Genomic DNA, 72,089 nt, shown 5'->3' with positions numbered 1-72,089 from the left:
ATGAGTGAAAGTGGACAGGGAGAGAGAAATTGAAAGATGGAATCCTCTGCTCACGATTTGTCTCTTAAAACAATTGTTCATCCCTTTATTTTCATAGTTATGACGGGTGTTTTGTGGGTGTGTCATTGTGTTGATTTTTGTGCCGTAAAAAGAAGGAAAAGATATCGCAGAATTTCGACCAAAAAGTAAATGGTTTCACCAACATTGAGTGTACATACGACCAAGTATTAAAAAGAAAATTACCCCCCCCCCCCAAAAAAAAAGAAGGATTTGTTCTCCGTTACTTGGTCGTTGAATATATTTTCTTTCTTCAACAATTGCGCGTTACATTGCTTGTTTTGGTTCTTTTTTTTTTATAGAATCATCAATCAGAAAAGGAAAAATTTAAAAGAGAAGAAATATTTAAAGCAAGACAATGGCCCGAATTCAAGAAGGTGGTACAAATGAAACCATGGTTTAAACCATGGACAAAAACCATGGAGCACCAAGTGTCGCACGGAATATCTCGTTACGAAATTGGTCATTTCGTCGACAAAATGACCATTTCGTTAACGAAATTATCATTTCGTGGACGAAATGTTCATTTAGTTACAAAATGTTGTCATTTCGTTACAAAATAATCATTTCATCGACGAAATGACTGATTTCGCAACGAAATATTCCTTGTGACACTTTGCGCGCCATGCTTTTTGTCCATGGTTTAAACCATGGTTTCTTTTGTACCACCTTCGTGAATTCGGGCCATTAAGTTTAATTTTTAGTTTGACTTCTTTTATTTCTTTATTGGGCAACGAGAGATAATTCAGACGGTACGTGAAATTTTCAAAGCAGCTAATTCAGACTAATCCTTAGTTTGCCTTGGCTCTTTTTTTTTTTTGGGGGGGGAGGGGTCATGTTCGTTGTACCCACCTAAAGTTCGTTAATACGAAAATAAAATATTCCGAAACACGCAAATTCCCTACACCTTGTATGCACTGTAGATGTTTGTAATTTGTAAATGTGAAAGTCATAATCTGAAAATGCAAGCATGTTTGTGATTCCATGGATGCGTTTATTTCATTGTCGGATTAGCAAACCTTCGGAGTATCGAGCCTTGTTTTATTCACAGATAAACTTTTGGAATAACGAACTTTATATTCAAAGCAAAACAATAAGTGTAATTCTGATGGGTTGACATCGTTTATTTCTTAGTTGGGAAGCAAGACATAATTCAGGAAAGAAACACAGATGGAACGTGAAATATTTAAAGCAACTAAATGAGGCTAAATCTTAGTATGTCTGTGTGCTTGTTTGTTTGTTTTGTTTTGTGTTGGGTTTTTTTTTTGGGGGGGGGAGGGAAGTCATTTTCGTAGTACCCACGTAAGGTTCGCTGATGCGAAAATGATATACAGTTGAACCTCTATTATCCGGCCTCCCTTTATCCGGATCTCTCTATTATCCGGACGCAATCTCGCCATGATTTTTTTTTTTTTTTTAATAATTACGGGAAGAAAGGGGGATTCCCAACTCCTTGAGAACTCCTACCCAAACACACATGAATTACATATTACTTCCAGTATGATTAACATACGTTGCATCAAATTTCCTTCCAAAGCTTACCTTCAGACATTTCAACATCCTGAAACATCCCCAAATGTAACAATGAAAAGGTTGCAGTATACACATTACTACATGTGGTACTACAATGGGCTACATCAGTACATGTGTATGTATATGTACATGTATAAAGCATTGAGTCTCCCGTATCCGGCCAAATCCCTTATCCGGATGAGCCCCGGTCCCGACTTGTCCGGATACGAGAGGTTCAACTGTACATGTATTCCGAAACACGCAAATTCCCTACACCTTGTAGATGTTGGTACCTAGTGTGAAAATGAATGATATATGTATTATGATTCATAATCCTAAACAGCACGAATGTTGTGATTGCGTTTATCCGGACGTGAATTTAAGTTGGTCAGTCTGGAAACGGATTACAAAACTTATCATGATGATGATGATTTACAAAACTTATCATGATGATGATGATGATTTACAAAACTTATCATGATGATGATGATGATGATGATTTACAAAACTTATCATGATGATGATGATGATTTACAAAACTTATGATGATGTTGATGATTTACAAAACTTATCATGATGATGATGATGATGATTTACAAAACTTATCATGATGATGATGATTTACAAAACTTATCATGATGATGATGATGATGATGATGATGATGATTATCAGGAACCTATTATTATTTGATGCGATTACGAGCAGTTGTTTTTGTTTTTTTCATTGTTGGATTAGCAAACCCTCGGAGTGTCAATCCTTGTTTTGTTTTTGGATAAACGAACTTTCGGAACAATTTGGTCCCGAGTGCATTCCTGAATGTGGTTGTGATACGTTATGTGGTTAGTTTACTGACAAAAATATACTGTATGTACAGTGTACAACGCATGGGTCACCGAACAGTACTCATCGCACAAGGGTGAATGGCATGTACAGCTTGTTAGCTGCATGTGATTCAGAACTACTGCCAGGGTGCTACATAACTTTTTTTTTTTTTTTTTAACACTTGCGCGGTCAGACAAGCAGATTTTCAAATTGTTGCAGAACACTTGCCCAAATATGAATTTAGCTTGCTCAAAAAGATATGTCCAGAAATAAAAGAAAATGCTATAGAAAATCACTTGTACAATTGTATGTCAAGGGCTTGATAACACACAATCATTTGAACATAAAAAGCACACATTGATTCACACATGCAAACACATTGGAGTAACAAGCATGGTCGATAGAGTGTTGATGTTGCATTTTGGCTTCTTCACATAAGTGTTGGAAAGTTGCTAGAATGATATCAAAGTGCACGGCATCAATAAACTATTTATCTTTGGGCTTATGTATGATCGACTTTGTGGGTTTGGAGGGGGAAAGTGTGAGAAAAAAGGTGGCTTCTACAATTGTAAACCTTGTATTTTTTTTTCCTTGTTCTAAAACACTTATCCAATATTGATTTTCACTTGCCCTAGGCAAATCAGGCAAGCACTTTTACAGTCACACCGGTCTAAGAGCGGCCACCCAAGTGAAAAAAAAAAAATATAAAAAATGGCGACCGTTGACTGGTCAGTGGCCATTTTGAATTTGAACACTTGCATTGTGTAATAGAATACCTCATGTTATTGTTATGAAAAACAGCAAAGTAAGATTGCAGGAGCAACTTTGATATGAGAATTTATTTTTTGAACAATTTACTTCATTTTAGATTTTCTTTTAGGCTATTTCTGTTTAATGCGAGCCTGAGAAACTGGTTCGTATCGGTTTTGCATGAATGGGGTTCATGAGCGAGTTCAAGGGGATTGATGATGGGTGAAGCTGACATGTATAAACAACAAAACAATACCCAGACAAGTATCCCATTGTCCTTATTCACAGGGATTTCTTCTTCTTCTTCTTCTTCTTCTGATTAAGTCTGCCTCCTTCAATAGATTGAAGATTCTTGCAGACTGGTGCTGTTTACATTATACAATTTATTTACAGATATTTACAAGCACATAGAAAATTTGACCAAAATAACTACCCACTGTGATCAACCGTTAGACGATTTCGAAATGATCCCACAGATGGCACTGAAACAATTTCTGACGACAGGGAATTCCAGTTCCTTACAGTTCTTGGAAAGAACGAATGGCGATGCGATTCAGTTCTCGAATATGGTACCTGATAGGAATGTGGTTGCGAGGCTCTCGTCACTAATTTTAGTCACTAATTAGCCAGCACATTGATAAAATTAATTCTAAGCTGTATTAGGAGCTGTCTTTGCCTTTGTAGCATCTATTCAGAGCAGTATTACTGAAGCGTAACTGTCAGATCTAGTCAAGTTAGTGGTAAGAAACTGGAAGAGCTGCATTTGTCAGTCATGCCTGTGTGATTGTGACTGAGCTAGGACTCGGTAGAATTCACGCAATAAACATAAAAGCCATGGCAGATGGCAGATTTAATGATCCAGCTTAATTTTTGTGGGTGCTTCATACTGTATACGCAATTAGATATTCACCATGGGATACAAAATGAGTGGCCACAGTGGCCACTGGCCACAGTGGCCACTGGCCACTAAAAGCTGGTGGCCCCTGTAGACATGTGACTGTATAGCACCCTGATTTGGCTAGATTTTGTGACAAAGTTTTAAATTCTGTCATTTTGCACTCTTTCCTACACAGCCGTGTGTGTGGCAATAGGCATGGACTGATCCGAAAATACGCCCTCTACATATGCAGACAGTGCTTCAGGCAGTACGCCAAGGACATTGGCTTTGAAAAGGTGAGTTACAGTTCACTTTGCAATCAGTAATACCCAACTGAAGCACTTCAGAGCTGATTACACAACCTGAATCTGTACGTGTATACTGTCAACCCTAAATGTATTGACTTTCATGCTAACTGTAGGCAAGATTGCCAAAAGAATAAGCAAATACAATTGTACATGAGAAAAGTGATAGTGAAGGGGCAGGTGAAACCACACCTTTACTTGTGCGTGTTGTAATGGCTTTCAAGTGCTCATTTTGCCATATGAAGTATTAAAACGAAACTAAGAGGTTTGTGGGCCAGTCATTGTCAGTTTATCATATTGTCACCTATTACAACTAGAGCCAGTGTCCTGAAAGGTCTGATGAAACCTTAGACAACATTAAAGGGGCATTCCAGGTGATTTTCATGATTTCACATCATGTACTACATAAATTGACAGCTCCATCTATAGATTTGTGGAACCTTTTATGTTCCTTGAGCAGAGAAACCAATACTTCGAAAAATCTGAAACAAATTCCACTGAACAGTGTTCATGACGTCAGAAATGTACATCTAGCAGTGTAATGCCATTACAATACTGCCTGCTTATCAAGTTCCCCTGTGTGAAATCTAAGCATGTCTCCTTTTGTTCTGCTTCCTTAAAGGACAAGTTCACCTTCATTAACATAAGGATTGAATGTAGCAATATTAGTAGAACACATCATTGAAAGTTTGAGGAAAATCGGACGATCCGTTCAAAAGTTATGAATTTTTGAAGTTTCTGTGCAGTCACCGCTGGATGAGAAGACTACTGCAGTGTATGATGTCACATGCGTACAACAATATAAGGAAAATATTTATAAAGAGAATTTCACAAATTTTCATCTTTTTGAAAAAAGTACACTTTCCCTTGACTCGTTACTGACATATGTTATGGGTAATATTATTACCATCGCCTTAAGAAAGAGGCAAGTCAAGTGCTCTTTTATTATGCGAAAAAAGTGAAAATATGTTGAATTTTCTTTACATTTTCTTTATACTGTTGTACTCATATGACATCGCAAGCCTTAGTAGTCTCCTCATCCAGCGGTTCCAACACAAAAATTTTAAAAATTCATAACTTTTGCATCGATTGTCCAATTTTCCTCAAACTTTCACTGATGTGCTCTACTAATATTGCTGCATTCTCTCAATCCTTATGTTTATGAAGGTGAACTTGTCCTTTAAGCCCTAACTCATGCATTCTTATGGTGAGGCTGCCATGTCATTATCCTTGTTAATTGCAATTTGGTATAGATTTTGAAAACATTCTTATTCCTCACCCCAATTACTATAAATTCTGAAACTCTGTACTCTGTATAACTAATTTGTAGTTGTTCAAATGTAAAAGTCTGAAAATCATCTGGAGGTCCTCTTGCAGCAATATTAGTAAAACACAGAATGCAGCAATATTAGTAAAACACATCCCTGAAAGTTTAAGTAAAATCAGACAAAAGTTATGAATTTTTTAAGATTTACTGCTGCCATCAGTGGATGAGATGATTACTACAGCTTGCAATCTCACACATGCATACAGATGTAGAATGGCATAAAGAAATATTCAGAAAAAATTTTAGCAACAAGTTGCGGGAATGTGTACTAAGAGAGAGAGAGAGAGAGATTTAATAGATTCTCAGTACATACTATATTTTCTTATACATGTATCATTCTTATGGACATCATAATTACCTTAGTCTTCTCATCCACCACTGATTGTGCAGAAAATTCACAACTTTTTCACAGATTTTTGATTTTCCTCATTTAAAGGTATTAGCCCACATTTGTAAACTTTCAGCAATTGGTCTCATAGTTAGCATGGAGTTTGGGTATGATTGCAGTAACACCTGTGCAAAATTTCGTTCCAATTAGTCCATTACTTTCATAAAAATAAATGAAAATGCACCGTATGCATGCATATAAAAACGCTCGCTACAGTTGTAGCTCCGGTCCACGTGCGTACTACATGCATATTGCGATACATTTATAAGTTAATGTACGTAGCTAGCCCGTGCTCGCAATTCGATTTTTGCTCGGGTTGACCCGGTTTGAAAATTGATTTTAAAACGATGATTTTCTCTCTTTTATCGAATGGTATAGACAAAGAGCAACAGGTGAGGTATGTTACTGTTATAACTTGTACTTGAAGTCACATTGGACCTGTTTTATGCAGTTTTGATTTTCGTGGGTTTGCAAATGTGGGCTAGTACCTTTAACCATTGTGTTCACTAATTTTTCTGCATTTACTTAATCCACATGTTTATTAAGGTGAACTTGTCCTTTTTAACTCCACTAGGCAGTAAATCCATGAAAAGTAGAATGAAGAAATGGATGTGAAATGTTCCTCAGTTTGTGAACAAGCCTAATGCTAAATTCTGAACTTTACTGGATTTTATCATTGGACTTTTGAGTACCATTTTAGGTGACTGATCATATATATATATACACATATGAAAAAATAATCTTGGCAGCATGGAATTTACATTGTAAGCTCTTATAGAGTGGGTTACATGTATATCACACTTTCAAGAAGTTGTAAATGTGCTCCACAAAAAATGTGTGTTGTGTACATTTCATGTGACTGAAAATCTGTATTCATTCTTCTTTCAAAATGAACTTTGTTTTCTAGAATATTTGTGCTTGAAGAAATCAGATTACTTCCATGAGATTGATGCAACTTTCAGAGGTTTAGTGAAAGATTCCATAAACTTAAATTTGATTGCATGGCAGTTTTATTTAAAGGGGCACAGTCCCGGTAGTGTAGATGGCGCTGTTGATGATACTGCCGATCATCGTTAGCATTGATACGAAGATTACCGAAGTTGAGCTGTCATCAAGAGTAAAGTGCGTAGATGTTGCTAAGTAACATTGCCTTTGTTGTCTTCTTTGCGCATCGCGCAGTCTGTAGTAATGCCAGGGTGCGTGCATATGTGCTTGTTATTGTGACATCACAAAAGAAGTTTGCTAAAGCTGTCATCCCCCTCAGCCGATTCATGAGCCGAACTGTGATCGGACCACTGACTACACTGAATCGGACTTCTTCGGACTCGGGAAAGTGGGCCAAAGCGTAAGCGCCAGATAAGTCGATAGCGTAGGTCTCTGTAGGAAACGCGCTGTGCGCCCGCGTACGCATTTGACTAAAACACCGGGACCATGCACCTTTAGCGCGTAAGTAAAAAGAAAGTAAAAGAACATACATGTAGCTACATGTACTGTAAAAGCAGTTACATGTATTTTCTATACAGATATTCTTGCAAGTGAGGTCACAGTCTCACAGACAATTTCGCTAGCTGTTGTTTTTGCGATTTGACACCGAGGCTACCGAAAGTGACATAATGGCTGTCTGTTCAAGATATTTTCTTTGTTAAATTTTCATCCTGACAAGAGTGATGCAAAAAATTTTTGAAGATTAAACCCTTGTGAAAAATAGCAGCTTTTACAGTAAATTGTACATTAAGTGCTAAGTGCATGCTAATAGAATAACATTTCTGTGGTTTCATTTCTTTGTGCAGATGGACTGATTTCCCATGGCTGCTACGCACCATCGTCACACTGATATGCCATTGCTCTACCGTCTTGTGACGTGGGATGTCTTCTGTTCTAAGGACAACCATCAATTCCCGGGATGATCAACTGTAGTGGGGTTATGTTACCACCATCATGCTTACCAGTAGGACGAGGGAGGAGGTGCCTGGTAGAACTCTTGTTGGCAATGTCGTCTAATAGGACTTCAAACATATTTATCTGTGTCCCCCCACCATGTCATGTCAGTTTGAAGATGATGCAACAATAAATTAAAAACAACAACAAAATTGGATATACTCTGCTCCCCAGTGGTACTATGTGTCTCTGACTCAGTATGAGGTGGAGGTGTTTTCATGTGTATATAAAGGGTGGGTGAATGGCGAGGCACCTGCTAAAAGAATGATGCTGTATGAGAACTATGAAGTAAGATGGGTCATCTCAATTTCACATCTTCTGCTTGAGAAAAAAAAAATTGCATGTTCAAAAAACGATAAGCGAAGTTGTTCTCAGGCTTGTGTGATATTGTGTGCATGTTAACATCTTTTTTTAAGGGGCCATGAATGAATTTGTGTATTTTTGAGAAAAAAAAAATTGAAGATATAATTTATACAAGACACACACAAAAAGTACATGTATGTGTTACCATCCTGTGACAAAGACCCATGGAAAATTCATTTTGACCTCTACATTGCAGTTTTATGAAATCAATCCTCTGTGTGTGTGTGTGTGTGTGTGTGTGTGTGTGTGTGTGTCTAAGTGGATGACAGTGCTCAAAATTATACTGACCTTTCACTTAAATTAACTCACTGCTTGCAGTTTATGTACGCAACACAGTCATTCTTCATGGACACTACTGTACTAGCATTAGAGTACAGTGTATATATGGTACACTGCAGTGATTTGCCTTCTTACAATGCACACTGTTAAAAAAACAACAACAACAACAACAACAACAACGAAGTCAAATCTGTAAATACTGGGCCTAAGAATAGTGAGGAAGAAGCAACAACAACCGTACTTTGTATATCTCTCCAAGAGACTTAGAGAAATTTGTCAAAGGTGCCAAAGGAATTCAGGGAAAAACACTTGGGAAAGATTAATCCTTCGTCAGGACCTACCAACAGAACGATTATTATATGAATAACCTGATGTGTCATATGATATATAATGCAATTTCACGTACATGTATTACCAATCTTCTAAATCATTTCCTTTATATACACAAATCAATCATTCAATTCAATACAAATATCCAATGTAACCTCAAATCATCATCACAATAACATCATATGTCCAAAAAATATATAAATAAATTCTTATATCCTAATGCTGCCATATAATAATCATATTATCTTATAATTCTTAGCGTGATGATCACGAACAGAATCATTATACATATATATCATATTCATATGTCTATTTGCATTGCGTATATGTATACATCCGCATACACACACACACACACACACAGACCCACATACATACGCACATATATACATATTCGCATACACACACACACTCACATACTCACACACACACACAACTCCGGTTAATATAATACTATCTAAATCAACATATCCTATTTTATTTCGTATATAACCGAAATATAATAGCGTCAACCCTGCCAAAAATATATCAACTCTTAGATCAAATATATAAACAACAACAATTTCTGTAAATTACCTACGTGGGACTCGTGTGGTTATCTTGCATCCCAGCACCGTGTGCTCATATTCTGTTCAAAAATACAATAATTACCATTCAATCATTCATAATACCTCTTATTTTGCAGATATAATTAAACATAATCATATTAAAACATCACAAGATCATATTCACAAATCCATCATGCACTATTTTCCATATCATTCTTATCCATGTAGTCACGAGATCAGCTCGTGGCGCTCAACAGTATCCTGAATCGTGTGATCATACAATAAATATCAACAGAATTTCACACTAATAGTATTCAATCATAATGTCTATTATGTTACATATAAAAATACAGTCAAAAATAATCATATCAGAAATCACAGATTCATACATTTCCCCAAATTCATCATTGTACACCATTATACATTTCATTAATATCAAATCACATAAACTTATTACACTCAACGTTATTCCTACAGCTTGTGATCATACAATACATCAGTACATATACAAATGAAATCTCAATGATCACAATATATCTAACCTAAGGGAGACAATGATCGAGAGCAACGTCCCGCCTCGTCCAGTTTCTTTCAATTATATGCAACCAACAATGCGGCACCGCGTACGTTCGGGACCCAGGGAACTATCTCTCACATTGATGGGTTTGAAACGTAAGGGAGAAACCAGTCAAGTGCTGATTGTAGGGATAACGGCTCTTGGTAAATATTTATACACTCGGCAAAAAAAAAAAAGTAATCACTTTTTCGAGGGCATATTTTTCATAGAAGATTTTTTTATGAAAATCAATGTATTATATACCATATTAAAGGTAATTTAATTGGCTATTAAGCTCATAGGTTAATTTTTAAAAAAAAACTTTACGCATGAGTGAGCACATTTGTTCTTATCCTCCAAGGCACAAAATTAAAAATTGCAAAAATTGTCGTTCTCTTTCATTTGCAAATGCCCTTCACGATAACATTGACAACAAAAGACTATTTTAACACAATGAGAGACATGAATGAAATAGGAAAAATAAGTTTTTGTTCTCTTTACCTCTTTATTACCTTTAAGAAAAACAAAGTGGGAAACCAAAGGGGAAAAATAAGAATTTTCTGTCAAGTCAAACTTCAAATGACAGGGAATAAAAACATAAAGATGATTAAATGAGCAGAATTTCTTTATTTAGTTCTTTTGTGATTTTGTGATTTTGTGATTAGTTCTAGTGATTTAAAATCCATGTGACAATTTCAAGAACCAAACATAATTTACAATTTCCTAATTTGAAAAAAGCTCAAATTTGTACCATTTTTCTTGATTATTACTTCTCTTATTTCATTTGAATTTAGATCTGACGTAAGATGCTTGATTTTCCTCCCATTATCTTTAGCCTTCATTGGTCTTTTGGGCTTTAAAGATATCATAGAGATCAAAGGTTTATTTCTGCAACTTAATTCATGTTTCTTTTTGTGTGAAATTTGTTGTTTGTTCTTATTGTTCTATGGAAGAGCACATACGCATGAATGGCAACTTGTTCAGTTTTGCAATTTTTACTTTTGTGCCCTGGAAGAGAAAAACAATGGTGTTCATTCATGCGTTAAGTTTCCCTTTTTTGTTAACTTACCAGGTTGATAGCCAATTAAATTACCTTCAATATGGTATATAGTACATTAGCTTTTAGCCAAATATTCTAAGAAAAAATCTAAACTTGAAAATGCGTTTACTTTCTTTTTTTGCTGAGTGTATTTAGCATTACTGAAGAAGAAAAGCAAAAACAGAAATCGTGAGGTACGTACTCATTATTTTGTATACAGTCCCGGGGGAGGAGGGGTGGGATCATTTAAAATATTCTTGTACAGTTAGTTCCACCATTTTGAGATAAAACATCACTCGGTTGCACATCAAAGGGACTGATGAATATACATAGATTAGTCAAACCAACGCAATTGTAAAATCCACCTTAGAACTGGACATACAATAAGAAACTTTAAGCGATGTAGGTTATAATATAGTTTTATAATTTATGTTTCCATGAATGGACGGATGTATAGTAAACAACATGATGATATCTCTGTTTTATTTCCATTTCAAACTGGAAGTTATTGGAAATTTGTTAGGATGTGACATTGTATACTTCATGTATGGTTAAGACTGATATACGGATTTGTGTGAACAAGACACGTGAAACCCCGGGAGTGAAACTTCACAGTTAATTTAACTGACATTCGCATTCGTTTATCCAAGGAAGGCCAAACTGAGCTCTACCTGCATGACTCTATCCAAACTCCTCAAAATAAGTTCTGCAATTAAAGTTTGATCTATCATATTTCTCTTGTACCCGCATTATCTTCATTAAATATGACATTATAAGAAAGCCTGATTAATTATCTTTAAAATGACACCTTACTTGCTATGATTGGGTGTTCCTGGAATGTATGACTGAGTATGGCGGAAGGTCAAATGTGAAATGTTGCAAAATAGAGCAAACGTGTTATGTCAAAAAGTATAATTCCCATTTGCTTTGTCGTTTCAGGGAAGGAATGTGCTTGAAAAGAATGCATTGTGAGATTTTCATTAGATTCCAGGCTTCATCCATGAATTAAAAACCGCAGTAGTATGTGCAGTAAACATAAAGGTTGAACAAACAGTCATCTAAATGTCTAGGAAATGGGAGTTTTTGAAAGTTCTGTCATTTCATCAGTGCCTATTTCAGTGGCCTTTTTTAATCAAAACCTTAAAATTCTTGCGCCGGGCTTTTCACTTTTGATCTGTCCCATACTCAGTTGTTTTGCACATTCCAAGAACACCAAATCATAGCAAGTAATTTGTCATTTTAAAGATAATTAATCAGGCTTTCTTATGATGTCATATATTAATGAAGATAATGTGGGGTCAAGAGAAATATGATATATCAAACTTTAATTGCAGAACTTATTTTGAGGAGTTTATTTATCAAAGGCTGTGAAAAAGAACATTTCAATGGATAGGTCCTACTGTAAGCCTATATATAGTCTTATCTCTTCATTCTGATTCATATCATAGGGCATGCGGAACTTGGCTTCACAGTCTCAACATAGCTAGTTCTTGAATTTCTGGATGCCACTTAGCGTGTGTCATAACACTATTTTGACATGTAATACAGTAATGTTGATTTTCTTTCTTTTTTTTCTTCCTTTTTTTTTTTGGGGGGGGGGGGGGTAAGGATTTGCAGTCCGGTGATGGTAAGCATATTGCAGAACTATTGCATCACTTTGATATAGATCTACAATGAGACAGGAATAAAGGGGTGGGGGGAGATCGACAGCAGAATTTTGGCAATTTGCCAATCCCTGTGTTTACAGGGATGGTAAAGTTTCGTTTTAGATGCCGGATATAGATTTTATTATTATCATTATTTTTTTTTTTTTTTGCGAGATACATGTAACTAGAAACCACTTTCATGAAATATCAAAGAGCATACGTTTGAGTCCTAAGAGGAAGTGAAAATTCATTTGATGAAAATCGGTTATGAATGGCTGAGATGTCCGAAAACAGAGTAAAGTGGTCCAATTTGTTTTAAAAATCTCAGCTATTTCAAAACAGATTTCGTCAAATTAACTTTCAATTCTTGGAATTGTATACCGTTTAATATGTCATGTGGTGTCTCTTTATCTGTCAAAAAGCTAAAATGTGAATCCCCCTCTCAACCAAAACTAGGCCGTACTTCATCCCGTTAACACCAATCCAGACATATTCTCAATGATTTACTAGTAGATGCGTTTATTACGTGCATATTAAATGATAGACCTGTAAATGTTGCAATCTAGAGACCACACGTCAAAAGTCGCTAGCAATTTTGTGTGCCAACTGCCCTCGGACGTTGAACGGTATAAGAACATAATTTTAGGGCTGTGATTATTGTCAGATATATGCCGCACTGTTTACATTGTTTCTCTCGTTCTTTATCACTTTGTTATGAGCCCGATCGTGTTGGATAATAGAAATACGTGCCGTCATGGCAAACCATGATGCAATCTCAACCCAATAATACAAGTAGTCATGTGACACACAGTTTATCTCGAAAAAAAGAACTGAAAAATATTCAAGCTGGAGGTATAAAAGAGAGTGCGTGATGATGCCATTATGTTCAGTACATGGTTTGCATAACATATTCGAGAGAGGGCGCAAGTACTCCTCCCTTCGTCGGTATGTTTTTCGTTGGCAATTTCCAACAACGTCCGTGACCGACTGACGACTCAACTGTGGACGATAATATTCCTGCAGAAAATTTACTTTCTCCTGAGCTGTGATCATCTGGAAGCCGCAAAATGAGTCTTACGCTAGCTGCAAATTCCTCGAGCCCTCCAATTGGTAATAATATTCATTTCATTTATGTAAGGTTATGGTCGAAGATATACGTGTCGCTGGCGCGGTGTTGTGCTTATGCTGCAGGAAAAGTACGGTTCGGCCTCCAATGCAATGGGCGAGGAGTTCCGCTGGCTACTGAGTGTGCTGCCTGGCTCCAGCTCTGTGGATGGGATGCCACCACGGATGCCACGCAAGCACGTGTGTGTGTGTGTGTGATACTACGGTCCTCGTAGGAATATCCAGTGCAGTGCACATTCAGTATGTCATGTTATGAAGAACCTCGCGGGCACGGGCATTACAGTGTTAGATTTAGATCTAGTCATAAGTTTTATTTTACCGTAAACTTTACGTTCGTTCACCTGTACATGGGTCTGCACCTGTACGTAGTCCGTACAACCTACAGGAATAACTATCCGATATATTCAGAATACCAGCCCAGTATAATAGTATAGGCCTACGTACGATTATACGAGGGAGTCGTAGACCTAACGTGGTTAGTATTTCATCATCTTTTTCAAGATCTAGTCTAGCCTAATACCCAGCAGGCCGTCCATGGAAGAGTCTAGCAAGTCAAGTAAAGTGCTCAGCGAGCAAGTGAAAGTATTTGCAGTGAAAGTATATTTTGTAATTAGCAAGATCTAATCCACCAATCGACAAAGACAGCAGAGTGACATCTAAATTTTAACTAATTTCACATGACTATTCACACACAGCTTTTCTCATGCTTGCAGCTCATGGAGTCATAGAGTCATACAGAAAACCTACTTTACACTAACGAAGTTACAGATATAGCTCAACAAGGGGTCTGAATCATGATCTACATGACACCAATTATGTCACAAGCGGGATAGCGTGATCATCATCATGCATGGATATTTTGTCATTTTTTTTTTTATTATATTGATATTCCAACCTATCCTATAATATATGCAATTTGTATAGGTATAGAGCTATAGGATAGGTTGCAATATCAGTATAATTAAAAAAATGCTCATGTTTTAGAACATGTATGTTTTACTTTCATCATCATCCAATCAAACCTAAGCTACTATTTATTCAGCTACAGATACAGTCATGAAATTTTAGACCCCTTGTATTGCCATCTAGATATTGCTCAATTTCTAGACTCTAATGGCAGTGCATACAGACTTGAGTACTGTAAAACATGATATAGGCCTATTCGCGGCATGAAATTTTCGCAAATTGGAGCCGACAGCTTTTTTGTGCAGCATGAAATTTTCGCGAACTACCACTGGCATTCGATGCATACAGTGTAGACAAGAACTTTCGCGTGCATTTTAATTTCGAATATCTTGGCACTCGTGAAATTCGCAAAATTAAAAGGAACGCAAACATTCCTCGTTTTACAGTAATTTGATCGCTAACACAGTACTGTCCTGATTACTGTTAAATTGAAGTGTAACAGTTCTGAAATAATGATTTTTTTTTTTTTGGGGGGGGGGGGTTTAAAGTGATCACACTACACTTGCATGTATTTTATAACCAAGGAGGTTTTATACGTGGAGTTCCAACTGGCTGTAATTATTCAACCAGTTGTCAGATTTCTATTGATGTACAAAGGAATTCCACAGGTGCACTTGATCGATGTTCCTTGCCGCCGTCTTGCTGAGCATTCTGAAGATTAATTTTGAACGTTATCATAATATTGACCATATTTTGCTTACCTATTTATTAAATGATATTCCAATTAATGATAAAGCATGTAAAACAAAAGACAATTCCATCAAGAAATTTGCGCAAAAGTGTAAATCAGAGCTGTATCATGTGAAAATTTTTAAAACTGTACCATCCTGGAAAGCTGGTTAAATTATTACTTTTCCGCTTAGTTTTCACAAATGAAACTAATATGGAATATTCTTCAAGTATAATTCTTTATTGATAGATATATCAGATTAGTGACCGGGTATGACCAGTGGAGTATTTTTCATCTTTATTTCAGCATTTTTTTGCTCAATTTCTATTCGCGCATCCTCATGTCTGTACCACCTACCTTTTATAAGAAGGGATAGCGAAAAGTAATAACCATCACAAAGAAATATCTTTCTTTGAAAGTGGCTAGTGATTATGCAATGAGACACGAGTTAATTGTCTTCCTATCTGCGCGGCAGATCCTGTTTAGCACATGTTTCAAATATTTTTGAGCGGCGGCTTCAAACATCTAGCAAAGGAAATAAGACAGTTGAGACTCCATTCTCTAGAATCTCCTTGTTATAACTAACTACCGGTATAAGTCTTTCATGGAATTCTGTGTGACAGGAAGAGGCAGTCTGCAAAGTTCTGAACAATTCCTCAACTAAAGCTGCACCATTCATGATTATTAATGCAGTTCATGTAGTAGGCATTTCATTTCTATAGTCAATGTTATTGGAAAGAAAGAGTAAAATGTGACAAGCGTGTCATACAACCTACTTGGCACAGCAGTTAAGATTTGATCAAAATCAGATCAAAGTAAGGAAGTTATAAAATCAGAATAAGATCAAAGTAAGGAAGTTATGAAATTTCAAAGATTTGCCCCTTGTTTTGTAGGTACAACATTTCTTGAACAGTTGCTATGAATGTGTAAATGAGTGATCTGATGATGATGTCATCACCTCACAATTTGCCATTGATCATTCGTACAAAAAAAAAAAAGGATTTTATTTTCTAGTCCAAAAGTGTAAAACAATGTTGATATTCCTCATCAAATGACTTCAAAATAATGTTCAGTCAGATGTATCAGAATTTGAGACTGAGACATAATTGTGTTTGATTTTTTTAAAAATGGAAATTTCATGATTTACATGTATGGTAACTTTTCAGGGATGACATCCATCAATTCAGTTTGCATTTTCATATTGACTGTTTAAGAACTGTTTCATGACAATTAGCGAAATGTCACAAATTCTATAACTTTCCTAAATAAATTTCATCTGATTTTAATCATATTTTTACAGATGTGCTTGCAAGATTTGCTAATTCTTTTTAAACTAGCCTTCATTTGTCCCTGATTTCCCCTTTCATGCAGTAAAAGGTTCAGAAGGAGTGCTAAACAAAAATTCAGCAGTGACATGCATTCATGGGAACATAAAAACAAAACAAACAAAAATTTTACTTTCTGTACCCAGTAGCATTGACAAGCTAGTACTGTTGTTCAAGGGCAGTTTTTATGATTTGTTATTTGCACAGAGTTTTTCTGTCTAGAGAATTGATATTCCTATTTCTTTTGTAAGGCCCTCATCCGACCTCTAGGTGTAATGTTCTTAATAAGGTGGACACCAAGAGTCACCATGCTTTAATATAGAATCTATTTGAGACACTCTTTTTAACATACTTTTTAGAACACTCGCTAATGCTAATGGAGCTTATTAAGCAAGGAGATATGATTTACCAGCTACATGTATCATAAGAGTAAAGCAGGGGGGGATGCCTTCTTTATACATTGTAATTTGGAAATTTAAAGAAAAAATGGAAATGGAAGTTGTTGCAAAATAGAAGAGTAGATGAAAATGATACGTATGCTACCAGGGAAGTCAGTTGCTCTTGAATGTTTTGTCTCAGTCACTTTCACATGGCATTGCAAGTGTTTGTCCTTTTGTTTTCTGCTTTGCTGCTCCCAGCGGCTCTGTTGACGGTGGAGTGTGTGGCTGGAAAGGCAGACATCAAGGTTGAGTGGGGATCAGCGACCAGCCTCAAGCTTACTCCGTAAGGCGCACAACAGTATATTCCTTAACACAGCTCTTAAACTGATTCAAAACATAGTTCCAAGTTGATTGTGCTACTACTGTTCACATCATGTGAGTTTTGAGTGGCATACTGATTTCTACCTTCAAAATCCATGAAATACTGTTCACAAAGTTATATTCCATATATATGCATGGACTAATATGTAGGGAAAGAAGTTAGTGAGCAACATTGATTGTGCTTGTGAAAGAAGATTGTTGATATTACATTTAGAACAATTTGCTCATACTAAATAGCTTTAATACAATTATGCATACACATTGAGATGAGAGATGATAATTCTTCCAGTTATTCATTCCAGGTCAAATATTTGTGTGTGTTACAAAATATTACCCTTGTAAGATCTTTGTTCTAAATTCTTGTGGATGTAAGTTGTCTTTCTTATAAATGTGTTTATATCAATAAAGCGATGTGACAGTGACATCATCAACAGCCATCAGCCGCTACCTTGCCAGAGCTGCAGGAGGAAATGGTCTGTATGGAAGGGATACTCTTGAAACAACCGAGGTAGGTGTATTACACACCTTTGCTCATCCTTTGTGATTGAGATTAGATGCAATGCAGGGAATAATTTTCCCGATATATCGCAGGGGAAATTGCAATGCACTTTGGATACTGTAAAAGTCGCGCATTTCGTGCAACCAGAAACTAGCACAGAAAAAAACAACAACCAAAAGCATGTGAATATTTTTGCTGGCCATATATTTCAGTACTTACTGTCTTGATTCCGTGGAATTACAGACACATGAGACTCTTCTTACCGGGCCTAGCGCATAAAATAAGTCACGCGAAAATATCCACTTTTACAGTACATGTATGACTGCTAAAGTTACAAAATGTCATTTGTGTAGCAATTTCATTGAATAGAATTGTATGATTCTGGTTAAAGTCCATCAACTAGAGCTGCCATTTTCCAGAAATGAAAATATTCTGTGCAATATAAGAGGAAAAAACTATAACTATGTCCAAATTGGTGCTGTTAGAGTTAGAGCTAGATATTAAATGATCCCTGCATTATTTTGTTTCTCTGAATCAGGTTGACCACTGGCTTGACTTCTCCAACATCCGACTTGGATCCTCTTCCGACTTCAACCAGGCCGTGTCGTATCTGGACAAGATCCTCGGCCCTCGCACTTTCCTTGTGGGCCATGAGCTGACCATCGCTGACCTTGCGGTGTGGGGGGCTCTCAAAGGTATGGTGCCACAGATATCTGAGATTTTTAAAAAAAAATGAAATTAGAGTTACATTTAATACCATTATGTTTTCCTCCAATGTTAGGGATGGTAAAGAGCCATGTAGTAGTATGAAGAGCATTACCGGTACGTGTTTTGTGAAGCCACATCTTCTTTTCACAGGTTCAGGTCATGTCCACAGAAACTGAATTTATTTATCTGATATCCTACTGTGTTGGTTATATTGTATCTGATGTATTCCTGATGATGTCATGTGAGCAAATTTGGAACCCTAAGCTGGCGAGTTCGTATGGCATGAACTTTCAATGTGCTCTCTTCGTTCTTTTGTATTTGTATTCATTTTTTGTCTGTTGTTTTTAGACAAAATAGTCGATACACATTTTAAGTGATGAGTAAGAATTCCTCCTAAAGCATTTCTTTTTCAGAACAAGCCATGCACAAATGATTTATTGTGATTTATCCACATTTCAGTCAAAGAAAACCAAATTTTGCAGTATTTTGCATTTGTTTTTATTTGTGTGTACTATATTATATGCTAATTTTGTAAACTATGAAAGGGCCCCCTGCTATGTATAAAAAGTATCCATGAGTCTGTTATTCACTGGTTGAAATATTCAGTTGAAGGATGCAGGATGCCTTTAGTTCTATCATGTCAGATCCCAGTGTGAAGAACCTGCTGTCCCGTGAATAGATTTTCATTTGAAATAATGACTCATACACACAATCCATCTCATCTTCCTTGACAGGGAGCAGTGCCTGGGCCAAGCTGGTGTCCCAGGGCAAGGCTTTGCCCAATGTTCAGCGCTGGTTCTCCTTCTTAGCTGCCCAGGAGCAGTTTCAGAGAGTGGTAGCTGCACTCCCTGCAGCTGGCACTCAGGAGGTAAGCAGGACACAGTTTGTTTGTTTGTTAAATCATTTTCCATCTGAGAAGATGGCTGGATAGCCCATATTCAGCTATGCTATTCTGGTCTTCCATGGGGTCCAGTTGAATGTGAGGTGGGACCACTTCACTGGGTTAAACACCCTGCTCTTTGCAATGAACGAATGAAGCAGGATCTTATACGTGCATGAGTTGTAACTCTCTCACACATGGGACCTCCATTTTATGTGCTATCCGAGGGACATAGTATTTTGTATCTTGCTAGGGGGAATGGTGTGATTACACACAACATTGCTCAGTCCAGATTCGGGTTCGAACCTGGGTCACTTGGGTCGGAGTAGACGCGCTTACGACTGAGCCAACTCACCGCCCTCTCACAATGTTTTGATGAGGAATGGTTACAGAGATTAATGTCAGAATAGTAATGATTATGATATAAAAAAATATGGTAATAAATTCATCATGCTAATCAGAGTTGGTAATGGCAATTTAAGAGTAAGAATTTGTAAATTGCAGCCATTTTACATGTGTTGAAGGCAGCTTATATTTGCTGCTTAGGGCTAGGCAGAAAAAAGAATATGTTATGAAGAGTGCAAAGTCTAAACCACTCATGGCAGTATTAACTAAAGTAGTGTTTTCATGATCACTTGGGCATGAAAGATTTGAGTGCATTTATACAGCTTAAGAATAGTTGGTTTCAAAAAAAAAAAAAAAAAACAGTAATCTGAATACCATGAAACAATTTAGTATGTATTGTATGTAAATATTCTTTACATCTCTAATGCATCTTAGGAATTGTATTTTTTCATGTTTGTAGCTGTTTGATATTTTGCACTGGCTTTCATCTGTCAATCTCCAAGAATAAGTTTGAAATACTTGTGAGAACCAAGGAGCATTGACTTTGTGTGTAAAATACTTTTGCATTGCTAGGCTTTCCAACATACAACTTTTTGGCATCTTACTGGTATATGGTTATATTATTATTAAGATGGAAGTCTTAAGTATGCTAGCCATCTCAGTTGTAAAGATATTTGTTGGCATTATAATTTGCCCTTTCATACCTTGTAACACTGGTACTGAAACCTTCTACATAATAATAAGTATCATTTTTTTTTTCTCCTTCCACTTGGGACACTTAACACAGGGCTCAGACAAAGTGAGTACCTCTTCTTTACCTTATTGTTTGATTTATTTGTGTGTGTGTGTGTGTGTGTGTGTGTGTATGGGTTTTCGTTTATCTGCATGTGATATATGTCACATGTGTCTGTGTGCTGGTATTTTTTATTTTACTTATACTTAGTATTGTTTTGTAGGTGATCTTGGAGGATTTTTTCTTCTGAATTGAATAATATCCAAGTACAGTGGTACTAGAGATTCCAGTCTTGCCGATTTCAAAAGCATGCCATGCTATCCTGTGTATGCCTCATTTCATGTATGCAACATTTTGGTGTAACTTCCTTCAATTTCCCCCCCTCTCAGGGCAAAAAGAAGGATATAGGAGGCTATGTGGAGCTCCCTGGTGCCGAGATGGGCAAGGTGGTGGTTAGGTTCCCTCCAGAGGCCAGTGGGTTAGTATGCAGCTGTTATCAGTCACAACAGAGACAAGTATTGACACTGTAAATGCTCCGATTAACCCTTAAGGGCCCACTAGCCTGTGGCCATCCTTCTGTGTGAACAAGTGTGTGCATGTAAAACTTGCGCAATAATGGGTGGTTGTTGTGTGTTTCCTTGCTGGGATTGCATAATCTGTGTGTTTGGGCTTCTGTGCAAGTGTGATTTTCTTAGTAGATACACAATGTTTGCATCCTATTGCCAGTGAAAAGTAGTGTGAAGCTTTCTATTTCCTTCATAGTCAAGAAGTGGTTGACTTTACAAGAATTCTTAAGGTGCTTACAGATGAAAGGTTGAATTTCCATCTTGCAAACTCTGCATCCAATTTCTTATTCAAAGAAGTGGAAGACATTTGGTGTCAGAGAAACATTTTTTTTTTTCGGCTGACAGCTTGGTACATGAAAATGCATCTTTTTAAAATGCTTTAGTGTTCTTACTACCAGAAGCAGCAATATCTGACAGAGATCATGTGAAAAAAAATGTCTTGCATCAAGCCAGTTTATGTGCAAGAAGAATTTTGCACGACTTGGAAGTGCTATTTTGAAATTTGCTGCAAAGAAAATATGAAATGTGAATGCATTACATTCAATATTTTGTCATCAGCTTCCTTCATATTGGTCACGCCAAGGCGGCGCTGCTGAACCAATACTACCAGCTAGCCTTCCAGGGCAAGTTGATCATGAGATTTGACGACACCAATCCTGCCAAGGAGAATGCAGAGTTTGAAAAGGTTAGTTTTGCCGGGTTTTGGTGGAAATTTCAGTGACTTAGTCAGACACACAGGTGCTTACACACACACACACACACACACACACAAACACATACAGTGCACTCTGGTTATAACAAGCACAGTGATAACGAAATTCCAGTTACAACGAAGGAAATATTCAGGCCTCAAAATTATCCGCTCTTTGTTTGTTATTGTTTATTTATTCAGTTATAATGAAATTTTCATATAATGAAAGAAAACTGCCAGGCCCGAGGACTCCGTTATAATGGGAGTCCACTGTTTGCAAGAAACAGATGTCACAACACTGAACAGGTGCTCAAGTGTCTGTTTACGAGCTTGATTCATTGCAAAATATTTGACTGCACTCTTTGAAGTGAAATGATAGAGCTTACATGGGCCCAAATCCTGTCATCAGGTTCTGTGATGTGTAGAGTGATTCTTAAATGGAGTAGATTTACTCATTAGTTTGCTCTCTCTAGAAGAGTATAGCTTTGGTTATTTCTCACTGAATACAGCTTTAGGAATAATAATTTTTTTGTACAAATGTCTCACTTTTATAACTTCCTTATCAATTCCTCAAAGAAAAGAATATGTTCTGATTTTTATTTCTTTATGTATTTTGTTCTTCCAATTTTCTTTTGTATTTCTGTGATTTTTAAACATTTTTTTTAGCTGTGTATAATAATTCAATTCAGTTCAATTTGATTGGTCTCTTTGGTTTTGTTCTACTTTTGAACCCTCACATAATTTGTGACCTTCTGTGTGACCCCCTATTTCCTGTCAGGTGATCCTGGAAGACGTTGCCATGTTGGGCATCAAGCCCGACATCTTCTCCCACACCTCGGATCACTTTGATCTGATCCAGTCGTACGCTGAGAAGATGATCAAGGAGGGCAAGGCGTACGCCGACGACACCGAACCCGAGCTCATGAAGAAGGAGCGTGAGCAGCGGGAGTTCTCCAAGAACTACAACAACTGTGAGTGGCAACAAAGTTTGATGCCAAACTAAGTATAGCTGTTCTTTTCGGAGAGGTGTTGATCGAAATAAAGCAGTCATCCGTAAAGGTTCTGTTTACCTTTGGGAGCAGTGATTTAAAAAATGTTCAAGATATCACATTTCATGCATATGTGTAGGTCTGTTGTACCACAAAACATCCTGCCATATGAAATTTTTGCAGTACAGCCTAAAATATATAAGGAGATATCAGCATTTTCCTCAATAAAGTGTAACTCTAAACGGTTTAGTCTGGAAACATTTTTATCATAACTGTTGTTCACATCTTGTATATTTAACAATAATCAAAATCGATTTTACTGATTCAAATTGTAATAGCCATTGTTTCTATTCCTAACTCACATTTTAGAACTATTTTGAAGCACTAATGCTGGGTTTTTGTTTCATCTGCAAATGGTAAATTATGCCAGTCTGCCAAAAATTTTGCTTGTGGATTTGATTTTACATCTGACTGTTAAGTCAAGACACAGAGCTCAAATATCCACGCAGGTTGGCCGTGATCACAATTTGGAACAAGATTTGGTATCACTGCCTCCATGTGCTATGAGTACTTGATGCAAATTCCAACACCCTGTGGATTCATTTCTCTGACTGTGTGTGTGTGTCTGTTTTCATATCTGAATGTGCCAGTACAAAGTCTTTGTGTCGGTGCTGTACATTATGCTTGAACGCTACTCATTTTTGTTTTGCGTTACCATCTGATGTTATTATTATCATTATTATTAGGTGATCCGAGTATCCTCTCGGATCACCTTCTGTATCTGTACGGATTCTTTGTTCTTCTTCTTCTTCTTCTTCTTTCTTTATTTCTGGACAAAAGTTGTGTATCTACGTACTCAGAAAGTTCTCACAGTATCAATTTCAAACTCATACCATATATGTATCATGTCCCAAAGACGAAAAATTTTATAAAATCATAGTGATCAGTCGACCGTGACGTCACTATGACGTCATTATATGAAAACACATTTTCATCCATATCTCATTAATGGAATAGAATTCTTCAATGAAATTTACGTCACATATACTTTAAGTCAAGCGAATTCTACTCATATTGTCAAAATTCATATTTATCATAGAACGCGCGCGTACGCGCGCGTTGAAATATTTGTATGCTCAAATCGAGCTCAAAATTTTTTTGCACACGTTTCAGACCATTTAGAGCATTTTTGAAAAATTGAAAAAATCGGACGGACGCGTACGCGCGCGCACATATACGCACGCACAGCTCATATGCAATGAAAATTTCCCGTTTTTTCACTTTGATCGGATGTCTGAAATGTCAAGGAATATTTCTACCAAGTTTCAAGTCAATCCGACTCAAAATGACGTCATACGGGTCCGTCAAAGTTGAAATTCCGCGCGCGCGTCAATGGCGATATACAGTGCAACAATGCCAAAAAACTGCCAATTTTAAATCCAATTTTACTCGTCAGGATGGACGGTGACCCCCCATTTTTTTTACATATTCTGAAAGCTGATGAGTTGTACATGTCATTTCATGGGGTGGCAATGCTGACAAAATGATTAAAAGATAGCAAATTTCTTAATAAAGTAAAAAAAGTAAATTTTCAAAATGACGTCATCAAATTTCAAATTCATTCAAGCATATCTCACTTATTTTTTAGTTGATTTTCGTCCAAATTTCAATATGTTGTAGCTTATTAAATGGTCTTTCAGATATATTATAACAACAATTTGATTGGATGACGGCATCACCTCGTAAAAAGGGATTAAAAGTAACATTGTTAAATTTGACCAGTTTACGTGTTATCTCTATGGGAGTGCAGTTTTTCTGGAAATGAAAACTGACATGACTATCTTTATCGAGCACTAGCTCACTTATGCTTCGGTGAATTTCTCCCATATTTTAGTATGTTGTAGCTGAGACTTTGGTCTATTGTAATGTGCCCTTCGTTTTTTCATACGGAGTCGGCATCATGCCCAAAAACTTGGTTGAAATTAAAGCTTATCTTCCATGTATTTTCATATTCCTTTCTTTCTGCAACTTTCTTTGCAATAACTCAAGAAAAACAAGCTCTATCAGCCCAATATATTGCACATATTTAGTTTATGTCACGTACATTATTTCATAAAATAACAACTACTTGATCGGGCACCATCTTGGGTATGTAAATTAGGGTCAAAGGTCAAAAATGTTTCATCCTGTATCTTGGTGAATACATGTCCTATCTTTCCCATATTTTGCACACGTAAAGACAATGTTACAAGAATCATTTCACAAAGTAACCACTTTTTGCTCAGATGCCATCTTGTCTGTGCAAAGTAGGGTCAAAGGTCATATGTACTTCTTTCTTTATCTTCATTATGACGTGTTATCTCTATGGAAGGGAATTTGTCTAGATGTGAAAATTGACATGATTGTCTTTATCGACGACTAGCTAATTACCCTTCGGTAAATTTCTTCCAGATTTTAGTATGTTGTAGCCAATGTAATACTCTTTAAGTTTTGTTCAATCAAAGTTTTAATCGGATGATGTCTTCACCTCGTGAAAATAGATATAATGTAACCTTGTCAAATTTAACCAGTTTACGTGTTATCTCTATGGGAGGGAATTTTTCTGGAAATGAAAATTGACATGACGGTCTTTATCGAACACTATCTCACTTACTCTTCTGTGAATTTCTCCCAGATTTTAATATGTTGTAGCTCAGACTTTGGGCTATCGTGACTATACCCTCCATTTTTTCATACGGCGCCGATATCACGTCAAAAAACTTGGTTGAAATTATACTTATCTTCGATGTATTGAGATATTTCTTTCTTTCTGCAACTTTCTTTGCAATAAGTCAAGAGAACCAGCCCCTATCACGCCCATATTTTGCACATGTTTAGTTCATGTCACGTACATTATTTCATAAAATAACAACTACTTGATCAGACACCATCTTGGGTATGTAAATTAGGGTCAAAGGTCATATATGTTTCAACCTGTATCTTGGTGAATACATGTCCTATCTTTCCCATATTTTCCACACGCAAAGACCATGTTACAAGAATCATTTCACAAAATAACCACTTTTTGCTCAGATGCCATCTTGGCTGTGCAAAGTTGGGTCAATGGTCAAATATACTTCATTCTGTATCTTCGTTATAGTGTATACCGAATTTGGTACCAAAGATGGCAGACCTGACTCTCTTTTCTAAATGGGAATCCAAACATCACACGGCCAATGTCTCTAAACACAGATGAAACCTATATGGTCATGCCTATTGCGATCAGGACTCGAATCATCGATTAAAACAAATCGGATCACCTAATTTGTCAGTCTTGACAAATTCCAAGTCTAGTTATTATTTATTTCGGCTTCAATGATAATAATAATAATAATAATAATAATTATATAATATTGACTGGCCTCGAGGGAGATACCAGATAAATATTGCCCGCACTGAAAGAATATTGCCCTCGTCTTCGACGAGGGCAATATTCGACTTGCCCGAGTCGAAGACTCGACTCAGGCAATATTCTTTCAGTTTGGGCAATATTTTCTGGTATCTCCCTCAAGGCCAGTCAATATCATAATTATTACCTATCCCCTAGGTAAATTAAGAAAATATGTGAATACAGCTATACACTATGATATAGATCAAGCCACATTTGACTACCTGTAGATCATCACCAACATGTCGAATAATTGAAAAATTGTTCATCAATGTATATCATTCAACTCCAACTTCAAAGATACATATGTAGTTGTAACAGGCGAACTTCAAACATCTGAATGCTTTTACACTTTATTTTTGCTTATGTTTCAATTTGGAGAGTTGTAATAACTGATGGTCACTGTGCAGTTAGTCGATTGACGCATCGTGCTGCTGGAACTAGTGGAAGTGGTCGACCTTGTATGAGTTGATTTATCGGCGTTCTTCTGCGGTGCGTGTAATCGACACGCAGCGACGTCTTTGAATGTTTTCTCTTCGTGGTCGATCGGAATGTTTACATGAGGTGGGAAGAGAAGGAGTGGAATCTCCCTTCCCACCTTCCTGTTTTACAGTGCACTCCTGTTATAACGAACACGCGGTTATAACAAAATTCTGGTTATAGCGAAGTAAAAATTTGGGCTGCAATGTCATCCACTCTATGTATTTCTATCGTTTATTTGTTCGGTTATAACAAAATTCCGATATGACGAAAGAATAACTGCCGGTCCCGAGGATTTCGTTATAACGGAAGCCCACTGTATATGTAAAACCCCGGATGCTCGTAATATGCTCTAATATCGCCCGCTGAACTCCCGACCCTGCAAAATAACAACTGTAATTGCCTTGCAAAACTACCTCGTATAGGTAATAATTATATGATATTGGATGGCCTTGAGATTAATACAAGGAAATATTGGACGAGCTATGCACAAATATTGGACGAGTCGAAGACGAGTCCAATATTTTGCTTAGCGAGTCCAATATTTCCTTGTATTAATCGAAAATAGGACATTCAATATCATCATTATTATCCTACAGAGGATTTTAGCAAAGAATGTTTTCACTTTGGCCTACCCTTTCTGTCTCCGACTCCGAGTGCTGTTCCTACTGTGTAGTGATCCTGACATGGGGTATGGTACATGTACCGGTACACTCTTCAGTGCAAGTTAATCCACTTCAGTCTCCGATAAAACAGTGATGTAGCCGTCATGTTACTGTTAGACCGAGATCTAGCTAATTTAGACCAGAATTAGATGTATTTGTATCCGAGATCTGAGAAACAATTCACGTCACATCTACCGTAGATCGTGAAAGATCGAATTAGGCTACTACTACCACAACTAGTCCTACTGTGCTGTATATAACGTACTTGTACACACGTACGTACATGTACAGTAACTGCAATATGCATATCGCGCATGCAAATGCAAGCGCAGCGGCGGCGGCCGGCTACATTACTAGTATATCGCGCGCGGGCTATCTAGCAGTATCGCTGAGTATGCAGAGAGCTGCAGATCAATCGTCGCCTTGCGCCTGCATGCACAAAAAAAAAATGCAACTTGTTTTCATCAAACCTAAATTTAACTTCCTGTTATGAAAGTGATATTTTGAAAAATTGTGTGAAAAACAATTTCAACTAATTGATATATGAAATTTGTTTTTATAAACACAGAATTTTAGAAGAAACGATATTCTAGTTAATTCGTGATTGACCAATCACAGACGTTTTTACTTCTTATTTCAGGTCATCTCGTATATATCTCAACCAATCACGGTGCAGTTTATAAAAACTTTGGGGAATCCCCCTCTTGCCGTCCAATATTTTAAATATTGGTCGCCTCGGCAAAAAATATTGGTCGAGTTCAACAAACTTTTTAAGTGGGTTGGAGGTTATGAGGTGCGTCGACAAAATAACACTTGTATTTGGGCCCTAAAAATCCTCTGTATGGATAATAATGTATGATGTAGGTCTGGATGCCCAAAGTTAATATTGCGAAGTAGTCATGATTTGCTTAGAGAAAAAGAGAGAGAGAGAGAGAGGAACAGACAGACAAACAAGTTTGAAAATAAGCATTACACTGTTTACATTGATTTTTACCCCAGCTGTGGAAAAGAACATGGAAATGTGGAAGGAAATGATAAAGGGAACCGAGCGAGGGCAGCAGTGCTGCCTGAGGCTGAAGATCGACATGAAGTCTGACAACGGCTGCCTCAGGGACCCCACCATCTACCGCTGCAAGAACGAGGTCCATGTGCGCACTGGCACCAAGTACAAGTACGTGCTACGTAACTTGACTGCTAGACTGCCCCTCCCAAGTTCTCTTTCGTTGAGCAGTTGACTAGGAATGCCAGTGACAGGAATTTACCTTTTTGAATGACAAAAAGTGTGCACAAGCACTCAGGAGCACACATGCCAGTCTGTGCTGTGGTAATGATGGCTGTTTAAATGACAGTCGTTGGTAACTATCTATGTGAATGTGTCGCTCAGGCATCTTTGAAAGATGATACACTGTACAAGGCTCACCATTTATTATAAAATGCATTCCACTGTTTGTTTTTTGTTTGTTTTGTTTTGTTTGTTGATTTTTCTTTTTTTTTTCAATTGGAGCTACAGATGGTGAGTGATATCAGTGCGGCAGATATTATTTCATCTTTGCATGGAATAGTTTAGTTATTTTCTGAGCTATAAATATTTTTTAATTGCCAAATTCCACTTCAGTTCCCATTGTCTTTGGGAGCATTATATCTCATCATAATAGTCTATTAACCCGTTGAGGACGAGTCCCGAGTATACTCGGGCAAGTGTCTATGGGAAATGAGTGTTGTAGCAAAATCAAACCGTCCTCAACGGGTTAAAGGTATGATGTGTTCAATTCTCGTTCGTAAGTGTCAAATCTTTATGTGGGTGATGCGATACTTCTGCTGAATGCTTTTCTAAGGCCTCTTGCAAAATTGAGGAAACAATCAGATATGTAACATCTGTGAATTCATTGATGGAGCAAATATGAATATTTTCCTGATATCTCCCTTTAATTTGGTTGATGGCGGGAATTATTTTTTAAATTATGAATTGGGAAAAAATGATATTTACAAAATGTATGATGTAGACATTTGACATTGGCAAAAAATTAATTCTCCTCTCCATCCCCAAATTTATCTGCAACAGGGTCTACCCAACATACGACTTTGCCTGCCCAATTGTCGACAGCGTGGAAGGGGTCACGCATGCCCTCCGTACCACCGAATACCACGACCGCGATCCCCAGTACTTCTTCATCATCGACATTCTTGGGTTGCGGAAGGTGCATGTCTGGGAGTACAGCAGACTCAATCTCCAGCACACAGTCCTTTCCAAGAGGAAATTGACATGGTTTGTGGACAAGGGCTACGTCGATGGATGGTAAGAAATTTTCACGTAACAGTCGCTACCCCCTGTCCCTTTGCTCATCTGTACCAATAGTCGGGTCTGGTGTTCAAGAGTACTGACTTGGTATGATGCTTGCTGTCTTCAGCAGTCTATACTCACACAAAGTTTTTGTGAATGAATGCATTCTGGATGATGATAGTTCAAGTGAAGTAATGATGATACTTCCACATCAATGATGTACATTTATGTTAGACATTTGAGTTATGTTTGATTTTCAAAGAATCTTGATCAAAATAGTAATATTACGAGTCCTGATCTGAGGAACTCTTCTTGCACAGCAGCAGACGGCAGCAAATTTATACCATTTACCACTGATCATGACTGCCAGTTCTGAATGATTTGAAATGGGGTTTTACTGGCATCCCCATTTTACACCAAGTGGGGACACTTACTGGTGTGATTTTACTGTTTTGAGAAATTAATCTATTAAAACTTGAACTTGTCACTTTAGCCACCGGGTTAGAACATACCTCAGTGAACATGGAACATATGTGCTGGAAGTTCCTCCTCTGCACTTGTGAAGACTTGTACCTTGTAGTCAATTAATGGATTTCAATTCCCTGTTAACTCTACTAGTCAGAAATGGGAATCCAGTTAGACTTGGTATTTTCCTATACTTACTGCTCAAGATATATGACATTAAGTTCCCAATATTTGTATGTCTTAATGACACATCCCTACTTTCCCTCATCATCTCATAACCACTAGAAGCCAGTAGAAGCTAGATAAGTTTAATGTCCTTCTGGGTATAGAAATACTGTGATCTTACAATACAGAGTTTAGTTCAGTTTAAGTTATTTCTGCATTCTGCTGTTATTACAATAAATTTTTTTTTTTTTAGATATCAAAATTTCATAAATTGTATGAATTATTCCTCCACATCAAAGGCTGTATGGAATATAATCATAAGAAGAAAAATATGTAAGAAGGAAAAATATAAAGCAACATAAAATCAAAGGTAACACTATGGGAAAGGGAATGCTTCAAATTTAGTTTTAAGAGAGAAAAATATATATGTATACATTTTGAAATGCAGGAGACCATCTTAATAACAGGAATTAGTGATTCTGTCAGTGATTCCGTCTGTGATTCTGTAATTCTGGAGTGGTCTCTGATGTGGGGTACGTTTTTTTGTCTTCCACAAGGAATGATCCAAGATTCCCCACAGTGAGAGGTGTGTTGAGGAGAGGTATGACAGTAGAGGGCCTCAAGCTCTTCATCAATGCCCAGGTAGGTGTCCAAAGGGACCTCTTTTCATTGTGCATATAATCTCAGGAACAGCTGGCTTGAATAGCACTTGCCGCCACAACAGAAATAGAAATCCTTGCAGCTGACTGGCTGTTGCAGTGATCATTGCTAGCTTTCCTTTCAATTATTTCTTTTGGTCTTTTATGCAGCTATACCCAGATGGAATGTGGAAAGATTTTAGTAACCAACATAAGAAGAACTTTGTGTATTTATGCTTTACAGTGATTGTTGGGATCCGTTGTCATTTTGTTTCATGCTTGTTCAATTTCCGTTTCCTTATTGCCAATCCAGAAGTTGCCCAGAACATCAGCAATGTGATATAGAATTTGAAGTATTCCATCATCAAAAGGTGTAGCAAATTTGAAGAATTGGGCTCATTTTTGTGTCTTGTTATTGAGACATCATTGATTTCATAACAAGAACTGTTTTCCCATAGGATGTAGTTGACCACCATTAATTCTCTAGTTGTGCAAATGGCAAGTGACAAATGCAAATGAAGTGTCAAGTGCTGCTATGGTAGAAAAAGGTTCTTGAAGAGAGCAACCTTAGCAACCTTATTCAATATATGATGGAAGTAGCACACCTCTACCAAAATATACCTCCTTCCTATTCTAAGCCATTATGTTGGTATGGAACATTCGTCTTGTGTAACTGTTGGATTGTACCATTCCGTGCGCAGGGATCTTCTCGCTCTGTCGTCATGATGGAGTGGGACAAGCTGTGGAGCTTCAACCGAAAGGTCATTGACCCCATTGCACCAAGATACAGCGGAGTGGTCAAGGAGGGCGCCGTGCCGGTCACCGTGGCCAACGCAACGGAGGAGGTCAAGGATGTGCCCAAGCATCCAAAGGTGGGCATATCCCCTGGGGTCAAAATATATTGCTGTATGTTAGCTGAAACATTATTATATGTGAACCTGCATCACAAAACAAACAAAAAGTCGCATGCACTGATTGTGTGTGAGAGCTGATAATAGGTGAATTAGGTCAACCTAGCCAATCGTGACTTTTTCGTATTTTCTGAAAGAGCAAGTCCTCTAGATTATACTAAAGTTTGGGATTATAAAACAAAAAGGAAATTGGGTTTTTAGTAGTTTTTATGGAACACTTTTTGGTAGAATAGTGTGATTAGGTGTTACTCAAAGAGTCCTCTTTTCATATCTTAAAAACCCTGTCCATGCTCATCACTTTCAACTCCAATAACTTTAGAAGGGCTGACGCTACTGATTTGATAGTTGGCATTGATCATCAACAGAATGTGTTAATTAAGCATGCACAAATTCAGCTTAATCTGATTATTCCTTCATTGTTGTTCCTCTGGTGGTTATTATCCTGTTATTTGTTCCATTCATCGCACAGCTAGTGCAGCTTGGTAAAGATTAATTGTTTGAATAGACCCTGTTCTTCAGAGCCTCTTATCTCAGTTCACACTTATCCAGAGTGTGTACTTTTTTTCCATTATTCAGATAGGTTAGGAGAGTCCATTTGGATTGAGTTATATACCATTTTAAAGCTTAAAGTCTGCTCTTTCAGAATCTGATCTTGAACTAAAAATCCATGTTTGGTGACTTTTTGGTGGTTTTGTGGTGCAGGGTCACATAATATGATGTGGTGTCAGGTCAGGGTGCATTTGTTGTAGAGTGCCCATCTCATGCTCATGTCTTCTTGTTTGGAATGCATGATAAGGCATTTACCAAACTTGGAAGGCATCAGTTTTGGAGGCAGTGGATGCAAAATTCTTGAAATGGTGCGGGTGGCCCCCATGGGGGCCAAGGAGTCATAATGCATTTTCTTAGATGGCAGGAATGGTCTAATTGGAGCTCCTAAAGCGGTGGGGAGGTGGAACAGGTGGCACCCATGGGGGGCCCAAGGGTGTAGTCCAATTGCCCAGAAGAGTGTCAGTTTCATAGCTCTTCTCTGCATTCAGGAGTAGCACAACCAAAACATATCACATCTAGTTTCTCTTAGAGCTGAAGAATACAAATTGTGTCCTACATTGACCTTGATAACCCTGATTGGGCACTTGTTGAGGTAATCAAGTTTAAAAAGGGCTGTTGATTACATTGTGATTGTAGGGCCCTTGAAGAAGAAGTTACTACTTAGTTAACGACACACCACCAAGGGTCCCCACCGGATGGTTTCGTGGGGGCCAAACCTGTCTTGAGAAGCTTCTTGTAGCTTCATCAAGTCCCAACATTTACTCTGTGACATAACCTGTCTCAAATAAAGATGATCATTTTTGTTCTTGTTTATCAATCACAGAGTAAACACAGAAACAAAATGATTTGATATTCCACGTTTTGCCCCCAGAATGCTGATGTTGGAATGAAGAAGACCTGGTACAGCAAGAAGGTCTTTGTCGATCAGGAGGATGCAGCAACCTTCACCGAGGGTCAGGTCGTGACCTTTGTCAACTGGGGGAACCTCAACATCAAGAAGATTGTCAAGTAAATGTCAATTGCATACATGTTTCTACAACTGATTTTCTTTCTTCTTCTTTTTTTTTTATAGAGGGGATTATGAATAAAATAAGTAAACAGGGTGAGGTCATCATGTCACAACATTATGAAAGTTGATGTAAGATTGGATTGGATTGGATTGGATTGGATGAGATTATGGGATTGAAGTAAGTGCCTGAATGATTCATGCATTGTCATAAATTTATCTTGTTATTCCATTAGTAGCCGTGTAGTTTCAGTAGTTATGATTATTAATCTGGTGATGTCAACATGTGTGAATTATACATGTGTTTTCAAATGATTCGAATTGGTATTGGAAGTAACAAGATGTTGTGCATTTTTTTTTTTAAATGCACTATATCTTATAGCAATAATGCGAGTAAATACTGACCTTTTTCAGGTAAGACACTTCTCAAACTCATACAAGCAACTCAAATAACACAACAATAACCTAGCTGTAGTATAGATAACTTGTGTACTAACTGATATATTTAACACAAGGAAAATCATATTTATGTCATCTTTCTCTGCTTTCTCCTACAGGGCAGCGGATGGCAAGATTCAGTCTGTGGAAGCAGAGTATGACCCTGACAACAAGGTACAATTGTCACCCCGTGTCATTTGTTTTAAGTCCAGGGCCCTGTTTTATTAAGAGTTACGATTGATTATATAGTTGATTTCAACTGTAAGTATATGGCAGCCTGTGTGGTAAGGAAATTTAAAATCGATTTTATATTTTGATAAGACGGGGCCCTGATTTCACTCCAAATCCATGGTAGGAAATCTTTCAAGACACAGGCAGCAAAGCTTGGGCATGTCAAGAGTCTAGTTTTGATTCACCCATGAAAGACTCGGGGGGGGGGGGGTGCAAAATAGTGTTTCCTTTGTACTTTAGATGGGAAGATGTAGTTTTGAAACAGGAAGAAGGAAGATTTATATCACTAGTAATTGAACATTGGCTGTGTGAGAAGATATATTTGTCATTATTAAAAAAGAAAGATGTTCAGTTATTACATTTTATAAAAGTGGTTTCTTGATATGATTTTGTCAGTCTACATATTGTAAATGCAATATTAGTAAAAGATTGATAATTCTAAATATTATGGAGCTCAGCATCAATACAATGAAGTAGATTGTGCCATCATATACTTTATCTCCAATTATCATCTGGTATGCTAAAAGATGAAGGTATGAAACTGTTGCTGCACTGACTCATATCTGAAAAAATCAGTTTCCCTTCACCTTGCATTCTTTTTTCCACCTATCAGAACTTCAAGAACACGATCAAAGTGACGTGGCTTGCCGAAACAGACAAGGCACCGTTCGTTGAGGCGGTCATGATCCACTACGACTACCTCATCAAGAAAGGCGTCCTTGGAAAAGATGATGACTTTAAGGACTTCATCAACGAGAAGTCCAGGGTGAGAAGAGAAAAAAATGCAACCCTCATCGTACTTGAATCATAGAATGTTTGATGGACACCGTCTATAGTCAGATATTGTGTTACCCAAATAGCCAGCTGTTTATTCATCATGACAGAAATGGCACGAGTTGTGATATAGTGCTAGTGGTTATGTTGATCATGATGTCATGATAATGATAAGACAGTGGCGGATGGGGGGGGGTTCGCCGGATGTGTGCCCCCCAACCCTTTATCTTTTGTTAAAACAACAGAAATAAAAAGAAAAAATGGAGGAGGGGTGCATAGGCCCCCCTTTCATTTTGAAAAGGCACCCTCTCTTTACGGAATTCCTGGATCCACCCCTGTAAGAATACGGTCCTCTTTATCCAGGGTAGCATTTTCAATGTTGCCACTGCTCTACCAGAAGGCCCTGCCATTATTGTTACCCAAACATAATCACCAGATACCATTACACTTGGGTTGAGAGGGACATGGTGGATAAAATGTCTTGTCTAAGGACATAGGTCCTTTGGGGGGATTTGAACTTAGATCTTCCGATGGAAGTCAAGAGTCATATCCACAATATCAGAGTTCCCCACATAATCATAATGTTACTGGTTTCAAACCCTAGGCCTGAAGGCAAGATTATGTCTGTTAAACGACGAACTGACTTTATGAGCAAGGCCACTAATGAATTTATAAAGGGCAGTTAGCCTCTGGATTGAGCTCACTTCCTTTAATATGAAGAAAGGCATTCAAATGTGAGTTGACGAAATATACAATCAGCCACTGGCCTGCATCCAATCAAATACAAGTCACCAGGCTAAGATGAGGCCCTGGAACCTGCAGAGTGAGAGCCTTGGAGGAAAGTGGGCCACGGAATGTGCACCTCCTTCCTTCCTGCAATTTTATCTATCTTGCTGATGTGCCACCCAGAAAGACTTGGATCCATTTATTCATGCTTTTTACCAAACTCTTCTTGTAGGAGGATACATGTTTCCTGGGAGACCCAGAGCTTGCGTCTGTCAAGAAGGGAGACATCGTTCAGATTCAGAGGAAAGGCTTCTTCATCTGTGACCAGGCCTATGAGCCTCCAAGGTAAACACGGAGCAGTGTGAACATGCCTGTACACTTTGATGGCATTCAGTCATTTTCGCGCCAGAGATGGTAAAGATCAGTTAAGGTTTGTGAAACGATACATGTATTTTAAAAAAAAAAGAAAAAAAGTAGATATAATAAAAGGGATTGCAAAAATGAAAGCCAACAAAGAAAGTGACCATTTTTTAAAAAAAGCAACAAAGAAATGTTTTGTGAAATTTCAGCCAATGAGAAAGATGAAACAGACATTTTAACAGTGACGTAATATTCAGAATGACTTTAGAGATGTATTTCTGTCCCCATGTCGATTAATTATTGGTGACACGTCATCACAAAAGCCATATAATGTTGGGAAAATATCTTATTTGGTTTTTGGCAGATCTGAATTTGTGAGATGCTAAGGTTTGAATAGATATATAAGTTGCCCTACTTCCATTCAAGGAATATATGTTAAAAGTAATCAAGTGTTAGAAATGTGTGAGGTTATATTGACAGAGTCGGCTTTACATGCATTTTTCATCCTTTTATGATCTGTAGCTTTATACCAGTTAATGTGTGATGGAGGAGGGATGTGTAATAAATGTAATAGAATGAAGAAAAAAAGGAAATACCTGTTGGCTCTATACCAAAAGTATTAATATGTTGCATTTCTGTCATGTTACAGTAGGCACACAAGTCGAGCCACCCCCTGCATACTGGTCAACATCCCTGACGGACACACCAAGAACATGCCGGCTCCCCAGAGCTCAGACACTGCTGCAAAGGTGAGATTTCCTTCACCCTGATTTTCCTGCATTTCATTTCAAGTGTAAAACCAGTGTTGAGACCAGCACACCTGGTAACTTCATGACCAGAATCAAGGCTGGCTTGTAGTGTACTCTTTCTCTCATATGAGTGGTGTATAAAAAGGACTTGGTGTAGTATGAAAAAAAGTAGCTCTTTGCACATTGAATTTGATGGAAACTAAGCAACCTACTGAAAGTACATTAGTTGCTTTTTATCATTTAGTAAAGTGATAGTGCCCAAGCAGAGAACAGTTATTGCTTTCTACTCGGTGAGCCATTTTGAAAGAATTTTGTGATGTTCATAGCAGGAATTGTCCAGAAAAATTTTATGGCAGCAGATAACTGAAATTGATCATGATCAGTTTTAGGGCAAACAAAGTTTGATCATACATTCTGGTGAAAAGTAGGTGCTGATTATGGATAAAGGATATAATCTGCGTAGTTTCCTGGCCTACCAATCTTTTTGCCCTAGGATAATTTCCTCTGAGATGTTTAGTAGCCTTTGATGCTTTGGTATAATTTGATATGTATTAAATTTACAAGAGAGGGGAAGTCATGGAGGTAAGCAAAAGCATTTAATGCAACTTTGTTTTGTGTTCTGAATTAAAAAACAAAACACCTGCCGTATAATTTACGCTCCATATATTTTGTCAGTGCAACATTTTGCAAATGTAGACTGAAAGATTATTTAGCAAGTGATTGAATTTTTTTGGAGATCCATAGCAACAGAATGAGTTACAAATATTTTCCCTATTCAGGAAAAAATGGAAGTGATTGCCCACAATGTACGGTGCACTTTTGTTATGAGAGGAAATATTTTCCCGAACATCAGTTGACTCATACATGCAGTTTGGAAAATTTGAAAAAACGGTTAGCATGCACAGTGAAACAAGGAAGACTGTCAAGACTTATAATCACAGAAATCGACTTCTATGTGCTTGTTTGTTTGTTTTTTTCCAGAAGGTGCAGGAGAGCAAAAAGTCAAAGGTCACCCCAACGGCTCCAAATGCAGCTCCTGAAGCTAAGCAGTCCTCTGGAGATGTCGATGACCTTGTGGCCAAGATCACTGCCCAAGGAGACAAAGTCAGAAAACTGAAATCTGAGAAGGCTGCAAAGGTGACTGTTTTGCCCTATCACTCTGATATAGCGTTAATGAAAAATAGTCCAGTTAAGCAAGTCTACTAAGGTAGCCACGTTCCTGTTGTTTTATTACTGATTCAGCAGTCATATCTATTTGTTTACAGTGTATTTACTCTCTGGATCTGATACACTATCATCTGTTGAATCACTCTTGAGAGCGCAGACCTCCTCCAAGCCAGCAACTCATTTCCATATACACACATGCAATTTCCCAATGCATGTCCTGTGTAGAAGCCTTTTGTATACGTCATCGGCTTCCAGAGCATGTGTGTAATAATCCCCCAGTTCACCAGAGTTGCCAAGTCTCCCCGAAAATATCAAAATCTGTTCATGTCTGAATAAGAAAATAATAAAATCGCCCTGATTTTGGAATTATTTTCACCCATTGAAATGCATATTACACACAGATATCTCCCTGATTGCTGTGTGGAATCTCCTTGATTTGGATGTGGGAATGTTAGCAGACCTGCGTACACGCAGCTTGAACTCTCAAGTCCATTGACCCTATATGCCAAAAGATTAAAAATCCCTCAAAAATCCATAAAAATTCATGGATCGCTAGCAATATTTAATCAATGGTTCCTTGTGTCATTATTGACTTTTTCTGCATGTTTCATTCAAATCTGCTCACAACTTTTTGAGTTATTTTGCAAACAGACATACAAATGCTAATGATCACTTCACCTCCTTCCTTGGTGGAGGTAATAATATATCATGTAATATACATGATATTTCAATCCATTCTTCAATCCTTCCATCTTTCTATCTGTCTATCTTTGTCCATCTATCTTTCTGTATCCATGTTTTTTATTTCTTAATCTGTATAATTTATACAGTTGCATTCTGTTACACCATGCTATCTATCTATGTGCTTCTTTACTTCTGGGTAAATTCCAGCAACAGTTGTTGATTGTGTTTGTGTGTATTTTGACATTGAAAATGATGGAGAAGGAGCTATCCACATTAATTAGGTGTATGTCTCTGCTTCAACAATGACAGGAAAGTATAGATGCAGAGGTCAAAGTTCTGCTGGCCCTGAAGGCTGAGTACAAGAAGGCAACAGGCAAGGATTATAAACCAGGAGCAGCTCCGGCCCCCTCGGGAGACGTGTCGGGGCTGGTGGCCAAGATCACGGCCCAGGGAGACAAAGTGAGGGTACTCAAGTCTAACAAGGCCCCAAAGGTAAGTTCTCCTCTTTGCACCCCCTCTCTTTTTTTATTCAGATAAAGACATGGTAGCATGGGTAGACGTGGGTGACCAGATTGAATCAGTCATTGGTTGTGTATAACTAAATTGTTGTGCACAGATATACATATCTAATTTCTGTGATATCCAACGCTCATCTCTTGCAGGATTTTGCGAGATCTGTCATTATACCCCCGCCAAACGAAGTTTGAAGGGGGTATATAGGAATCAGCGGACGGTCGGGCGGTCGGTCCGTTGCAAATCTTGCGTCGCGAACTACTTCCTCAGTTTTCAACCGATTCCCATAAAACTTGGCACAGATGTGTGCCTTTGGTTGTAGATGTGCAAGACGTATTTTTTGACAGTACCCAAAAGTATGTTGCCATGGTAATGGCATATTATGGGCAAAAATGGGTACAAATCTTGCGTCGCGAACTCCTCCCACAGTTTTTGATCAATTTTTATGAAATTAGGTACAGATGTTCATCTGAATATGTTAATGTGCAAGACACATATTTCCGCAGTGGCAAAAAGTGTGTTGCCATGGTAACGGCATGTTATTGGTAAAATATAGGGCAAAATGCTTCATGGCAAAACTGCTTCATCAGTGTTCTTCCAATTCTCATGGAATTCATATTGAATGTTTGTCTTAGGATATAGGTCAGCATGACACATTTCTTGACAGTGACAAAAAGTATGTTGCCATGGTAACAGCTCACATATTATGAGCCAAAATGATGGAAAATTTTGTGTTGCAAACTACTTCCTCAGTTTTTGCCCAATTTTCATGAAACTTGGTACAGATGTGTGCCTTTGGTTGTAGATGTGCAAGACGCATTTTTTGACAGTACCCGAAAGTACGTTGCCATGGTAACGGCATATTAATGGCAGAAGATCAAGGAAAGATCTTGCGGATCTAACTACTTCCTCAGTTTTTTGACCAAAGCTTATGAAATGTGGCACACACCTTGATCTTGGTGGGAAGATGTGGAAGACATATTTTTCGGACGTGTCGGAAGCTGCGTTGCCATGGTAACGGCATATAAATGGCAGAAGATCAAGGAAAGATCTTGCGGATTGAACTACTTCCTCTGTATTCGACTGAAGCTCATGAAATGTGGCACACACATTGGTCTTGGTGGGAAGATGTGCAAGACATATTTTTTGGACGTGTCGGAAGCTGCGTTGCCATGGTAACGGCATATTAATGGCGGAAGATCAAGGAAAGATCTTGTGGATTGAACTACTTCCTCAGTTTTTGACAAAAGCTTATGAAATGTGGCACACACAATAGTCTTGGTGGGAAGATGTGCAAGACATATTTTTCGGACGTGTTGGAAGCTGCGTTGCCATGGTAACGGCATTTAAATGGCAGAAGATCAAGGAAAGATCATTCCTTGGGTAAGACTGTCATCACGGGGCGGGGATATTAATCACCTTAAGTGATATTTCTAGTTTAGATTTTATTCAAATGTAAGTGTAGGTGTCATGTTACCAACATATATGTCTGTTTTTATGGAAAATTGACTCCAGCTCAAGGGCGCTTTACTACACAGTTATTACGCTGACAAGTAATTGCATCTACATACGGTGCTGGTGATGTATTAAAAGCAATCTGTGACTGTCAATGTACCGTCCATCCCCCAGAGCGAGATCGACGCCGAAGTGAAGATCTTGCTGGCGCTGAAGGCAGACTACAAGAACACGACAGGCCAGGACCACAAGCCCGGAGCAGCCCCAGCCAAGGCCAAGGCCAAGGCCAAGGACGCTGCCCCTCCAGCGGTCAAGCAGGAGGCTGCCCCAGCTCCCGCAGGAGGACCAGAGGTGGATGCCGTCATGGCCAAGATCACTGCCCAGGGAGACAAAGTGAGGGAGTTGAAGTCCAGGAAGGCTGAAAAAGTGAGTAAACTAAACATTGTGTATAAGGCTTAATTCCACACCATGCTCAAGCTGGTTTTTATACGTAGAATAAGATCAGGTGAAAAGAATGGGAGAGGTTTTAAGGAGATCTCAAGTAGAAACTGAAAGTATTTACAATGTCATAAGTTTTCCTGAAACAGTGTTAGAAACCCCGTAGCATGGGGTTTCATGGAGTGGAAACATGGATATGATTAGGATATGTTTTAGAATTCAAATAGCAAATTATGTACGCTGTCCTGCATGTAAATACACACACAACCAAAGAATCGTGACTGGATTCAACCATTACTGATGAGCATTGGGCTTGATGCCTGTATTCACTGATGCATGTATAACTTGTGTTTCCTATTTGTGGTTTTGAGTGTACCTGGGAGGGTAGTGAATGAGGACCAATTCTATCAGACCTTCCATGTTTCCCCATGCTACTAGGTCTTTTATAGTCATAACCAGATGTGCACATTGATGATGGGATGATGTCATTACCTCAAGCCTTCCAATGACTCTTACCAAAACTTCACAAATTTCCCATTCCTGGCATGAAATTGATAAGAATTAATGTATTTTCACATCAACTTATCTGATTTGTTATACCCTAACTAGTATGGAAGCTGTTTCTATTATTTGCTTGTGGTATTCTCATAGTTAATGAACATGTGCAAAAGTTAATGCACCCGAAAAAGTTTGGTGAATGTGGGAGGATAGGAAAGACTAAGGTACCTGGCTTGTTGAGCTTTTTCTCCCTGAGTAACAATATTTCTCTCTCCATCCCAGGGAGAAATTGACGCTGAGGTCAAAATTCTGCTGGCCTTGAAGGCAGACTATAAGACGTTGACTGGTGTGGACTACAAGCCAGCAGGTTCTGGCAAGGAGAAGAAGGAAAAGCAGAACAAGGCTGGGGGCAAGCAGCCTGCCAAAGCCAAAGAGGCTGCGGCTGCATCGACGACATCGGCGTCCGAGGACACTAAGAAACAGAGCAGACTTGGTCTAGAGGTTAAGAAGGCTGAGGATCTTAGTGAATGGTACTCTCAGGTCAGTTCAGATTTCTCCATGGATTCAGTTATTCCAATCTGAATATGATTGTATTCATTGAACTATTTTTTTCTTGTGTTTTTTGGTGGTGAGAATGATTTTATGTGTCAAATTAACATGTAAAACATACTTGCACAATATACAAACTTGTGTGTAATATAGAGTGAGAAAATGGAGTGTATAAAAGTCAATTTTGTCAAAGCAAAGTGGAGTGTATACAAGTCAATTGTGTCAAAGCAAAGTACAGTGTATCACAAAATTTAGTCGTAAATATCATGCATGCTTCTGAGGTTGTCACCTTTTCCTGCTTAGGGTGATTTGACCTTTCATATAGAATGTTTCAATTTGACAGAAACTATTTATTTCATCTTAGATTAATCTTTGGAGCCTAAATGCCCAGAAGCCTTTATTGCTCATGAATTTCAGGGAGGATATGTTATTCTGTTTCTAATTTGCTCAACTAGCAACAAGGAAATGAGATTATTATATTTTGTTATGTTTTGAAAAAAGAAACAAACAAGGCTCTATGTCCATTCACCAAGAAAGTCACAAATAGGATACCATGAATATGATCAATGTCTCATGATTGTAGTTATGTGGACATCATTGACAATGCAATTTGCAGGTAGACACACACAAAGAAACAGGCATGCTTGCATACACAGTTGTTCTTTTGCATGTGCACACATGCCTACACCAAAAAATTTAATGTGTCAAGCAGACTGCCGACAGACTTGTACGAGCTAGGCCTTTGATATCCAGCGAGTTAACAAATGAACCGTTTTCCCTGCACTTGCTGTCACGTTGATTGACAGGTGATCACGAAGTCGGAGATGATCGAGTACTACGACGTCAGCGGCTGCTACGTGCTGCGCCCGTGGTCCTACCTCATCTGGGAGCAGATCGTGGCCTTCTTCGACGCCGAGATCAAAAAACTGGGTGTGGAGAACACCTACTTCCCCATCTTTGTGTCGCAGAGTGCCCTGGAGCGTGAGAAGGAGCACATCGCTGACTTCTCTCCCGAGGTTGGACCAAAAGATGTTGCGCTCTTAATCGATTGTTTTGTTAAATAAGTTTATGAGTGTTCACACAGTAAAGGACAGCTGTTAATAGCATGGAAGAAGGGGAAGATGGCTACTCACATTCATTTCGTCTCAATGAATAGAATGTTTGTATTAAGGAATAAAGATAATGTCATATAAGTTCGTAAGTGATGCCATTCAAAGTACCTCAGTGTAGTCGGGGGAAGAGGGAGTAGCGTTGATGTATGCCTTGTTTTGGACGACTTAATTACAGTTAGTTACACCATGTGTGGTAGTCCTGGTAAGTACCATTTTCTTATTCCTTTGTTGAAATGTATTGGTTCGGATTCACACATTGTGAAATGGCATTGCATGTTAGCACAATTGCCTCATTATTTATGTGGGAAGTATTTGACATCTTGTTGACATTTGATACAGAAGCCAGCCCAGCCTTTCCAGGAAGACAAGATAGTAGAACATTCAGTGCAGTTCTTCATAAAAAGCTACATCAATTATACTGAAAGCAAGATGAATGCCTCGAAGGAAGACACATCTCCTGTCTGTACGAACTGTGTTCACTTGCAGCATGCTCTTTTTCATTTCCCCATCAACTTCTCCCATTTGACATGTGATTTCCCATGGTCTGTCTTTATTACATTCAGAATGTCACAAATAATAGGTCGTGGTTTGAGGCTAAAGTGTGTCATAGCATGCATTATTCTTTTTTGGGGGTGTGTTTTTTAATTGATTTTTTGCTTCATGCTTCATGATGATATGTCACAGAACAAAACTAGATACATGTAGTGTCCTTTAATACTCCCTTGTAGGTTGCCTGGGTGACAAAAAGTGGCCAGTCAGAGCTAGCCGAGCCAATCGCCATCCGACCAACCAGTGAAACAGGTGAGATCATGCGACTGATGGATGTCTTGTAGATGTATAACGAATGACTTGTCTACTGTCATTATGTACTTAGAGCTTTTATGTGAAAGCAAATTATTTCATGTATTACTGCATTCCATATATTATGCTTGTGTGTTATCAATGTAAACCAGGTCTGCTGTGTTGTGTTCACATTTAAAAGAAAACTGTTGTTTCTGTTAATTCATTTGTATTCGGTTGCTTCTGCTTAGGCACAGACACTAAAATTCAGCACGTTAGCACATGCTTAATCAACTCAAAGCAAGTCAAATTTGACCAAGAGTGTTGTTTGTTTGCCTTTTATGTCTTTCCAGTGATGTACCAGTCGTATGCCAAGTGGGTCCAGTCGCACAGAGATCTCCCCATCAAACTCAACCAGTGGTGTAACGTGGTGGTAAGTAGCGAATGAACCCTCCTTGTCCAATGCACTGCCTCATGGCAGGGTTCCAGGATGTCTTTCTTGAAAGCCTTAGAAGTAGCATCTTGCTTAGATAAAGTCTTTTTTCATTGCATTTACAGTCAATACTGCTGTTCCTGGCCATTCTTGAGTTGAGTACTCATTATGACAAACAACAAGAGCTGATATCTTGAATATGTCTTCATTTTTCAAGGACAAGTTAGGCTCTTAATTCATGTAAAAGTTGTGGAAGTCTTGGAAAATTCATGAATTCCCCTCCAGCGTAGTATGAGTTTCATAAACACAATCTGTAGTACGTATTAGTGTCTGTTCTTTATCTTGTCAGTGATCACAAGTATATGACCACAAATATTGTCATTTTATGCACAGGAGTCATGTAATCTCAAATACAGTCATTTTATGCATAGGAGTCCTTGAATGTAAACATATGTCCTGTAAAAGGTGAGATGATTGCTGCAGCAAGAAGACCTAAACACATGACATTTGATGTGCAATATTCATGCTTGCCCTCTGTAAGAAGCACTACATGTTTAACACGCCATTTTCATGGTTTTGTTGTGGTGGTGCTAGCGATGGGAGTTCAAGCACCCGCAGCCATTCCTTCGCACCCGAGAGTTCCTGTGGCAGGAGGGTCACACGGCCTGGGCCAATCAGGAGGACGCCGTTGAGGAAGTGCACACGATCCTGGAACTGTATGCGCAGGTCTACGAGCGACTGCTGGCCGTGCCGGTCGTCAGGGGCCGCAAGACGACGAAAGAGAAGTTCGCAGGCGGGGACTTCACAACGACAGTGGAGGCCTTTGTGCAGGCCAGCGGCAGAGCCATCCAGGTATTTAGGTCTTTGAACGAAACTCACAAGGGAGGGAGATGGTATGGCTCCTTCAGATTACTAACATGAAAGGTAGTGTCTGGGACCATGTTGGTGAAAATATACATGCTTTACAAACAAGATAGTTATGTGGCATCTGCTTTGTTGCATACTGAGAAGTAGACACTGCTAATGATGAGTTGTATATGTAGGAATATATTTTGAACAGACTTCAGGGTTCTCAAATCAGCTTCACAGTATTTCTTTAGTTGTTACCTGTCCTATATCAAAATGAAGACAGGATATAGAACTTCAAATATCTAAATTGATACACCAGTATCAATGGGCTATTTTAGCTTAACCCCAATGATACACCCAATTCATGGATTTTAGTATACCGCTGAGTGCAGAAATCAGTATTTCATGACCTACAGGTTTGAAGGTGTCCAACCAGGCTAAAGAGACAAAAACATATGAATTACTGCAATGAAAAGCTGTCACCGTATGAAATGTTTTCACTGTTGGATGGATGACACACTATGTTATCCTGTTCATTCCCCATGACCACTGATAACAGAATGAGCTTCTGTCTCTTATTTTCATGCACTGTAGGGTGCAACATCGCATCACCTGGGCCAGAACTTTGCAAAGATGTTTGACATCAAGTTTGAAGATCCAAATGAGGTAATTAATATTTGATATGCAATTTTCCATCTTTGACTCTTTGATTTATGTATGTATTTGGTGTGGACGTTTTTGTGTATCAACAGCAGTTTTATGCCTCAATGCCAGTTATAATTCAGTTATGTGCAAGGTAGCCATCTTTGAGTTGTGGAATTCAAAGATACTGTGTGATCCTTGCCACTTTGGGAACATTTGTGAACTGAGTGAATTCACTGGTAATTCACTCAGTTCACAAATGTTTCCAAAGTGGCAAGGATCACACAGTATTTGTATTTTGCAGCTGCTCTAAAAGCAGAAACTGACTTAAAATAAGGAAAAAAGGTCTCTCTTCTTCAAACTTCTCCTAGGTAATTTGTGAAGAAGTTTTTGTTTAAGTCTATGTCGGCCTTCCATCAAAATCTGTATGTTAGACTTTTCTTTTGTAACTTGGATTTTGCATATACTCAGTCTTTGTTTCATTCATGGTTGCATGTGTACGGCTCTCAAGCGAAACTGAACATGAATGATATGTAAATTTTCTCTCTCTCTCATCTGCCCATGCAGCCAAACACCCACAAGTACGCTTACCAGAACTCCTGGGGTCTGACCACCCGCAGCATCGGAGTGATGTGTATGGTGCATGGTGACGACAAGGGTCTGGTGCTGCCCCCAAGGGTTGCCGCCGCCCAGGTTGGTACACCCCTGTACCGTAGTACCTCAACTTTTGAGTCTCCAGTCGTGATGGCATAATCATTGATGTGCTTTTCTAGCTTGTCCATTGGAGTGCTGTCTTCATGGAGTGGCATGGATGCCTTAATACTGACTGCTAATCATTAGAGATTATTATCCCCATTCATTGCAATTGTGGCCCTCCTGTTACAGGCTGAGGCGCATTGTTATGCCCCAGTGGACTAGCCAACCCACACCCAAATAAAGTTGAATATTGCAGAATTTACTGAATGGGCATATAAAGTGTTAGAAAGTTGTTGTTCACTTCTCTAGTTCTTTAATTTGGGCCAAACTCCCTCAGGGTCAAAATTCAAAAGGTTGCTGAACTCGGCTAAGAATAGTATTTTTGACTGTGACTTCATGTAGGAATGTCAAGTGAAATGATTTGGTAGGATTGGTGAGACGTAAACAATAATTTTCATGAAACAATAGTGGTAAAGGGTCAGTGCCAAGGTTTGTGGTCACTGTATTTTTCCCAAGGAAATTGACCTTCAGGCATTACTTCAGGTAGGAACGTTAAGTTTTTGATGTAAGTAGGTGAACATGGTATGAATAAAATTTACTGTAAAACGAATGTTCGCGTGCATTTTGATTTCACAAATTTCGCGAGAGCCATGTTTTGCAGAATTAAAATGCATGTGAAAGTTTATGTCTACACTATATGCATTGGATGTTAGAGGGAACTCGCAAAAATTTCATGCTGCGAAAAAGGCTGTCGGCTCCAATTTGCGAAAATTTCATGCTGTGATGATACTGTGTTTTACAGTATACAATTATTTGCATGGACATGGTGTTGATTAGAGATCGTAGGTCACTATACTTTGGTTGAAAGTATATTTTCCAGCCGTAATTTGATTAAGTCCCGTAATAATGTTATGTTGAATAATGGATTGAAATTAATTCGAAAACACTTCCTCTGTGCAGAGATGTAGGTTTACAGGCCAATCCTTGGTCAGTGGTGAAGATCATTGGACCTCATCAAATGTATAATATGAAGGTCCATGGACATGCCTGGCACATAAAGTGATAACGTGTGAAGGGTGGGCACTCCACTCATCTTTGTAGCAGATGAATTTGCTCTTGTTATCACTTTTTATGACAAATTGGTAATTATGAATGAAAAGTGTTACCTTGAAATGCATAGGTTTGGTCACAAGTACAACCACAAAATGAACCTAACTTTTGTTTGAATTTGGCCCCTTCCTGAACACAAAACAAAAAGGAGATCTGGGGTTCAAAGAGAGTAGAGTGACTTCAGTGTCATATCTGTAGCTGTATGCAATTTGGAAGGATATTTACATGTATGCGCATAAAAACAATGTTGTCATTACCTTTTTGTGTGATTCCCCTACCCAGGTGATCGTGGTTCCATGTGGAATCACAGCCAAAACCACTGAGGAGGAGCGTAAGAAACTCCTGGACAAGTGTCAGCAGTACGTCGACGTGCTGAAGGGGTCGGGGGTCAGGGCGCGCGGAGATCTGCGAGACAACTACTCACCGGGATGGAAGTTCAACCACTGGGAGCTGAAGGTGAAATACGATGTGGCGCACTGTAACACGGGATACCACTGTAACCCCACATTACCGCATTATGTAGCGCCATTTTGTGTTTGTACAATGTGTACTTGCACAAAAATTGTGAGACCACGGAGCTTTGAAAGAAAAGAAAGAATCCAAATGATTACTGAAGATAATCAGCCACACAGTCTGAAACAATATTTGACAGTCAGTATAAAAATGTCCTTTGCCATGTGTTCACCTTTGCAAGTGTTCAATTTTATGATTTTAGGTGTTTATGTCTCTCGTCTTCACCAACTTTCTATGTTTTCATTAAATGTCACATCTTGGGGGCATTTCATGAAGCATTTTGTCCAACAAACTTGTCAGACAAATTTACTCTCAGCCAGTTAGATGCAAGGATTTCAGTAGCTTATAACAGTTAGTCAGAAAAATATCAGACCAAAATGCTTCACGAAATGCCCCCCTGGCTATCCATTGAACCGTCATTGTAACAGCGTTGTCTTTTTCTCTGTGATCGCAGGGTGTCCCGATTCGTGTGGAGGTTGGGCCGCGTGACATCAGCAAGCAGGAGTTTGTGGCCGTCCGCCGAGACACCGGTGCCAAGTCGACGATGAAGGAGGCCGAGGTGGTCGACAGGATCAAGGAAACCCTCGAGCAGATTCACAACGACATGTTTGCCAGGTATGTGCCTATGGTCTTCCTTGATAGAAATACTTGCGTAAGTAGTTACTTTACAGTTTGTCGCATGTATTATGATAAACAAAAAATAGCAAGATTGACTTGAAACAATTTTGTACACATGTTAGATATGAAGACTATGTTCATCTCCTATCAACTGAGCTTTGCATTAAATTTTTTTCTGTTATGTCTTTGCTTTTAGTTTGTCTTTTGTCGTTCATCTATTTGTTTGTTTGTTTGTTTGTTTGTTTTTTGATGCGTAACGAGTACATCCTTAGTTGGGTATCCTTTGATATCAGCTCTCAAGAATTTCTTGAGTACAACATATTTTCATCAAGGCTGGAAATGTGGATGATGTGTAAATCCGCAGACTTTCTTTCGAGTGCCTGTATCTTATCTTATATCAAAGACTGCCTTATATGGCCTGGATTAAATGTTGAAATTTTTGTAGTTGCTTTAATGTTCATAATGTATGTGTCTGATGTAAAGAATTTATGTTGGTAATTCTTTGGTTACCCCTCTAAGCAAGACTATTCAGCAGCCTCCCCCCCCCCCCCCCCCCCCCCCGCCCATCATGAATCTGTAAGAGAGAAATAAGAAGAAAAAAAAGAATCACAACATTAATACTTTCTATGTGTTTTGTACTTATGTTCTTCCCGTCTAAGTGGGGATGGGGGTTACCATTGACCTTCCCTTTCCCCCTTAAAACAAAATGTTCTGCATTCCCTGCTATTGACATTATACACCAACAGGGAATGAAATGGCAGTGACAATGTTAATTCATCCTATATGTATTACAGGGCCAAGAAGGAACTTGATGAGCATATTGTGGTCGTCTCCTCTTGGGCCGCGTTCTGTGAAGGATTGGAGGGGAAGAAGGTAAATCTCCCAGCAAGTTTCTCGCTTTGCAGTTTTTGACCTTTTGTAATAGCCCAGAAAGAAAAATGTAATTAACACTTCTGCGCTGTTTTGATGTCCATATGTTTATTTGTGTGTGTGTGTGTGTGTTTCACTTAAAGTCTTTTCAGACTAGTTATATCCTTCAGTATGTGACTATATTCACACCAATACTTATCCGTTTTCTGATGATATTTTCCACCAATTTCAAATTGGATACCTGTGTATTTTAAGTAAATTCATGCAGTGCAAAAAAAAAAAACCAACAACATTTGTTGTAGAAGTACAGTCAAAAACCGCATATTCTTTTGTGGCAGCCATTCAGCGAAAACTTGAGAGGAACCCTTTATAGACAGTTGGCCACTATAAGCAGGTTGCAGCCATATTATTTTAGTTGCATGATATTTGTAGATGTCACATGTATATCTCCCTCACACATATAAATGCAGAGATCATTAGCAAGTACCAGTTGTCTCAAAAATGATAACAAATGATGAGAGCTTTGAGCTTGTGTGACCCTGAAACAACAGCTCTCATTTGAAGTGCAGAAGCTTGAGTAGAAAGAAATTATGACTATAAGTGCCAACGAATTGCGCTCAATGAAATACCACCTGGCTGCATCATACTGATGGCTACTATACTAGTACATGTATGTAGGGTCTGCAGCATTTCATTGCCCTCCAGGGGAATTCGGAGTGGCCACGAAAAAAATGGTGACCACTATAAACGCTTGACGGTTGGTCACTGTAGAGACTGCATTGTATAAGCGTTGGTTAGTCGATAGTCACTGTCCATGTGGAAAGTGCGAGTTGATCCGTGCCTTGCATTTGAGATTATATCAATTGTTTTGTCTCCTCCTTCGAATGCACAGCTGATCCAGTGTCCGTACTGTGGAGACGTGTCCTGTGAAGATCGAATCAAGAAGGACAGCGCAAAGTGAGTTTCATGACTGTGTTCACTTTTAGACTGTATGTTAGATTCCGCAGTATTGAAAGATGGAGTGATTTTACAGTTCACTCAATTTGTTAAGGGGTTATAGACATCACCTTTTGGCCAAATAAAGCTTGACAGAAGGCCTATTGCTCCCAAGTCTACCCTATTTGGCAGAGGGCTTCCTGAAAAAAAAAAAAAAAAAAGAAATATATATATATATATATATATATATAAAAATTATATATATATCTTTTCTTTTCATGACAGGAGAAATGTCAAAATTTTCTGATTTTGGAATGATTTTCCCTTTGATATGCATGTATTGCATTAACACTCATTTCTCTCTCTGATTGCTCTGTGGATCTCCTTGATTTTGATGTTAGTATGTTGGCAGCTAGGAAAAACCTAACTTTGAAGTTGCTGTTGATACATATGAGTTGTTGTGCAGCAGTTAATCAGCCCACCCATGGTGCAGCTTTCTGCTGATGACCTTTGTAATACATGATTATAATTGGAATGACCATCCTAACATTAGCATTGAGATCTGTAATATAAGTGAGCCATAAACTCAACTGAAAATTGACTGCTTTCTCCTACCTAACTGGATGGTATGCACAAACTAGCCGTTCATTCATTCCTGGTAATTCTGATTTAACACTCCATCCATGCAAATCAATATCAAAACTGCTGCTTTCTGATTTTCAGAATGCTGCAGTGTAAGAGTTTGAGTTGACTCATGCCGTTGCTGTCACTCTCATTCCAGGGACCGTGATGTCGTGACTGGGGCTCCCTCTATGGGCGCCAAGGGTCTGTGCATCCCCTTCCAGCAGCCTGCCGAGATTGCCCCAGGCACCCCGTGCATCTATCCGGGCTGCAAGAACGAGGCCAAGCATTACACCATGTTTGGCCGCAGCTACTAGACGGATGATGATGATGGATCTCAGCCAGACCACATCCAGCAATCCTTCGCAGTGCAACTAAGCTACCCAGTAGAAGAAAAAAAGCTTTGACACTTAAATAGTGGAATGAATTTATGGAACTGATTCATGATTAAAAATGGAAGAAATTGGCCAACCATGGACTAGTCCGACCTGTCCCTAAATACTACCAAAGGGGAAAGGGACAGATTTGTTCTATCCTTAGCAAAATATTCTAAAAGTGATCAAATTCATACTTACGGATTGTTTTCGTGCATTTGGGGCTGCTTACGCAGGTTTCAGTTTATTCTGAAAATATGCTGTCTTGAAGTATGGACTTCAAAGTTGATTTTGTCATATGAGCCACCATTATTGTCCTTCTCCCCTTACAGAGATTGCTAAAGTTTATTTTGTTGAAGTATTTTGGAGGTTTAAACATGAAGACATGTTGGTGATTCAAAGGATTTTTTTTTTTTTGCAAGTGGGGATTTGTACTTTCATTATCATTATTATTTTTTATTATGCCTCCGCCACGAAGTGGTGCCGGAGGCATTATTGACTCTGCAGTTTTCTTCCACCCGTAGAGGGCAAACTAAATTTGTGATAACACATATTTCTCATAGACACCTGCCTGAGTATACTCGGGACTAGTCTGCAATGGCTTAAGGTGTCCTTTGAAGAGTATCGCTATTGAATATTTCTGTTGGCATGTGTACTTTATAGTTTGAATTACTGGCCATATTTTGTATTCATTTTCCCATTGTCAGTGGAAAGCTGTCAAGTGGAATTACCTGATATAACATTATTGATTTAGTAGTACAGTCCTGTATGTTAATCAAGAAAGGAAAACTAATGTAGATGATTGGTTGTTTACACAGTCCACTTTCCCTTGTGAGATCTAATTCATGCATTTTGCGAAAGATCTGTTCCTTGATGAAGTGGCTGTCGTGCTAGTTATGATATAGTTTTGGTGGAGTTGAGGAATGGGCTATTAACTTCTTGCGAGATACTGAGAAACCACTTGCAAAGTAACACAGAGTAACCATTCTAGGAGGAATTCAAAGTTTATTAGATAAACTAAGCTGTTTCAAAATCATGTTCATCATATACTGTATACGCCATATATTTCGTGAGTCTCAATTTTCGCGAATCGGGAATTCTCAACGATCTCGCGAGTGGTTAAATTCACGATTGTGGAGTCCTGTACTGAACGCAGAAGTGTACACGCGTACGTCACATTCACATCGGAATAAGAGTCAATATTTTCATGTGTCTTTAATTTCGCGAATAGCACACGACTCACGAAATTCGCGAAAATAAAAACCTTGCAAAATATTTGGCGTATACAGTAAGCATTGAATTCCTCTAGGAACTACATACTTTTTCATATTTCATCAGAAATTTCTCATTATCTCACAAAAAAAAAAAAAAGATTAGAAACCTGAAGTTAGGTCTTAACCAAAACTTTACAATCCCTTTAAGATAAAAGTGTAATTAGTGCATACATTCTTTGTTTGTGGCACACTGTTTTCATGATTTGTTCAGTCAAACACACTAGACTGAAGAGTTATTTTGTTTAGTTGATATGCTACTCAGACTGCTTTTCATTTACCATTTGTAGGAGTTTGTAATCAAGTGATAACTAATGGTATGTAGTCACCCCTCGTCATAACTTAGATTCTTGTCACAATGTGAATTACTGTCAAGTGTTTTGGCAAGTTTTTATTTACTATTTGACTGACAAATTTATCATTTTGTACATGTGTATGAGGAGAGAGTAAGAGAGAACTAGGAGCAAACAGAGTAAGCTATGATACATTAAAACACTACGCCACCCCCTGTCAAATCGGACAATTATTATGAAGATTAATTAAGATGTGAAAGTGATTTGATAACATGCATGCTATCTGAAACTGTCCAAACGCCCTTCATACATATAATAGGATAAGATAAATTCATATGGTTTATCTTTGGGTTCCATTTTTCCTCCTTTTTTTTTTTCTTCTGTCCTCAAGCGACAGGCAGTGAAGAGTGTAAAAAGCCCAATGTATATTACTGATCATCGGTTTTGTAATTGCTATGATAATACTGGGAAAGCTTTTTATTTTTTTTTTCCAATGCAATTTAATGTCAAATGGTGTCAGAGACAATGAGATCGTGAAAAATGAGTAACATTTCATGATATATTTTGTATGATGGAGTTTTAAATGAGCAGAAAAGGAAATAAAGAAAATTGTACCTCCCATAAGCTGGCTGCCATGGTACGCATTGGTTCTTTGTGTTTTTGTTTTTTCTTCCAATTAAAGGTTTGTATGTATGCTCTGTTATGTATATCTTCTCTTTGAAATACAGTCATACTTGTCTTATAGTTGACCTGGCATAAGTTGAATAATCCCATATTATAGTGAAAGGTTTTTCTCAAGTCCTCTTCTCTTTATATGCTATTGATTTTAATCCCTCATAAGTTGAATTTTCTGTAAGTCCAAGCCATTTCTTCAGTCCAAATAGATTTGACTTTGTTGAAGTTGACTGTATACAGTGAAACCTCAATAGGGATATTGAGATGATAAAATCTTGTCAACAAGATGTTATTTTGCCACACACTTCAAACTTTCTTTGTCCTTTATTATTCTCCTACCCTGATGAAAAACGCACAAACAAAAACAACAACCTGTCATTTCCTGCACATCACAATCCCCCAACATCAATTTCATATTCATGTTGACTTATTCTAAAATGAAGGGTAATCAAATTGCAAATTCTAGCACTGTGTAATCAGATGCGTTTCAGGGATTTTTTGAATCTTTTTGTGACTCATTTTTAATGCACCCTCAAAGCCCTACCCGTAACGCAACTAGAATATCAGTCACATCATTATTGACAATAAACAGTATTTCCTACTCAAAAGTTTCACAAATATCACCCTCTAATTCATTTAATTTCATTGATATGATTTTAGTAATTTTCCAGTGTAAAAACCCATTTAACTTAATTAAGAAAGCTGTTTTTCAAAGTAGCTGGTAACATCATTCGGTCAGATAAAATATTTTAACTTGATAGATATAACATCAACATAACAGGTATATTCACTGCATTAATCTGAAATCAAATATAAAATGAAAATGATATCCTAAGAATATCAATAAGTGCCTACAAAGAAAATGCCCCTCTTCACTTTTGCTCCTCCCCCCCCCCCCCTTATAAACATGTGAAAAAGAATCTTGAAGAATCTTGAGGCTTGCCAATCCCTGTCCAACATCAACCCAGCCGTCTCAACACCTTTGTTGATACATATGAAATGAGATGTACATGTATCTCCACGAAAGACAATTATCCTGTACACTGCACAGCGTTACCTGCGAAAGTCAAGAGGTATACGAGCCATGTGGATGTCCATAATGAAGAATAGACCACGTGTACAGACCTTAGTCACGTAAACATATATGTGTGTCCGTTGTGCCGTATATGTATATAAAACTTAAACATAATTATTATTCATTCTTTCATTTCTTCTTAATTCACCTCGTAAATAGATGTAATCTACATGCTAATCTTCCATTCTACTTTTACTGCTGACAGTCTACATACATCCTAGTGACATAAACTTGACTCTATCACTTCTGATCCTATAGAAGATTTGTAAAGATTTTTTTTTTATTTTTTTTTTTTTAGGGGTTTTGGCATCGTGCCCCTTGGTATAAGAATAATTGTAATAATATGAAAATACGATCTCTCCTCTATCATCTTTTTTTTTTTTTTTTTTTTTTTTAGTTTTAGTTTTAAAGAAGAATGAAACTTTATTTATCTATACTATGACCATGGAGGTGGGAAGAGACTTCCCACCTCCCTGTTATGACGCTTACTATTAAACATAAACTTAGACCCCGTTTACAGTGCGAGGCTCGGCCGCGGCCGAGCCGCGGCCGAGCCCAGCCCCGCTTCAGTGTAAACGCGCAAAAGGCCAAATGCGAGGCCAAAATTGGCCTCGCATTTGGCCTCGCTCTGGAGGTGGTCTCGGCCGCGGCCGAGCCCTGCCTCTTCTTAGACCCCGTTTACAGTGCGGGGCCGGGCTCGGCCGCGGCTCGGCCGCGGCCGAGTCCGGCCTCAATTGCGCGGCCGAGCCTCGCAATTTTGTCCGTTTACACTGCTGGGCTCGGCCGCGCTTTTGATTCAAACCTTTCAATATTTTGTCGTAGTGGCGCTCTGCTTGTAAACAAACGCAATTTGGTATTGTCTGGTTTTCAGACCCTTTGCCAAATGAATTCCGTGGCGACGAAGTCGCCGTTCGGGCAAAGGCCTTTGCCGAAGGAAAAAATCCTTTGCAGGACAAAACCACCTTAAACTATACTAGTTTTCGACGTTGAGGGGGTTAATATCCTGAATAGCGAAAGATACAGGCAACGGGTTTGGAAGCCAGACTAAAATTGGCCGCGCAATTGGCCGCGCATTTGGCCCAGTTTGCGTTTACACCAAGAAGAGGCAGGGCTCGGCCGCGGCTCGGCCGCGGCCGAGACCACCTCCAGAGCGAGGCCAAATGCGAGGCCAATTTTGGCCTCGCATTTGGCCTTTTGCGCGTTTACACTTAAGCGGTGCTGGGCTCGGCCGCGGCTCGGCCGCGGCCGAGCCTCGCACTGTAAACGGGGTCTTGGTGTAAACGCAAACTGGGCCAAATGCGCGGCCAATTGCGCGGCCAATTTTAGTCTGGCTTCCAAACCCTTTGCCTGTATCTTTCGCTATTCAGGATATTAACCCCCTCAACGTCGAAAACTAGTATAGTTTAAGGTGGTTTTGTCCTGCAAAGGATTTTTTCCTTCGGCAAAGGCCTTTGCCCGAACGGCGACTTCGTCGCCACGGAATTCATTTGGCAAAGGGTCTGAAAACCAGACAATACCAAATTGCGTTTGTTTACAAGCAGAGCGCCACTACGACAAAATATTGAAAGGTTTGAATCAAAAGCGCGGCCGAGCCCAGCAGTGTAAACGGACAAAATTGCGAGGCTCGGCCGCGCAATTGAGGCCGGACTCGGCCGCGGCCGAGCCGCGGCCGAGCCCGGCCCCGCACTGTAAACGGGGTCTTAGCTGTATCACATCTGGTTCTCTAGAAGATTTGAACAGATTTTTTATTTGGATATTGTGTCCCAGGGATAAAAGAATATGGCTATACAATTGTATAAATGAAAATATTTTTAAAGATGTGAAAATGTAATCTGTCGTCTATCATTTCTTTAGTTTCATAAAAGATTTTCAAAGAATCTCTGGTGTGTGAGTTCCAAGGCCAATACAAAATACATAATTGAATGTTCTTTCAAGGTAATTTATGGTAGATCGAGGGATTTCCCTGTAAGAAGGTGAACTTGCGATACTCATGACCTGGTGAGAGCGAGACTATTGTGCATATTATTCTCTAAGTTTGAGCATAAAAATTATTTCATTTTCTTACAATACTAATTCTTTGTATTCAGATTGATTGCCATTTACCTTTTCATACCCCGCGTACACAAAGTGTAGAGGGGGTATCTAGGAATCAGCGTGTGGTCGGTCGGGCGGTCCGTTGCAAATCTTGCGTCGCGAACTCCTACGGTTTTGAAGCAATTTTGATGAAACTTGGAGTACATAATGACATTTAGGTATAGATGTGCAAGACATGTTTTTTGTGTTTGTCGGAGAAAGCGTTGCCATGGTACCCACAATTTTCCCCAAACTTGTGGAGTGAATTACTTCCACAGTTTTTCAGCAATTTGTTTCAATATTGGTATGTATAATGATCAATAGGTGTAATTATGCAAGACACACTTTTTGTTTGTACCGGACAAGGCGTTGCCATGGTAACGGCTTATTTTCTTGAAAATCTTGTGGGTGAACTACTTCCACAATTTTGTAGCAATTGAACTCAAATTTCGTGTACATAATGACACCGAGGTGTAGATCTGCACGACATGCTTCTATGTTTGTCTGAGAAAAAGTTGCCAAGGTAACCACAATTTCCCCAAAAACCTTGTGGAGCGAACTACGTCCACACTGTTAAAGTAATTTATTTCAAATTTTATATGTAGGGCCTATAATGGTCTACAGGTGTAGTTATGCAATATACTCTTTGTGTTTGTACCTGACAAGGTGTTGCCATGGTTACTACATATTTTCTTGAAAATCTTGTGGAGTGAACTATACACTGTACTTCCACAAGTGTGAAGCAGTCAAGCTCACAAGGTACTCACAAGGTACTACACACATACACAAAGACACAGACACACGCACGCACGCACACACACACACACACACACACGTAACCTTTTATCAAACCCTGGTTCAATTCTTTTTCACAGGAAATTAGTCAGTTCTCGGGATTGCGCCATCACTCGACGTATAACGCGTATAGTCGGCGAGAAAAAAAAAATCGATAAATAAAAGGGCCCAGAACTATAGACTAGAATCTGGGCTGCGGGAGCGGGGATATTAATCACGGTGGAGTAATTACATAGCAAACATTTGTACTCTGAACATTAGTATTGTACTGGCTTTATAATCCTGGGGAAAGTATTTTAGGCAATTTCTTGTCAAGTGGTTTCGAAGTCACTCATATTCCACGAGCTATTGATCATGGAATATGAGTGACATTTTATTGCATATTTCGTATGAGGCTAGGCAGAGTGGTTTTAAATGAGCAGAAAAAGGAAAAAATTGTACATCTAACACGTTTGCGTGATGGAAAGTATTTTTTCAGTTGCTGTTGTTTATGTGTATGTACTCTTGTGTGTCACTTTGCATGAGAATATGACAAAAGGACCCTCCTTAAATAGGAACACTATAATGAAGTCTGCTATAGATTCCCCATGAATTCAACGTTTGTTTATTTGTTTGTTTTGTGTATTCTAAATACCCTGCCAAACGAAGTTTGAAGAAAGTTTGCAGAAATCCGCGTGTTGTCAGACGATCTGTTGGAAAACATGCGGATCAAACTACCTCACCAATGTTCAAGCGATTCAGACAAAATGTTGACACACAATGTCGCAGTTAATGTACAATTATTATACAAAACACATTTTCAACAGGAGCGGAAAGTGCTTTGCCATGGTAACATCACATCATGGTCTTGCGAACTTTCGGATCGAACCAATTCTGCAATTTTTCAGCGATTCAACCCAAATTTGGCACATGTTGAGCTCAATATAAAGTTGTGCAAGATACATTTTCAACAGTAGGGTCAAGTGTGTTGCCATGGTAACAACACGTAATGGGCAAAACGCCTTTGCCGACTTAAATTCGTATCCAGTATTTAAGCGGTTCCTGTCAAATTTCGTACAAAGGTTGTGCAAGATTATTTTTCAAGAGTAACGGAAAGTATGTTGCCATGGTAACAGCACATTAGTTGCTGCTGTCAATTTCGGCAATGAAAAAGTACAGAATTGTTAGGCCGGGGAATTAAATCAATCACCTTCTGTGGTGTTTTTAGATGTTTCTCAAACCTTGATAAAACAAAATTGCATTCAACTGTTCAATGCAACATCAGAACATAATACTGTAACCTTAATTTAAAGAAGCAATGATCACATTACGCTGCGTCGGACAACAGGACGACCTTGCATCAGGTGTTGAATATACATGTATATGAGTTAAGGAAGTGAACCTAACATGGGAAAAACCGATGCACGTGATTGATGATTGCTCAGAGTAGAAAGTTCGGAAAGTTCGCTCGACCCTCCTGTGGGAGGACTCGACCGTACAGTGCAATCCCCACACAATGGAAAGGTGCAAAGGTGTCCACTTTTTTTCCCAATTTTCTCTTTTATATCTTTCACTTTTTTTCTGACGTCTCACATGCACACCCTCTCCCTCTTCGTGTACATTTTTATTGTCTGTCCGTTTTTCTATCTGTCTCACTCTCTCTTTCTCTCTCTCTTTCCAGTGTTTGTAAGTCTTACAGACTAAAAAGAGTTACGCATACAGTTGTATCTACACAAAATGCAAATGGGTGAGAGATTTTTTATGTGACTGACACAATTACTTACTGATTGGTTCCTCCCGTAGTCAAGTAGTATATAAGATGTTTCAAAAATTAATTCGCATCCATGAAAATGGAACAGTTTATACTCTATCAACAATGCACCATCGTATTGAGTGGATGAACAGTTTTGATTATTAATATTACTGGGGACAAAAGTCACACCAGTGTCAAGTGCAAGTATACATAACGTGAAATATAAGGCATATCAAGCACCAACATTTATTTCTTTTTTTTTCAATTGCTAAGATACCAGCAATTTCATTCGTCAAAACTTTTTGAATTTAAAATGATCTGATCGTCAATTTCACATTATGAATTATGACTTAATTCATTTGCTCTTTCATTCTCTTTTAAGGGGTGACAGCAAAAATGCACGTGTAGAGACGTGAGCTTGTGAGTACCGACAGTGTGCTACACTAAGAGAAGGACCCTGTTAAAGTCATATTCACGATTATATCTATACGCGAGGTCCTACAACTGTATCAGTTGCAACATGCTAACGAGTAGGTGTATACGAAAGATTAATGATGACGTGATGATTTAGATGTTCCACCTGTCATTTCCTCGAGACAACGTGTAGAATCTATGAGTAAGTTTTTTTCTTGCTTCATGACACCACTTACCGAACAAAGCTGCAAGATAAAATAATTTCTAATGAATATAATAGCTCTGATGAACTATGGCACAATGTCAGTAAAATACCCTTAAAAAAAGGAGACTCAATAAAAGTCGACCAGCAGTTCTCCATTCTATTTCTAAAGTTGGGTCGCGCAAATTAACCACTGTTGTGGTTTCCAGCTCCACGAGGGCGTATATTCCAGTCAATGGTCATCGTCATTCTTGGAAGCATCGTTGCGACATCATTATCGTCCTGTGAAATTATCACATGTAAGAAGCTCCCTCATGAATTCATCGTTCTCCCCAGCAACTTCCGTAAAGATGCGATTTCAGTCAGACATCTCCGTATAGAGAGACAACCCGCTCTTGCTTTGGACGACGACTTCGTCCGTCCGCGCCCCGCTGTCATACCTCCTTGACGGCGCCGAAGGAGTGTTGCGAGGCGCTTCGACCTCGGTCCGACAGCAGCGGCGTCTTCTCCGTCGTGGGCTGGGCCAGTCCGTCGCTGGACACCATGCCCGCGAAGGTGCTCGCCCGTACCCGCTTGTTGATACGGACGACGTTGCCGTTGGTCGTGCGGAAGAAGTAGAGTGTGGGAATGAACATGAGCGCCGACTCCAGAGTTAGAAGAAAGCAGTGCCACTCTGTGTAAAAGATGGCCGATGAAAGACGATGGAATTAATGACAGCTTTCACTGCCAAAATTGTCATACAAGACTGCCATGCGTGTTTAAAGGGAGCTATAGTTTTGGTTGAGACCTTAACTTCAGGTTTCTAATATTTTGGGGGGAGATAATGACAAACCTCTCATGAAATATGAAAGAGCATGTTATTCCATGAGAGATTCAACGTTAATTTGATGAAAATTGGTTTTAAAATAGCTGAGATATTAAAAAAAGGAGCATTCCTAATAAAAAGCGGGACCCACCTTTTATTAGGATCACTTTGTTTTACTTTGTCTTTGGATGTCTCAGAAATTCTAAAACCGATTTTCATCTAATAAGCTTTGAATTCCTCTTACAAATGGTATGCTCTGTAGTTTCTTGGTATCTCACAAAAAGTTAAAAGCCCAATTCTCATCTCCACCAATACTATACAATCACTTTAAAAAACGTCGTTTCTTTGTCTGTTTGCCTGTGTTTGAGGGTATCTGTTGTAATTAAGGTGTTTGACGTCTATGTTTGTCTGTGTGTGTGTGTGTGTGTGTGTGTATGTATGTGTGTGTGTGTGTGTGTGTATGTATGTATGTTATCTTAATTTGAGATAAATCAGGGAGGTGGACTATACTTCCCTGCATAGAAATTTTGCAATGAAGATCCAAAAAACAACAACAAACAAACAAACAAACTTAATAATGTAGACAGATATTGCGTTCGAATGAAATTATCAATTATCTTCTTATGCTCTTGAGAAGACTTTTCATGAAAAAAAAATCCGCCTGTTTCAACTTTAATCATGAATGTATTCACCATAAAGGCCATAGTTCGTGTTTCCCAAGGGGGAAGTGGGTGAAATCCCTTCTTGGTTTCCCTTTAAGCCGACGTCACCATGTGATCATTTCACATATCGAAACTGCGTTCAACTTTCCACCACTCCCACATAGCGTCATGTATAAAAATTAGGTCGAATCGTTTATTGCTCGATTGGTTGATTTACGACATAATTATTTCATTTCATCTGAGATATCACGCCACATAATTTATTTGTAGGTATCGGAATCATTAATCAGTTTCTTCATTTGATGAATTATTCGTCATGACCCAAGTACTGCACGCCCATTCATCACATACCCAGTTAGATGTTAAACAGCAATAACTATGTGTTCTTTTCCTTTACAAGTGACACGCTTATGGGGAATATGAATGCCAAGTTTTGTTCGCTAAGTATCGTGCATGTCATATAAATCAATTTCATTATCGCTTCTGCCATAACTCTTTCTGCTGGTGGCTGTATAGATCTAATGTTAACCTGTGTTGTCATATTGCCCTTTCACTCAGCCACTCGTGTGATCATTCGCTTTCTTTTCTTCTCGCTCTGTCTGTTTCATGGCATCTAAAACAATGCGCAGTAAAATAACTTGCGCAATCAACATAATTATTATTTCACGTTCCAATGTTTCAGCTACACTGTTAAGATAATTGATATTGTTGTAATCATCATGTGATATTTATAATTACTGTTATCATTGTTATCATTATAAGTATTACTCTATGTGTTAACATCGTTACCATTAACATAATCAGTATTATTATTAACATGACACTATGCATTACCCCATGAGACCACGGTTCTGAATACTCTGAATAGACATGAAGACGTTGTAAAGATCATCACACTCCATACACAGAGAAATTGCCAACGACAGAAAGCAAACATTGGGATAACTTTTAAAGTTTACACCTATGTCCTTTTTTTTTCTCTCTCTCTCTCTCTTTTATTTCTCCGTTTTCACTTCTTCTTTTTCCGTACAAAAATTAGTACCGAAGTAAATCAAACTGATCGCAACTCACGATATCCGCGAACGGGCGTGGCGAAGGGCTGGTTGCACGCGATGACGTCGAAGCGAGCGAGGATAACGAGGAGCACCGACTGCACGTTGCTGAGAACGAGGGCCGTCTGCACGCAGAGGAACTTGAAGCGGATCTTGTACTCCTTGAGGAAGTTCTTGCCGGCCGAGAAGAAGACGACGAGGGCGGAGACAGCAATGAGGGCGGACACCAAGGTGATGCTATTCAGCGTCAAGGTGATGACCAGGGACGTGTGCTGATTGGCCAAGAGGACAGAGCATGCGCGTGACATCACTTGTGTAGGCAAGGTAAAGTCCCTTATTACATCTTGGATTTTATTCTCTTCCTTGCTCCTCCTCACAAAGTGGAAATACGCAGTCGTAGGCAAACATTCTCCTTACATCCATGATTTATTTTTAATAAGTCAAGAAAATTATTTTTAAGATTAGTTTTTTTTTAACATGGTTGGGTTGCTCAAATCACTTTTTTTTTAAATCATTGTTCACCCCCTAAAAAATGGATTTATTTATGCTCATTCACCTAATATCGATGACTTCAACAATGTTCTCATTAATACCAACCGCAGAAACCACAGAACGGGGTTTCTTATACCTGAGAGGTTAAACTTACACTGTTTGTAACAATGCCCAGTCTTTCGAAATTACATAGTCCATTGAACCGTCAGTGCATGCATCTACGCCAGTATGCTAAGCAAACGATATGACCGCATGCTTCCCGACAGAGATGTTAAGCCTGGTGTTAAACTAGGTACTCACCGAATCTTCGTTTATGGACCCGTCCACGTTTAGAACTTCCGTGATAAAGAGCATCACTGGGCGAATAATAGCTGCTTGCAGCACAGACGCTTCCAGAATTCGGAAATTCTTTCTATAGAAGGAAATAATCAAAGCGTCAGGAAATATGATGTTTCCCCGTTTTGTTTTTTGAAACAATATTTGTAGCTGTCCCGCATGTTTGTTCTTTTTTTAATTGTCCTGTCATGAGTTTGGCTAGGTATCTACAGACAATGGAAGGAGTGGGAAAAAAAGAAACAAGATGAGAAGGATAGTGATGGCGATGATGATGATGATGCAAATGAAAATATCAAAAATCAAAACTGTATTCACTACAATAAATTATATAGGAATCGTCATTATCTTATTACTAAAATGACATTGTTTATGTTAGTATCATTTCCATTATTTTGAGAGAAAATTACGAACTGCATAATAGCTATGATAAAAACAAAACTAAAGGAGAAGAGAAAAAAGACGAAAAATGAAATATTGATATCCAAACAAACATGTGAATGAAAATGTTTTATAAATAATATAGGAAGGAAGAAATGAAGACAAATATTCATGAGTAGATAAATCAATAAATTAATGAATCTGAAGAATAGAAACAAAGTGACAAAAAGGGCCCTTCTGTGTTTTTAGTCGCAGTCAAGTGGAGAATCTTTACCTCGTCATCTTGACTTTCGGCAAACAGAAGAGGATGCACATCACCGGAGGACGGGCCAGCGAGAACTTAGTTCCCGTCATCCGCAGCACCATGGCGTCCAGGCCGCCGAAGTAGTCGACGATGAGGATGACGAACTCGTACAGGCAGACGGCGAAGAACCTGATCATGACAAAATTGAGAGGTTGCCATCATTTACTGAATTTACAAATGATAGCGAGGATAATCATGATGACAATGGGCATATTTTCAGTTGCAATGGTAGTTACAACAGTAACCCAGAAGTAGAAGTACAGTATGTCCCCCCAAAAAATTGCAATCGGATTTCACATTGATAACACCCAATATGATTAAACTGTCCAAATGCTACTTCACGGTCTTAAAATGTAACATCTTAGCTCTATTTTGCAGAAAACCCTATTCAATTTGGTTATGCGGTCACAGAGAAATGTGGATTATTGTAAAGCATGTCACGAGTCTGATTCTTCCAAGTTTAGCACTTGGATGCTCTTGGAACTGCATATTAATGTGTAAGCACAAAAGACAGAACTTGGAAGGAAGGGATTCCTGAGATATGCTCTACAAAATTCCTCATTTCTCTTTGACCACTAAAGCAAATCGAATGGGATTTTCTGTAAGATGTGGGCAATGAGTTATAGTTTCATACCCTGAAATTGTATTTGGATTGATTCTCTATCTTTGAAGTTATCGTTGCGAAGGGTCCCGTTGTATTTGTCTTTTTTGGAACATATACGGTAGAGTAATGTAATCTGAAACCAATAGAAGCAGCATTTATCATATTGCAATACACTTGTACTAACCATCCTTGTTATCCCTATCGATGTTATCAGCAGCAACATCAAAATCATCAGTGATACAGTGTGATACAAAATTTGATCATCATCAAATTAGCAATTATTAACAATTAACTATAAAACTGGTTCCCTCAAGTGTCTTCATTACGTAATACCCAGTTTTGTTCATACTCCCCCGTTAGTACATAATACGTATATGTCCTTTAAAAAAAACACCTTTATAGCGCTTCTTGTTTTCAAGAACACAATGTTTCTTATGCTTTTATGAAAGCTCGTGTTCTTCTCTTTCCCAAATAAAACAAAGTATGGTGGGCGCATACGAAGACATTTCTGATGGGGTGTTCTAAATTTCTCACATCATTCACCGCTAAAAACATACTTTTCCTAGATTTGTTTGACTAAATTTTACTGAGCTTTGTTACCTTCATCTGCTCATTCATGAACACTGTATATTTTCTTCGTCACGTAGCTTTATTACATTGTCGACATCCTGTGCTCTCGTAGGTTTTGTCATTTTTCGTCATTGAAACACTGTATAAACTGTAGAATCTAGCCTACATTCTACAAGCTGCCGATTTTTCAGTAGGTCCCGAATATTACCATTATTGGTATTTGTTTACGTATTTCTTTATTTCCATCTCAAATTGACCATCTCGTGTTCAACGTCTCCTTGACAACACATAAAATGTAAAAATCGTATGAAGTGTGAAATATGAAACAGTGAATTATCAATACACAGGCGAAACACACACACAATACAAGCATTTCGCATACAAAACGATATTGACGTGACGTGGTGAATTTCGATGACGACAGATCTATTTCAGCGTAGTAATCGGCGATTAAGTGCGGCCTGGTAGCACTTGCGGAAACACAAATTACAAGAATAGGGGAAAAATTCTATAAAGTATACTGTATTTTGACGCTAAATGACATTCATCATGTGTAGTGCTGTCACAAAATGGATCAAGTGGTCGTGTCTGTGCTATGCAGGTATATATTGCTCTATACCGCTAGATTCCACATTCTTGAACTTTGTCCGGTCTGTTCAAGTTGGATTAACGAAAGATCAATGTTTATAGACGTTATCTCAAATATCATCGTTTTGTTTGTATTAGATCTTGAGGGTGTGTAATTAGCATTACCGGCGTTCTACGCTGGACTCAGGGTATCCATTTAAACGGCAACAATGTATAGTTGAATGTCCTTCGGCCGTTCGGCGGTTTTATCGATTCTTGACTCTTGAACCTTGCGAGAGATCTATACATTTGTATTCTTCACATTAACATGATAAATGAAGCCAGGTAGCACACAATAGCACTTCCACACATTTGATGATAGAGAGCCATAACGACTATTTTCATTCGACACCAAAAGACTGATAGTCCACAAATATTTTGGCATATACATGTATGTTATGCATCCAATCGTGACAATGCGACGAGAAATTGATATTCCGTCGTAAGCTACAGGCTTGTATTGTATATTCTGAGTCATAATAACATTCGACTGAAAAAAAAACCCCACACACACACAGTTTATTGAAACGTACATGTCTCATTGTTCTCTTTATATTCTGAGAGGTATATAGCGTGTCAATTTCGTGTCAATTTCGTGTCAATTTCGTGAAGTTAAAAATCCCACCCCGTGTTTATACAGAAACACTGACAAGCCGTGGCAAAGGTCGTATATATTAGTGCGTTAATTGATATTGTGTTGATGCGAAAATTATCAGAAGAGATCTATCAACAACGATGAGTATGTGCATATGGATCTAGCCAAGTTACACAAAAGCTCACATTATGCATGGCATGACACTTCAAATCTGTCTCACTTACGCGGTAGCAGTCAGCGTACACAAGCCCGAGGCTCGAGGTATGTAAAGGCCGAGCAGGGACGCCGCGCAGTAAACCTTGTGAGAAGATAAAAGAAATTTAACTTTGATGATGGTTGAGAGTAAAATGATGATGATGATAAAATCGTCGTGATAATGATAAAAAATCCTGAAGAGTATAGAACAATAACGATGATAACAAGTGCTCGATCAGGAAGACAAAAACTTATACTAGTTGCAATGTTGTAGTTTGTATTTAGAATAAGTAAGGACAGAATTTACTGTCATTCCTTGCCAAATATCACTGCCAACATCGGCTTCAACTCTCAAAAGAATATCTTTATACATTCCGATGAGTGCGATCCATAAAATTCATTTCACTGATACATTATTAGCCTCCTCTTTATTAATGCGTTGATTGAGCACATCTTAACTCATCAAGCACTAATTTGATCATATAAATTTTCCATTCATCCCTTATAATCTGTCCATTAGTTTAAATTTCATCGATCAATTTTACAAATCATTTGAATAATGAATGGCAATCCACCCTCCTATTTGATAAGTAAAAATAAAAACGGCAAGACATAATTATGTATATTCAAAATTCATCTTGCCTACCACCTATCAAACACATCAGTTACCGATTTAAAAAAGGAAAGTTACCTCTTATGTGGAAAGATTCCAATTCATCCACATATAAATAGATAATCAACTAATCGATTGATCAATAACTCACAGGATATATGCCCAGGATCCAGATAATGCACGTTCGCCTGTCGCTGTAAGGGATGTTTTGAGTGACCCAGTACCAAGCCTCGAAGAACAGAACCACCTCCACGGATGTGATAATGGAGCAGGTGATGAGGATTGGCAGCATCATGGGGTTGCTCTCCAGATCTGGTGAGATGGAGAAGAAATATATAAAAAAAAGTAATACTAAGAAACAAACAAAACATAATGGGACAGTATATACTTGTATAGGTATATAAAATGTCACATGCATACTTAGAGATTCAAAGTGTTGGTAGTCGGCAATGCCACCGTGTTTACGATGGTGATAATGTTGGTTTTGGTATGGGAGATGATGGTATAGTGTTGTTGGAATGGCGGTATGTGGTGGTGATGATGGTGCAGTATATTTTGGACGTGGTCATGATATGATGGTGATAATGTTCGAGGTCATGGTGATGGTGGTATATGATTAATCTAGCTCATGCGAATACTGAACAGCTGTGGTGGTAATAACAGTATAAAGTCGGTGGCTACTGCAGTAATAGGCTCTGTTTATGGTGATGAAAGTGTTAGTGAGGATGGTAAGTTATTTGGAAGGCTGATGTTGTACAGCTAAGTGGTTGTTTCTTATCGGTAGTGTTTGTCGTGGTATTGTTTTTAATCTCTTCAAGCCAGTAAAACATCCATTTAATTCAATTCAAATTCAAATCAAATTCAATTTCCAATATCACGTCTTCATGCGATTACGCAAAATTGCAATGTTATGCAAAAATATATAATAAACATACATAATGGAACTATAGATTTTGTTTAAAATCAATGTGGTATTGGGAAAGATATAGGTCCACGTAAAAGACAAGCTTGTAGAGATATGTGACACTCAAGAAATTGAACTTGCACATGAAAAACAAAAGTAGACTAACGGAAGTAGACACACAGACGTTTGGGACAGAAAGACGTAGATAGGACAAACAAGAGACAATGGGAAGGGGCCGTTAGAGAGAAAAGGAAGGAAGGAAGGAAGGACTATTTGAGAGGAAGCACGAGTCCGCAGCACATACAGAGGTTTCGCACCCTAAGCACCCTATTCTCAAGGTATGTCATAATGTTTTACCAAAGTTTTTAAATCTGCAATAGTCATCGGCTACAATTAATGGCAAATTATTTTTGTCTTTTGTTTCGAAGAGTCGAAATTGGTCAAAGCAGTCTGAAGCTGCTGTAACGCTCGATTATAGATTACGCGGTATTTCGAATTACGATTTCATGGTTACGTCTGGAGGCGTTGTGAATATAAGCCAGTCTTCTCTTTTTTTGCCCTCAACGATATACTTTTCAAGCTGACAATAGTTTTATTTTTGGTGCGGATTCAAACGGACGAGTGGCTTACGAACGTGCCGGTGGAATCACATACGGAGAGGAAATCACCATACAATCCAATGTAATAGAGACGGGGTGACCTTTTGTACAATATTGCCGACTCGAGTATTTCTGCTTGTAATAACTTATCGCACTTCACATTATTAAATATTAAGAAACGGATGAACCTGTCGCATTTTGAGCGAAAAGTTTGATCACTGTTCAAAAAGTAATATATAAATTTATATCAAGAAAAAAAGTATGACCAATAAAGTGTTTATACAGTAGCTCTTTACGGTGCAGGCAACGCTAACCTCAAGATAGCTGTTTTTCGTTTGCTGCATGTATTTTGAATTTCTTAGCTTTGGTAAAACTGGGTAAAAATTCTATCCTGGATTTGCAGAATTTCGACAATCAAGGAAAGTGCACTAACTGAAATTAGAGACAGGTGGGTGTGTATATATATATATATATATATATATATATATATATATAAATTATACAGAAGAGGATGATAATCACGAGGAAGAGTGTTTGGTGAAAGTGATTGCATAATGCTGTCATTTGCGAAAAATATATTATAGTTTTACAAATTACAAAATTTGACCTTTAAAGGAAGCATTTACTTTCTAATTTAGAGGCTAAAGCCTTGACCACGACGCCCTTATGCAAAGCTAAAGAAAAGAAAGACTACAAGAACAATGGGCAATTTCTGAAGACAGGAATTTTGTTTCTTTTAGTGCCGTCACTTTTATAACTGATATTTACAAATGTATTAAGCAAGCACATAAAACACTTAGGCTTGATCCTCTCGGAATATTGATTTTCTTATTTTACAGAATGGATTACATATTTTGTTCTACGCTGAAGTAGCCATTTGTAAGAAGCATTATGGCTATAGGGGCCCTTTTTGTGCAATATTTTGTGATGGGTAATACATTACGGGGAGGTGAGGGTGCGTTACTCCCCCCCCCCCCCCCCCCCCCACCAAAAAAAAAAAAAAAGTTCAGTTGTGATACATGTTTCTAAATAAGTAAAAGTGCCATATGGCTATAGGCTGCTGAGCCCTGAGGGTGAGCCAAGATAAGATCCAGAAAGCAATGCAACATTATACACAAGATTGATTCAATAGGTCTCATGTTATGATGACAGCATATGCGTGGAAGACAATATCTAATAGTGAGACTTACCTGCCAACATTTCGTACGACAGCGGTGTGTATGTGCAGTTCAAGTCCATCTTGGTGTATATCTAGGAGCCGATATTCCGAAGAGTTGTATTACAGGATGTACCTTACAGTATATACAGATGGAAGGGCAATCGGAACTTTACTGTCCTGTTTCACGCCGCTACTGTATTCAGTGGGTCTGTCGCAGTCGATAACATGAAATAGTTCTTCCCTGAATAGGCCTACATAGCTCGGAAAGGATTATGCCGCTGGTAAAGGTCTTGCAGAATAGGGCTTCGTTCTTTCTGCCATTTCCACCACAGTGAGTCGAATCTTGTACTTAATCTTGGCTGCTGCGCGCATTTGGGCTGTTTTCTTTGAGGCTGCCCTTGTTGACTCACAGGACGTGGTTCTATTTGCTCGTCAGGACAGTGAATAACTTGAAGACTCATTCAGTCAGTACTGTGCAACTAGCCGGTTACTCTTGTATGTAGGCCTACCTTACCAATGATAACCAAACTTTTCTCCCGTGTTATTATAAAGTTAACTGCTTCGCAACGGTATATTTGCCGGAGTCTATAATACCTATAGCACGAGGGACACCAGTGCGGAAGTGGGTTTGACTGCTCATCTCTCGTTAATAAATCCTACAATAACTAATTATTTTTGCCCGGAAATCTTTGATGGACGGCAGTGAACGTGACACCGGGAGTGTTACACTGACTCGCGGTTTCGACGAGCAGCGCAACTCCCGGGGTTTTTGTTGTAATAAACTATTCGGGCAAAGGTCGTGTGATAAGCAGAGCGATTAATCAGGTCTTTACGAGAGCTTCAACTAATAAGTGATCATAAATATTGGTTATCACAGCAATGTACACCTTGGCTTGTGTCTCAATTAAGAGCTCCATCTGTTATTGCAGATGGACGTGGACGGTTGAACTCAGGGGCGTATAGCCAGGGGGGGGGGGGGATGGGGGTTTATGCATCCCCAGCTTACGAGATGGGGGATGACTTTTATAAGCACAAGTATTTTGTTTTATTAGTGGTATATTCGTTCGTTGTAATTTATCTTATATTTCATTTTATCTAATTAAATTTGATAGGCGCTACCCCCATGCTAAAATTCCGTAATTAAGATAAGTTAATAGGCCTACTTGAGAAAAATAAAACGTTAGCAAAGAAGACGATGCATTATGGCTAATGATATCAATACTACGTGAAATTATTTTCTTATTTTAATGAAATGAGGCCTCCACGAAAGTTTATCATCCACTGTGATACCGAGAAATTTGATGTCGGATACACGTTCTAATCGAGTGTATACATATATACATATGTATAGACCTCAATATTGTTTACAGTATTGTGTATGCAGACTGAATACCATCTAAATGTTCTTATCCCGAAACTTCACTTCCATGAATATAGATGGTTACAAGACGATCAAAATGAAATACAAAATAAAAACAAAATCCACTGGAAAAAAAAATCTACTACAAATCTACTGGAGGTCGCAACTTTGATATACATAGCTCGTCTTGCTTGATCAACTTGTTTAGCTTAATTGAGCCTGCTTGAAATTATTCTTATAATTAGACACAACTCCAAGGCAAGCATGCTCATCCAAAGTTTTTGCATAGTTGTCTCTGTTTCATATATCAGTTCTACTCTGTCCCTAAACTTATCACTTAATGTCATATTTGTTACATAAAGATCTTCAGCGGGAGAAGAAATGATTACAGTCTGCTGGTGAATCGAACATGTGATCAGACAATGAATAAAAGATACATCCATGACCGACTTCTTGAAGAACTGCAGTGCAAAGAAAAACATGTGGGTGTCGTGATTGTGGAAGATTACCGCAATTAAAGGACAAGTTCACCTCCATTAACATAAGGATTGAGAGAATGTAGCAATATTAGTAGAACACATCATT

General features: G+C 38.5%; 2 protein-coding genes across 2 annotated transcripts; one reads left to right on the top strand and one right to left on the bottom strand.

The window, feature by feature from the left end:
- Positions 1-13,656: 13,656 nt before the first annotated feature.
- On the top strand, positions 13,657-54,177 carry LOC140236021 (bifunctional glutamate/proline--tRNA ligase-like). Its single transcript, XM_072316002.1, has 33 exons — positions 13,657-13,848; positions 17,463-17,547; positions 17,994-18,093; positions 18,623-18,779; positions 19,527-19,660; positions 20,805-20,816; positions 21,140-21,228; positions 21,875-22,001; positions 22,786-22,978; positions 28,568-28,739; positions 29,631-29,864; positions 31,037-31,121; positions 31,819-31,989; positions 33,449-33,585; positions 34,141-34,195; positions 34,866-35,018; positions 35,985-36,097; positions 36,762-36,861; positions 37,843-37,998; positions 39,022-39,204; positions 40,855-41,106; positions 41,899-42,156; positions 42,972-43,181; positions 44,006-44,078; positions 44,411-44,490; positions 45,085-45,342; positions 45,934-46,005; positions 46,549-46,674; positions 48,070-48,243; positions 48,755-48,915; positions 49,713-49,791; positions 50,681-50,745; positions 51,506-54,177. Exons 1-33 carry the CDS (start codon positions 13,806-13,808, stop codon positions 51,660-51,662), a joined length of 4,464 nt encoding a protein of 1,487 aa, XP_072172103.1. The 5' UTR covers positions 13,657-13,805; the 3' UTR covers positions 51,663-54,177.
- Positions 54,178-58,544: 4,367 nt separating this feature from the next.
- LOC140230369 (organic solute transporter subunit alpha-like) lies at positions 58,545-70,443 on the bottom strand. Its single transcript, XM_072310519.1, has 7 exons — positions 70,176-70,443; positions 67,634-67,794; positions 66,899-66,972; positions 64,249-64,407; positions 63,561-63,672; positions 62,788-63,040; positions 58,545-60,922 (listed from the first exon to the last, which is right to left on the bottom strand). Exons 1-7 carry the CDS (start codon positions 70,222-70,224, stop codon positions 60,684-60,686), a joined length of 1,047 nt encoding a protein of 348 aa, XP_072166620.1. The 5' UTR covers positions 70,225-70,443; the 3' UTR covers positions 58,545-60,683.
- Positions 70,444-72,089: the final 1,646 nt, after the last annotated feature.

Source organism: Diadema setosum, chromosome 1 (genome assembly GCF_964275005.1).
Source record: "Diadema setosum chromosome 1, eeDiaSeto1, whole genome shotgun sequence".
Classification (NCBI taxonomy): domain Eukaryota; kingdom Metazoa; phylum Echinodermata; class Echinoidea; order Diadematoida; family Diadematidae; genus Diadema; species Diadema setosum.
Note: the sequence above shows the minus strand (reverse complement) of the source record. Positions and strands in the feature narration are given on the sequence as shown.

What these genes read in the sequence shown, in the direction of transcription:
- LOC140236021 (XM_072316002.1), top strand. Translation starts at nt 13,806, where the DNA reads ATGAGTCTTACGCTAGCTGCAAATTCCTCGAGCCCTCCAATTG. An exon ending in AACATCAAGAAGATTGTCAA is followed by an intron (nt 33,586 to 34,140) that starts GTAAATGTCAAT and finishes TTTCTCCTACAG; the next exon opens with GGCAGCGGATGGCAAGATTC. An exon ending in AGTTTGAAGATCCAAATGAG is followed by an intron (nt 46,006 to 46,548) that starts GTAATTAATATT and finishes CTGCCCATGCAG; the next exon opens with CCAAACACCCACAAGTACGC.
- LOC140230369 (XM_072310519.1), bottom strand. Translation starts at nt 70,224, where the DNA reads ATGGACTTGAACTGCACATACACACCGCTGTCGTACGAAATGTTGGCA. An exon ending in GGATCCTGGGCATATATCCT is followed by an intron (nt 66,973 to 67,633) that starts GTGAGTTATTGA and finishes TCTTCTCACAAG; the next exon opens with GTTTACTGCGCGGCGTCCCT. An exon ending in CCGAAAGTCAAGATGACGAG is followed by an intron (nt 63,673 to 64,248) that starts GTAAAGATTCTC and finishes TTCCTTCTATAG; the next exon opens with AAAGAATTTCCGAATTCTGG.